The sequence below is a fragment of the Passer domesticus genome, chromosome 11, assembly GCF_036417665.1.
Source record: "Passer domesticus isolate bPasDom1 chromosome 11, bPasDom1.hap1, whole genome shotgun sequence".
Taxonomy (NCBI): Eukaryota; Metazoa; Chordata; class Aves; order Passeriformes; family Passeridae; genus Passer; species Passer domesticus.
The window spans coordinates 28,989,541-29,060,561 of NC_087484.1; positions in this window are offsets into that span (position 1 = coordinate 28,989,541).

Consider the following 71,021-nt stretch of genomic DNA (forward strand, 5'->3'; position numbering starts at 1 on the left):
TGGCTGGTTTGACAGTGCCTAGTGCCTCCTGCAAACTGACATCAGGAACCTGGCCTGGTGACTTTTGTTTCTCTGGGAAAGGGCCATCATTCTTGGCCAGGGCCCGGTGGCCCGGCGTGGCCGGCAGCCTGCAGAAATTCTTAACGGATGAGGATACCTCCCAGATCGAAAATACTGCAACAGGCAACTGTGGCTGGTTTGACAGTGCCAAGTGCCTCCTGCAAACTGACATCAGGAACCTAGCCTGGTGCTTTTGTTTCTCTGGGGAAAGGCCATTGTACGTTTCCAGGGACGGGTGGCCTGTAGTGGCCGGCTGCCTGCTGAAATTCCTCAAGGTTGAGGATACCTCCCAGACGCAAGGTGCCCCCAAAGGCACCTGCGGTTGGTTTGACAGTGCCAAGTGCCTCCTGCAAATTGACATCAGGAACCAGGCCTAGTGACTTTTGTTTCTCTGGGGAAAGTCCATAGATGATGTCCAGTGCCCAGTGGACCGGAGTGGCCGGCTGCCTACTGAAATTCCGCATGGATCACGATACCTCCCAGACCGAAAGTACCACCACAGGCAACTGTGGCTGGTTTGAGAGTGCCAAGTGCCTCCTGCAAACTGACATCAGGAACCTGGCCTGGTGACTTTTGTTTCTCTGGGGAAAGGCCATGGTTCATGTCCGGGGCCCGGTGGCCCGGAGTGGCCGGCTGCCTGCTGAAATTCCTCACGGTTGAGGATACCTCCCAGACGCAAGGTGCCCCCAAAGGCACCTGCGGTTGGTTTGACAGTGCCAAGTGCCTCCTGCAAATTGACATCAGGAACCAGGCCTAGTGACTTTTGTTTCTCTGAGGAAAGGCCATAGATGATGTCCAGTGCCCAGTGGACCGGAGTGGCCGGCTGCCTGCTGAAATTCCGCACGGATCAGGATACCTCCCAGATGCAAGTTGCCCCCGCAGGCAACTGTGGTTGGTTTGACAGTGCCAAGTGCCTCCTGCAAACTGACATCAGGAACGTGGCCTGGTGACTTTTGTTTCTCTGGGGAAAGGTCATCATTCTTGTCCGGGGCCCGCTGGCCCGGAGTGGTCGGCAGCCTGCTGAAATTCCTCACGGTTGAGGATACCTCCCAGACGCAACGTGCTCCCACAGGTAACTGTCACTTGTTTGACAGTGCCAAGTGCCTCCTGCAAACTGACATCAGGAACCTGGCCTGGTGAGTTTTGTTTCTCTGGGGAAAGGCCATCGTTCGTACCCAGTGAGCTTTGGCACGCAGTTGGCGGCTGCCTGCTGAAATTCCTCACGGTTGAGGATACCTCCCAGATGAAAGGAGCCCCAAAAGAGAACTGTGGCTGGTTTGACAGTGCCAAGTGCCTCCTGCAAACTGACATCAGGAACCTGGCCTAGTGACTTTTGTTTCTCTGGGGAAAGGCCATCGTTCCTCTCCTGGACCCGAAGGCCCAGAGTGGCCGGCCGCCTGCTGAAATTCCGCATGGATCAGGATACCTCCCAGATGGAAGGTGCCCCCACAGGCAACTGTGGCTGGTTTGACAGTGCCAAGTGCCTCCTGCAAACTGCCATCAGGAACCTGGCCTGGTGACTTTTGTTTCTCTGGGGAAAGGCCATGGTTCATGTCCGGGGCCCGGTGGCCCGGAGTGGCCGGCTGCCTGCTGAAATTCCTCACGGTTGAGGATACCTCCCAGACGCAAGGTGCCCCCAAAGGCACCTGCGGTTGGTTTGACAGTGCCAAGTGCCTCCTGCAAATTGACATCAGGAACCAGGCCTAGTGACTTTTGTTTCTCTGAGGAAAGGCCATAGATGATGTCCAGTGCCCAGTGGACCGGAGTGGCCGGCTGCCTGCTGAAATTCCGCACGGATCAGGATACCTCCCAGATGCAAGTTGCCCCCGCAGGCAACTGTGGCTGGTTTGACAGTGCCAAGTGCCTCCTGCAAACTGACATCAGGAACCTGGACTGGTGACTTTTGTTTCTCTGGGGAAAGGCCATGGTTCATATCCTGGACCAGTTGGACCTGAGAGGCCGGTTGCCTGCTGAAATTCCGAACGGATCAGGATGCCGCCCAGATGCAAGGTGCCCCCAAAGGCACCTGCAGTTGGTTTGACAGTGCCAAGTGCCTCCTGCAAACTGACATCAGGAACCTGGCCTGGTGACTTTTGTTTCTCTGGGGAAAGGCCATAGATTATGTCCAGTGCCCGGTGGCCCGGAGTGGCCGGCTGCCTGCTGAAATTCCGCACGGATCAGGATACGTCCCAGATGCAAGGTGCCCCCACAGCCAACTGTGGCTGGATTGACAGTGCCAAGTGCCTCCTGCAAACTGACATCAGGAACCAGGCCTGGTGAGTTTTGTTTCTCTGGGGAAAGGCCATGGTTCATATCCAGGACCCGTAGGCCAGGAGTGCCCCGCAGCCTGCTGAAATTCCGTACGGATCAGGATGACGCCCAGATTAAAGGTGCCCCCAAAGGCACCTGTGGCTGGTTTGACAGTGCCAAGTGCCTCCTGCAAACTGATATCAGCAGCCTGGCCTGGTGACTTTTGTTTCTCTGGGGAAAGGACATCGTTCCTATCCAGGGCCCGGCGGCCCGGAGTGGTCGGCAGCCTGCTGAAATTCCTCACGGTTGAGGATACCTCCCAGATGCAAGGTGCCCACACAGGCAACTGTGGCTGGTTTGACAGTGCCAAGTGCCTCCTGCAAACTGACATCAGGAACCTGGCCTGGTGACTTTTGTTTCTCTGGGGAAAGGCCATCGTTCGTACCCAGTGCCCTTTGGCACGCAGTTGGCGGCTCCCTGCTGAAATTCCGAATGGATCAGGATGCCGCCCAGATGCAATGTGCCCCCACTAGGCAACTGTGGCTGGTTTGACAGTGCCAAGTGCCTCCTGCAAACTGACATCAGGAACCTGGCCTAGTGACTTTTGTTTCTCTGGGGAAAGGCCATCGTTCCTCTCCTGGACCCGAAGGCCCAGGGTGGACGGCCGCCTGCTGAAATTCCGCATGGATCAGGATACCTCCCAGATGGAAGGTGCCCCCAGAGGCAACTGTGGCTGGTTTGACAGTGCCAAGTGCCTCCTGCAAACTGACATCAGGAACCTGGCCTGGTGACTTTTGTTTCTCTGGGGAAAGGCCATCATTCTTGTCCGGGGCCCGCTGGCCCGGAGTGGCTGCCTGCCTGCTGAAATTCCGAACGGATCAGGATACCTCCCAGACGCAAGGCGCCCCCACAGGCACCTGCGGTTGGTTTGACGGTGCCCAGAGCCTCCTGCTAACTGACATCAGGAACCTGGCCTGGTGACTTTTGTTTCTCTGGGGAATGGCCATGGTTCATGTCCAGCGCCAGGTGGCCCACAGTGGCCGGCTGCCTGCTGAAATTCCGCATGGATCAGGATACCTCCCATACCGAAAGTACCACCACAGGCAACTGTGGCTGGTTTGACAGTGCCTAGTGCCTCCTGCAAACTGACATCAGGAACCTGGCCTGGTGACTTTTGTTTCTCTGGGAAAGGGCCATCATTCTTGTCCAGGGCCCGGTGGCCCGGCGTGGCCGGCAGCCTGCAGAAATTCTTAACGGATGAGGATACCTCCCAGATCGAAAATACTGCAACAGGCAACTGTGGCTGGTTTGACAGTGCCAAGTGCCTCCTGCAAACTGACATCAGGAACCTAGCCTGGTGCTTTTGTTTCTCTGGGGAAAGGCCATTGTACGTTTCCAGGGACGGGTGGCCTGTAGTGGCCGGCTGCCTGCTGAAATTCCTCAAGGTTGAGGATACCTCCCAGACGCAAGGTGCCCCCAAAGGCACCTGCGGTTGGTTTGACAGTGCCAAGTGCCTCCTGCAAATTGACATCAGGAACCGGGCCTAGTGACTTTTGTTTCTCTGGAGAAAGTCCATAGATGATGTCCAGTGCCCAGTGGACCGGAGTGGCCGGCTGCCTACTGAAATTCCGCATGGATCACGATACCTCCCAGACCGAAAGTACCACCACAGGCAACTGTGGCTGGTTTGAGAGTGCCAAGTGCCTCCTGCAAACTGACATCAGGAACCTGGCCTGGTGACTTTTGTTTCTCTGGGGAAAGGCCATGGTTCATGTCCGGGGCCCGGTGGCCCGGAGTGGCCGGCTGCCTGCTGAAATTCCTCACGGTTGAGGATACCTCCCAGACGCAAGGTGCCCCCAAAGGCACCTGCGGTTGGTTTGACAGTGCCAAGTGCCTCCTGCAAATTGACATCAGGAACCAGGCCTAGTGACTTTTGTTTCTCTGAGGAAAGGCCATAGATGATGTCCAGTGCCCAGTGGACCGGAGTGGCCGGCTGCCTGCTGAAATTCCGCACGGATCAGGATACCTCCCAGATGCAAGTTGCCCCCGCAGGCAACTGTGGTTGGTTTGACAGTGCCAAGTGCCTCCTGCAAACTGACATCAGGAACGTGGCCTGGTGACTTTTGTTTCTCTGGGGAAAGGTCATCATTCTTGTCCGGGGCCCGCTGGCCCGGAGTGGTCGGCAGCCTGCTGAAATTCCTCACGGTTGAGGATACCTCCCAGACGCAACGTGCTCCCACAGGTAACTGTCACTTGTTTGACAGTGCCAAGTGCCTCCTGCAAACTGACATCAGGAACCTGGCCTGGTGAGTTTTGTTTCTCTGGGGAAAGGCCATCGTTCCTCTCCAGGGCCCGGTGGCGCGGGGTGGCCGGATGCCTGCTGAAATTCAGCACGGATCATGATGCCGCCCAGATGCATGGTGCCCCCACAGGCAACTGTGGCTGGTTTGACAGTGCCAAGTGCCTCCTGCAAACTGACATCAGGAACCTGGCCTGGTGACTTTTGTTTCTCTGGGGAAAGGTCATCATTCTTGTCCGGGGCCCGCTGGCCCGGAGTGGCCGGCTGACTGCTGAAATTCCTCACGGTTGAGGATACCTCCCAGACGCAATGTGCTCCCACAGGTAACTGTCACTTGTTTGACAGTGCCAAGTGCCTCCTGCAAACTGACATCAGGAACCTGGCCTGGTGAGTTTTGTTTCTCTGGGGAAAGGCGATCGTTCGTACCCAGTGCGCTTTGGCACGCAGTTGGCCGGCTGCCTGCTGAAATTCCGAACGGATCAGGATACCTCCCAGATGGAAGGTGCCCCCAGAGGCAACTGTGGCTGGTTTGACAGTGCCAAGTGCCTCCTGCAAACTGACATCAGGAACCTGGCCTGGTGACTTTTGTTTCTCTGGGGAAAGGCCATGGTTCATGTCCGGGGCCCGGTGGCCCGGAGTGGCCGGCTGACTGCTGAAATTCCTCACGGTTGAGGATACCTCCCAGACGCAATGTGCTCCCACAGGTAACTGTCACTTGTTTGACAGTGCCAAGTGCCTCCTGCAAATTGACATCAGGAACCGGGCCTAGTGACTTTTGTTTCTCTGAGGAAAGGCCATAGATGATGTCCAGTGCCCAGTGGACCGGAGTGGCCGGCTGCCTACTGAAATTCCGCATGGATCACGATACCTCCCAGACCGAAAGTACCACCACAGGCAACTGTGGCTGGTTTGAGAGTGCCAAGTGCCTCCTGCAAACTGACATCAGGAACCTGGCCTGGTGACTTTTGTTTCTCTGGGGAAAGGCCATGGTTCATGTCCGGGGCCCGGTGGCCCGGAGTGGCCGGCTGCCTGCTGAAATTCCTCACGGTTGAGGATACCTCCCAGACGCAAGGTGCCCCCAAAGGCACCTGCGGTTGGTTTGACAGTGCCAAGTGCCTCCTGCAAATTGACATCAGGAACCAGGCCTAGTGACTTTTGTTTCTCTGAGGAAAGGCCATAGATGATGTCCAGTGCCCAGTGGACCTGAGTGGCCGGCTGCCTGCTGAAATTCCTCACGGTTGAGGATACCTCCCAGACGCAAGGTGCCCCCAAAGGCACCTGTGGTTGGTTTGACAGTGCCAAGTGCCTCCTGCAAACTGACATCAGGAACGTGGCCTGGTGACTTTTGTTTCTCTGGGGAAAGGTCATCATTCTTGTCCGGGGCTCGGTGGCCCTGGGTGGCCGGCTGCCTCCTGAAATTCCGCACGGATCAGGATGCCTCCCAGATGCAAGGTGCCCCCACAGGCACCTGTGGCTGGTTTGACAGTGCCAAGTGCCTCCTGCAAACTGACATCAGGAACCTGGCCTGGTGACCTTTGTTTCTCTGGGGAAATCCATCTTTCGTGTCCAGGGCCCGGTGGCCCGGAGTGGCCGGCTGCCTGCTGAAATTCTGAACGGATCAGGATGCCGCCGAGATGAAATGTGCTCCCCAGGCAACTGTGGCTGGTTTGACAGTGCCAATGCCTCCTGCAAACTGAAATCAGGAACCTGGCCTGGTGACTTTTGTTTCTCTGGGATAAGGCCATCATTCTTGTCTGGTGCCCGGTGGCCCAGAGTGGCCGGCTGCCTGCTGAAATTCTGAACGGATCAGGATACCTCCGAGATGCAAGGTGCCCCCACAGGCAACTGTGGCTGGTTTGACAGTGCCAAGTGCCTCCTGCAAACTGACATCAGGAACCTGGCCTGGTGACTTTTGTTTCTCTGGGGAAAAGGGCCAGCTACCCCGTCCATGGGAATATGGCCTGGAATGTCTGGTGGCCTGCTGAAATTCCGAACCTCACAGGATGCCTCCCAGACCCATGTTGTCACGACATGCAACGAGTGCTGGATTAACAGTGCCAAGTGCCTCCTGCAAACGGGCTGGTCAGTTTCATTTCCCGGGTGAAAGAGCCCGCGTTTTTTGGCTATTGGCCAGTGGCCCAGAGAGGATTGGTGGCTGCTGAACTTCCAAACTTGCAGGATTCCTCCCGGACGCAAGGTAACACCAGAGGCAACTGTGGCTGTTTTGACAGTGCCAAGTGCCTCCTGTAAACGGACATCAGAAACTTGGGCTAGTGAGTTTCCTTTCCCAGGGAAAAGGGACAGCGTTCGTGTCCAGGGGCCAGTGGCACTGAGTGGCCAGCTGCCTGCTGTAATTCTAAATCTCACAGGATGCCTCTTAGATGCAAGGGGCCACCATCAGCAACTATGGCTAGTTGGACATCGCCAAGTGCCTCCTGCAAACTGAAATCAGGAATTTGGGCTCACGAGCTTCATTTCCCACCTTAAACAGCCAACATTTGTGTCCAGGGGCCAGTGGCCCAGAGAGGATTTGTGCCTGATGGAATTTCAAATGTCTCAGGATGTCTCCTGGATGCAAGGTGCCACTGTCAGCAACTGTGAGTGTTGACAGTGCCAAGAGCCTCCTGCAAATTGACATCAGTAACCTGGCCTGGTATGTTTTGTTTCTCAGTGAAATGTGACGTCATTTGTGTCCAATGACCAGTGCCACAGAGTGACTGTTTCCCAGCAGAAAATCCGAAAATCGCGGGATGCCTCCGAGAAGAAGGTGACACCCCGAGCAACTGTGGCTGGATTTTAAGTGCCAAGTGCCTGCTACAAACGGACATCAGGAACCAGGGATGGTGTTTTATGTTTCCTGGACAGAAGGGAAGCGGCTCTTCACACAGAGATGACGGTGCCGGTTGCAGTGCGCTCCGGGACGCTCCTTCTGCCAAAAGATGCCTGGCAGCTGCCCTTAACTTTTGACAGCTCCGTGTCTCTGTATTCTGCATTTCTCGTCTTCTGCATCTCAGCAAAAAACTTTTCCACTGTGCCTAGCAAGCAGAAACTGTGCCAGCACAGTATATGTCCCCCGACTTGTGTTTTAAAGTTCCCCATTTTTCGGCATCTTTCAGCCTAAAGGGAAGACCGGGGTTATCTGCTGTAAGCTGGAGTAGAACCAGCAGCAAACACAGAAAAGTTGTCCAAGAATTTAAGAGGCCAAACCCGCCAAAATATTTTTAAACTTGCCTAAATGAATCAAAATATTCTAAAACCCTCCAAACCATATTAAAAACAAATGAAAACCAACCAAAACATTCTAAAAACCCCACCAAAATATACCGAAAACCAGCCAAAACATAATAAGAACAAATGAAAACCAACCAAAACATCCAAACACCAACCAAAATAGTTTAGAATCGGCCAAGACTGATCAAAACATTCTGAAAAGATGCCAAAATATTATAACACCAGTCAGAAGTGATAAAAACATTCAATAACTTGCAAAAACATACTAAAAACAAATATCAACAAACCAAAACATTCCAAAATATGACTAAATATTGTCAAACCAGCCAGAACTGATCAAAACATTCAAAAAAACTCGTCAAAACATTGTCAAAACAAGTCAAGACCAACCAAAACATTCAAAAAACCTGCCAAAACATTTTAAAACCTGCCAAAAACAAATCAAAACGTTCCAAAACCCACCAAAATATTATAAAACCAGACAGAAGTGATGAAAACTTTCTGAAAACCCGATAAAACATAATAAAAACCCGCCAAATCAAATCAAAATTTTCCAAAACCTGCTAACACAATTAAAACAACACAAGAGAATACAAAACATTCTAAAACCCCACCAAAATAGTCTGAAAACCCACCAAAACATAATAAAAACAAAACATATCAAAACATCATAAAAACCTGCCAAATTTTTTAGAACCTGCCAAAACTGATCAAAATATTCTGAAAAGACACCAAAACACTAGAAAACCAGTTAGAAGTGATCAAAACATTCAAAAAACTGGCCAAAACATTCAAAAAACAAAACAAAACCAACCAAAACATTCTAAAAACCTACTAAAATGTTTTAAAATCCTCCAAAACTGATCAAAATATATTGAAAAGAAAACAAAAAATACTATAAAACCAGCCAGAACTGATCAAAACATACAAAAAACATGCCAAAACATAAAACAAATCTAAACAAAAAAACATTCCACAAACTAAACAAAATATTTTAGAACTCCCCAAAAACTGATCAAAACATACTGAAAACCTGTCAAAATATTATAAAATTAGTCAGAAGTGAACAAAACATTCAAAAAACCCGCTAAAACATGATAAAGCCCACCAAAACTAATCCAAACACACCAAAAACCTGACTAAACATAAAAAAAACAAATCAAAACCAACCAAAAAAATCCTAAAAACCTGCCCAAAGTAATCAAACCATTCCAAAAGCCCTCCAAAACATAATAAAGACATAGGAAAACCAAACAAAATATTCTAAAAACCTGCCAAAATATATTAAAACCTGCCAAAACGGATCAAAACATTCTGAAGAGATGCCAAAATACTAGAAAACCAGCCAGAACTGATCCAAATATTTCAAAAAGCTTGCCAAAACATAATAAAAACAAATCAAAACCAGCTAAAACATTGTAAAAACTCGCCAAATTATTTTAAGCCCGCCAAATTATTTTAAAACCTGCCAAAACGAATCAAAATTTTCCAAAAACTTTATAAAAACAAATCAAAACAAACCAAGAAATTCCAAACACCAGGCAAAATATTGTAAAACAAATCAAAAGTAATCAAAATTTCCCAAACCAGCTGAAATATTGTAAAAAAAAATCAAAACAAATCACAACATTCCAAAAACCTGCCAAAATGTTAATACACCCGCCGAAACTGATCACAACATTCCCAATAGACGTAAAAAACATTCAAAAAATCCATCAAAACATTAGAAAGAAAATCAATGCAAACCAAAACATTCCAAAAACCCGCTAAAATAATTAAAAATACGCAAAAATGAACCAAACCTTTCCAAGAACCCACCAAAACATAAGAAAAACAAATCAAAACAAATTAAAACAATCAAAACACCAGACGAAATACTTTAGAACCCGCCAAAAGTGATCAAAACATTCGGAAAACAAGCCAAAATACTAGAAAACCAGCCAGAACTGATCAAAACACACAAAAAACATGCCAAAAAATAATAAAAACAAATAAAAACATTTAAAAATCCGGGCAAATAATTTCAAAACCCGCCGAAAGGAACCGAAATATTACAAAACTTTCCAAAACATCACAAAAACGAACCAAAACATCCCAAATACCCACAAAAATATTTAGAACAGCGATCAGCACAGCGTTCTCTGCGCAAACACCCGCTAGATGGCATCCGAGAGACGGAGCGCGCGGCACCTTCCAGGATGCGAAGAGTGAAGCCGCACAACACCCGGACTGTGTCCGCAGCTTTCTAACTGCTAGAAGATCATGGCTTAGCACACGCCTGCCTCTTCAATTGCCATTAGCATTCCAATGGAAGGTATTCTTGGACAACTTTGCTCTGCTTGCTTCTAGTTCTGCCCCAGCCTACCACAGATAACCTTGCTCTTCCCTTTAGTTTCTGAGATGCCGAGAACTCGGGAATTGAGAACACAAGTCCGGGGACGTATCCTGTGCTGGCACAGTTTCTCCTTGCTAGACACAGTGGAAAAGCATTTTGCTGAGCCGCAGAAGACAAGAAATGCAGAAAACGGAGATACGGAGCTGTCCGAAGTTAAGTGCCGCTGCCAGGCGTCTTTCGGCAGAAAGAGAGCTCCGGAGCGCACAGTGACCGGCACAGTGCTCTCTGCGCGAAGAGCCGCTTGATCGCATCCGAGAGACGGAGAGCGCGGTACCTTCTAGGATGCGAAGAGTGAAGCCGCACAACACCCGGACTGTGTCCGCAGCTTTCTAACTGCTAGAATTTCAAGGCTTAGCACACGCCTGCCTCTTCAATTGCCATTAGCATTCCAATGGAAGGTATTCTTGGACAACTTTGCTCTGCTTGCTTCTAGTTCTGCCCCAGCCTACCACAGATAACCTTGCTCTTCCCTTTAGTTTCTGAGATGCCGAGAACTCGGGAATTGAGAACACAAGTCCGGGGACGTATCCTGTGCTGGCACAGTTTCTCCTTGCTAGACACAGTGGAAAAGCATTTTGCTGAGCCGCAGAAGACAAGAAATGCGGAAAACGGAGATACGGAGCTGTCCGAAGTTAAGTGCCTCTGCCAGGCGTCTTTCGGCAGAAAGAGAGCTCCGGAGCGCACAGTGACCGGCACAGTGCTCTCTGCGCGAAGAGCCGCTTGATCGCATCCGAGAGACGGAGAGCGCGGTACCTTCTAGGATGCGAAGAGTGAAGCCGCACAACACCCGGACTGTGTCCGCAGCTTTCTAACTGCTAGAATTTCAAGGCTTAGCACACGCCTGCCTCTTCAATTGCCATTAGCATTCCAATGGAAGGTATTCTTGGACAACTTTGCTCTGCTTGCTTCTAGTTCTGCCCCAGCCTACCACAGATAACCTTGCTCTTCCCTTTAGTTTCTGAGATGCCGAGAACTCGGGAATTGAGAACACAAGTCCGGGGACGTATACTGTGCTGGCACAGTTTCTCCTTGCTAGACACAGTGGAAAAGCATTTTGCTGAGCCGCAGAAGACAAGAAATGCGGAAAACGGAGATACGGAGCTGTCCGAAGTTAAGTGCCTCTGCCAGGCGTCTTTCGGCAGAAAGAGAGCTCCGGAGCGCACAGTGACCGGCACAGTGCTCTCTGCGCGAAGAGCCGCTTGATCGCATCCGAGAGACGGAGAGCGCGGCACCTTCTAGGATGCGAAGAGTGAAGCCGCACAACACCCGGACTGTGTCCGCAGCTTAATAACTGCTAGAAGATCATGGCTTAGCACACGCCTGCCTCTTCAATTGCCATTAGCATTCCAATGGAAGGTATTCTTGGACAACTTTGCTCTGCTTGCTTCTAGTTCTGCCCCAGCCTACCACAGATAACCTTGCTCTTCCCTTTAGTTTCTGAGATGCCGAGAACTCGGGAATTGAGAACACAAGTCCGTGGACGTATCCTGTGCTGGCACAGTTTCTTCTTGCTAGACACAGTGGAAAAGCATTTTGCTGAGCCGCAGAAGACAAGAAATGCGGAAAACGGAGATACGGAGCTGTCCGAAGTTAAGTGCCGCTGCCAGGCGTCTTTCGGCAGAAAGAGAGCTCCGGAGCGCACAGTGACCGGCACAGTGCTCTCTGCGCGAAGAGCCGCTTGATCGCGTCCGAGAGACGGAGAGCGCGGCACCTTCTAGGAAGCGAAGAGTGAAGCCGCACAACACCCGGACTGTGTCCGCAGCTTTCTAACTGCTAGAAGATCATGGCTTAGCACACGCCTGCCTCTTCAATTGCCATTAGCATTCCAATGGAAGGTATTCTTGGACAACTTTGCTCTGCTTGCTTCTAGTTCTGCCCCAGCCTACCACAGATAACCTTGCTCTTCCCTTTAGTTTCTGAGATGCCGAGAACTCGGGAATTGAGAACACAAGTCCGGGGACGTATCCTGTGCTGGCACAGTTTCTTCTTGCTAGACACAGTGGAAAAGCATTTTGCTGAGCCGCAGAAGACAAGAAATGCGGAAAACGGAGATACGGAGCTGTCCGAAGTTAAGTGCCGCTGCCAGGCGTCTTTCGGCAGAAAGAGAGCTCCGGAGCGCACAGTGACCGGCACAGTGCTCTCTGCGTGAAGAGCCGCTTGATCGCATCCGAGAGACGGAGAGCGCGGCACCTTCTAGGAAGCGAAGAGTGAAGCCGCACAACACCCGGACTGTGTCCGCAGCTTTCTAACTGCTAGAAGATCATGGCTTAGCACACGCCTGCCTCTTCAATTGCCATTAGCATTCCAATGGAAGGTATTCTTGGACAACTTTGCTCTGCTTGCTTCTAGTTTTGCCCCAGCCCACCATCGATAACCTTGCTCTTCCCTTTAGTTTCTGAGATGCCGAAAACTCGGGAATTGAGAACACAAGTCCGGGGACGTATCCTGTGCTGGCACAGTTTCTCCTTGCTAGACACAGTGGAAAAGCATTTTGCTGAGCCGCAGAAGACAAGAAATGCGGAAAACGGAGATACGGAGCTGTCCGAAGTTAAGTGCCGCTGCCAGGCGTCTTTCGGCAGAAAGAGAGCTCCGGAGCGCACAGTGACCGGCACAGTGCTCTCTGCGCGAAGAGCCGCTTGATCGCATCCGAGAGACGGAGAGCGCGGCACCTTCTAGGATGCGAAGAGTGAAGCCGCACAACACCCGGACTGTGTCCGCAGCTTTCTAACTGCTAGAAGATCATGGCTTAGCACACGCCTGCCTCTTCAATTGCCATTAGCATTCCAATGGAAGGTATTCTTGGACAACTTTGCTCTGCTTGCTTCTAGTTCTGCCCCAGCCTACCACAGATAACCTTGCTCTTCCCTTTAGTTTCTGAGATGCCGAGAACTCGGGAATTGAGAACACAAGTCCGTGGACGTATCCTGTTCTGGCACAGTTTCTTCTTGCTAGACACAGTGGAAAAGCATTTTGCTGAGCCGCAGAAGACAAGAAATGCGGAAAACGGAGATACGGAGCTGTCCGAAGTTAAGTGCCGCTGCCAGGCGTCTTTCGGCAGAAAGAGAGCTCCGGAGCGCACAGTGACCGGCACAGTGCTCTCTGCGCGAAGAGCCGCTTGATCGCATCCGAGAGACGGAGAGCGCGGCACCTTCTAGGAAGCGAAGAGTGAAGCCGCACAACACCCGGACTGTGTCCGCAGCTTTCTAACTGCTAGAATTTCAAGGCTTAGCACACGCCTGCCTCTTCAATTGCCATTAGCATTCCAATGGAAGGTATTCTTGGACAACTTTGCTCTGCTTGCTTCTAGTTCTGCCCCAGCCTACCACAGATAACCTTGCTCTTCCCTTTAGTTTCTGAGATGCCGAGAACTCGGGAATTGAGAACACAAGTCCGTGGACGTATCCTGTGCTGGCACAGTTTCTTCTTGCTAGACACAGTGGAAAAGCATTTTGCTGAGCCGCAGAAGACAAGAAATGCGGAAAACGGAGATACGGAGCTGTCCGAAGTTAAGTGCCTCTGCCAGGCGTCTTTCGGCAGAAAGAGAGCTCCGGAGCGCACAGTGACCGGCACAGTGCTCTCTGCGCGAAGAGCCGCTTGATCGCGTCCGAGAGACGGAGAGCGCGGCACCTTCTAGGAAGCGAAGAGTGAAGCCGCACAACACCCGGACTGTGTCCGCATCTTTCTAACTGCTAGAAGATCATGGCTTAGCACACGCCTGCCTCTTCAATTGCCATTAGCATTCCAATGGAAGGTATTCTTGGACAACTTTGCTCTGCTTGCTTCTAGTTTTGCCCCAGCCCACCATCGATAACCTTGCTCTTCCCTTTAGTTTCTGAGATGCCGAAAACTCGGGAATTGAGAACACAAGTCCGGGGACGTATCCTGTGCTGGCACAGTTTCTCCTTGCTAGACACAGTGGAAAAGCATTTTGCTGAGCCGCAGAAGACAAGAAATGCGGAAAACGGAGATACGGAGCTGTCCGAAGTTAAGTGCCGCTGCCAGGCGTCTTTCGGCAGAAAGAGAGCTCCGGAGCGCACAGTGACCGGCACAGTGCTCTCTGCGCGAAGAGCCGCTTGATCGCGTCCGAGAGACGGAGAGCGCGGCACCTTCTAGGAAGCGAAGAGTGAAGCCGCACAACACCCGGACTGTGTCCGCAGCTTTCTAACTGCTAGAAGATCATGGCTTAGCACACGCCTGCCTCTTCAATTGCCATTAGCATTCCAATGGAAGGTATTCTTGGACAACTTTGCTCTGCTTGCTTCTAGTTTTGCCCCAGCCCACCATCGATAACCTTGCTCTTCCCTTTAGTTTCTGAGATGCCGAAAACTCGGGAATTGAGAACACAAGTCCGGGGACGTATCCTGTGCTGGCACAGTTTCTCCTTGCTAGACACAGTGGAAAAGCATTTTGCTGAGCCGCAGAAGACAAGAAATGCGGAAAACGGAGATACGGAGCTGTCCGAAGTTAAGTGCCTCTGCCAGGCGTCTTTCGGCAGAAAGAGAGCTCCGGAGCGCACAGTGACCGGCACAGTGCTCTCTGCGCGAAGAGCCGCTTGATCGCATCCGAGAGACGGAGAGCGCGGCACCTTCTAGGATGCGAAGAGTGAAGCCGCACAACACCCGGACTGTGTCCGCAGCTTTCTAACTGCTAGAAGATCATGGCTTAGCACACGCCTGCCTCTTCAATTGCCATTAGCATTCCAATGGAAGGTATTCTTGGACAACTTTGCTCTGCTTGCTTCTAGTTCTGCCCCAGCCTACCACAGATAACCTTGCTCTTCCCTTTAGTTTCTGAGATGCCGAGAACTCGGGAATTGAGAACACAAGTCCGTGGACGTATCCTGTGCTGGCACAGTTTCTTCTTGCTAGACACAGTGGAAAAGCATTTTGCTGAGCCGCAGAAGACAAGAAATGCGGAAAACGGAGATACGGAGCTGTCCGAAGTTAAGTGCCGCTGCCAGGCGTCTTTCGGCAGAAAGAGAGCTCCGGAGCGCACAGTGACCGGCACAGTGCTCTCTGCGCGAAGAGCCGCTTGATCGCATCCGAGAGACGGAGAGCGCGGCACCTTCTAGGAAGCGAAGAGTGAAGCCGCACAACACCCGGACTGTGTCCGCAGCTTTCTAACTGCTAGAATTTCAAGGCTTAGCACACGCCTGCCTCTTCAATTGCCATTAGCATTCCAATGGAAGGTATTCTTGGACAACTTTGCTCTGCTTGCTTCTAGTTCTGCCCCAGCCTACCACAGATAACCTTGCTCTTCCCTTTAGTTTCTGAGATGCCGAGAACTCGGGAATTGAGAACACAAGTCCGTGGACGTATCCTGTGCTGGCACAGTTTCTTCTTGCTAGACACAGTGGAAAAGCATTTTGCTGAGCCGCAGAAGACAAGAAATGCGGAAAACGGAGATACGGAGCTGTCCGAAGTTAAGTGCCTCTGCCAGGCGTCTTTCGGCAGAAAGAGAGCTCCGGAGCGCACAGTGACCGGCACAGTGCTCTCTGCGCGAAGAGCCGCTTGATCGCGTCCGAGAGACGGAGAGCGCGGCACCTTCTAGGAAGCGAAGAGTGAAGCCGCACAACACCCGGACTGTGTCCGCATCTTTCTAACTGCTAGAAGATCATGGCTTAGCACACGCCTGCCTCTTCAATTGCCATTAGCATTCCAATGGAAGGTATTCTTGGACAACTTTGCTCTGCTTGCTTCTAGTTTTGCCCCAGCCCACCATCGATAACCTTGCTCTTCCCTTTAGTTTCTGAGATGCCGAAAACTCGGGAATTGAGAACACAAGTCCGGGGACGTATCCTGTGCTGGCACAGTTTCTCCTTGCTAGACACAGTGGAAAAGCATTTTGCTGAGCCGCAGAAGACAAGAAATGCGGAAAACGGAGATACGGAGCTGTCCGAAGTTAAGTGCCGCTGCCAGGCGTCTTTCGGCAGAAAGAGAGCTCCGGAGCGCACAGTGACCGGCACAGTGCTCTCTGCGTGAAGAGCCGCTTGATCGCATCCGAGAGACGGAGAGCGCGGTACCTTCTAGGAAGCGAAGAGTGAAGCCGCACAACACCCGGACTGTGTCCGCAGCTTTCTAACTGCTAGAATTTCAAGGCTTAGCACACGCCTGCCTCTTCAATTGCCATTAGCATTCCAATGGAAGGTATTCTTGGACAACTTTGCTCTGCTTGCTTCTAGTTCTGCCCCAGCCTACCACAGATAACCTTGCTCTTCCCTTTAGTTTCTGAGATGCCGAGAACTCGGGAATTGAGAACACAAGTCCGTGGACGTATCCTGTGCTGGCACATTTTCTTCTTGCTAGACACAGTGGAAAAGCATTTTGCTGAGCCGCAGAAGACAAGAAATGCGGAAAACGGAGATACGGAGCTGTCCGAAGTTAAGTGCCGCTGCCAGGCGTCTTTCGGCAGAAAGAGAGCTCCGGAGCGCACAGTGACCGGCACAGTGCTCTCTGCGCGAAGAGCCGCTTGATCGCATCCGAGAGACGGAGAGCGCGGCACCTTCTAGGATGCGAAGAGTGAAGCCGCACAACACCCGGACTGTGTCCGCAGCTTTCTAACTGCTAGAAGATCATGGCTTAGCACACGCCTGCCTCTTCAATTGCCATTAGCATTCCAATGGAAGGTATTCTTGGACAACTTTGCTCTGCTTGCTTCTAGTTCTGCCCCAGCCTACCACAGATAACCTTGCTCTTCCCTTTAGTTTCTGAGATGCCGAGAACTCGGGAATTGAGAACACAAGTCCGTGGACGTATACTGTGCTGGCACAGTTTCTCCTTGCTAGACACAGTGGAAAAGCATTTTGCTGAGCCGCAGAAGACAAGAAATGCGGAAAACGGAGATACGGAGCTGTCCGAAGTTAAGTGCCGCTGCCAGTCGTCTTTCGGCAGAAAGAGAGCTCCGGAGCGCACAGTGACCGGCACAGTGCTCTCTGCGCGAAGAGCCGCTTGATCGCGTCCGAGAGACGGAGAGCGCGGCACCTTCTAGGAAGCGAAGAGTGAAGCCGCACAACACCCGGACTGTGTCCGCAGCTTTCTAACTGCTAGAAGATCATGGCTTAGCACACGCCTGCCTCTTCAATTGCCATTAGCATTCCAATGGAAGGTATTCTTGGACAACTTTGCTCTGCTTGCTTCTAGTTCTGCCCCAGCCCACCATCGATAACCTTGCTCTTCCCTTTAGTTTCTGAGATGCCGAAAACTCGGGAATTGAGAACACAAGTCCGGGGACGTATCCTGTGCTGGCACAGTTTCTCCTTGCTAGACACAGTGGAAAAGCATTTTGCTGAGCCGCAGAAGACAAGAAATGCGGAAAACGGAGATACGGAGCTGTCCGAAGTTAAGTGCCTCTGCCAGGCGTCTTTCGGCAGAAAGAGAGCTCCGGAGCGCACAGTGACCGGCACAGTGCTCTCTGCGCGAAGAGCCGCTTGATCGCGTCCGAGAGACGGAGAGCGCGGCACCTTCTAGGATGCGAAGAGTGAAGCCGCACAACACCCGGACTGTGTCCGCAGCTTTCTAACTGTTAGAAGATCATGGCTTAGCACACGCCTGCCTCTTCAATTGCCATTAGCATTCCAATGGAAGGTATTCTTGGACAACTTTGCTCTGCTTGCTTCTAGTTCTGCCCCAGCCTACCACAGATAACCTTGCTCTTCCCTTTAGTTTCTGAGATGCCGAGAACTCGGGAATTGAGAACACAAGTCCGTGGACGTATCCTGTGCTGGCACAGTTTCTCCTTGCTAGACACAGTGGAAAAGCATTTTGCTGAGCCGCAGAAGACAAGAAATGCGGAAAACGGAGATACGGAGCTGTCCGAAGTTAAGTGCCGCTGCCAGTCGTCTTTCGGCAGAAAGAGAGCTCCGGAGCGCACAGTGACCGGCACAGTGCTCTCTGCGCGAAGAGCCGCTTGATCGCGTCCGAGAGACGGAGAGCGCGGCACCTTCTAGGAAGCGAAGAGTGAAGCCGCACAACACCCGGACTGTGTCCGCAGCTTTCTAACTGCTAGAATTTCAAGGCTTAGCACACGCCTGCCTCTTCAATTGCCATTAGCATTCCAATGGAAGGTATTCTTGGACAACTTTGCTCTGCTTGCTTCTAGTTCTGCCCCAGCCTACCACAGATAACCTTGCTCTTCCCTTTAGTTTCTGAGATGCCGAGAACTCGGGAATTGAGAACACAAGTCCGTGGACGTATCCTGTGCTGGCACAGTTTCTTCTTGCTAGACACAGTGGAAAAGCATTTTGCTGAGCCGCAGAAGACAAGAAATGCGGAAAACGGAGATACGGAGCTGTCCGAAGTTAAGTGCCGCTGCCAGGCGTCTTTCGGCAGAAAGAGAGCTCCGGAGCGCACAGTGACCGGCACAGTGCTCTCTGCGCGAAGAGCCGCTTGATCGCATCCGAGAGACGGAGAGCGCGGCACCTTCTAGGATGCGAAGAGTGAAGCCGCACAACACCCGGACTGTGTCCGCAGCTTTCTAACTGCTAGAAGATCATGGCTTAGCACACGCCTGCCTCTTCAATTGCCATTAGCATTCCAATGGAAGGTATTCTTGGACAACTTTGCTCTGCTTGCTTCTAGTTCTGCCCCAGCCTACCACAGATAACCTTGCTCTTCCCTTTAGTTTCTGAGATGCCGAGAACTCGGGAATTGAGAACACAAGTCCGTGGACGTATCCTGTGCTGGCACATTTTCTTCTTGCTAGACACAGTGGAAAAGCATTTTGCTGAGCCGCAGAAGACAAGAAATGCGGAAAACGGAGATACGGAGCTGTCCGAAGTTAAGTGCCGCTGCCAGGCGTCTTTCGGCAGAAAGAGAGCTCCGGAGCGCACAGTGACCGGCACAGTGCTCTCTGCGCGAAGAGCCGCTTGATCGCATCCGAGAGACGGAGAGCGCGGCACCTTCTAGGAAGCGAAGAGTGAAGCCGCACAACACCCGGACTGTGTCCGCAGCTTTCTAACTGCTAGAATTTCAAGGCTTAGCACACGCCTGCCTCTTCAATTGCCATTAGCATTCCAATGGAAGGTATTCTTGGACAACTTTGCTCTGCTTGCTTCTAGTTCTGCCCCAGCCTACCACAGATAACCTTGCTCTTCCCTTTAGTTTCTGAGATGCCGAAAACTCGGGAATTGAGAACACAAGTCCGGGGACGTATCCTGTGCTGGCACAGTTTCTCCTTGCTAGACACAGTGGAAAAGCATTTTGCTGAGCCGCAGAAGACAAGAAATGCGGAAAACGGAGATACGGAGCTGTCCGAAGTTAAGTGCCGCTGCCAGGCGTCTTTCGGCAGAAAGAGAGCTCCGGAGCGCACAGTGACCGGCACAGTGCTCTCTGCGCGAAGAGCCGCTTGATCGCATCCGAGAGACGGAGAGCGCGGCACCTTCTAGGATGCGAAGAGTGAAGCCGCACAACACCCGGACTGTGTCCGCAGCTTTCTAACTGCTAGAAGATCATGGCTTAGCACACGCCTGCCTCTTCAATTGCCATTAGCATTCCAATGGAAGGTATTCTTGGACAACTTTGCTCTGCTTGCTTCTAGTTCTGCCCCAGCCTACCACAGATAACCTTGCTCTTCCCTTTAGTTTCTGAGATGCCGAGAACTCGGGAATTGAGAACACAAGTCCGTGGACGTATCCTGTTCTGGCACAGTTTCTTCTTGCTAGACACAGTGGAAAAGCATTTTGCTGAGCCGCAGAAGACAAGAAATGCGGAAAACGGAGATACGGAGCTGTCCGAAGTTAAGTGCCGCTGCCAGGCGTCTTTCGGCAGAAAGAGAGCTCCGGAGCGCACAGTGACCGGCACAGTGCTCTCTGCGCGAAGAGCCGCTTGATCGCATCCGAGAGACGGAGAGCGCGGCACCTTCTAGGAAGCGAAGAGTGAAGCCGCACAACACCCGGACTGTGTCCGCAGCTTTCTAACTGCTAGAATTTCAAGGCTTAGCACACGCCTGCCTCTTCAATTGCCATTAGCATTCCAATGGAAGGTATTCTTGGACAACTTTGCTCTGCTTGCTTCTAGTTCTGCCCCAGCCTACCACAGATAACCTTGCTCTTCCCTTTAGTTTCTGAGATGCCGAGAACTCGGGAATTGAGAACACAAGTCCGTGGACGTATCCTGTGCTGGCACAGTTTCTTCTTGCTAGACACAGTGGAAAAGCATTTTGCTGAGCCGCAGAAGACAAGAAATGCGGAAAACGGAGATACGGAGCTGTCCGAAGTTAAGTGCCTCTGCCAGGCGTCTTTCGGCAGAAAGAGAGCTCCGGAGCGCACAGTGACCGGCACAGTGCTCTCTGCGCGAAGAGCCGCTTGATCGCGTCCGAGAGACGGAGAGCGCGGCACCTTCTAGGAAGCGAAGAGTGAAGCCGCACAACACCCGGACTGTGTCCGCATCTTTCTAACTGCTAGAAGATCATGGCTTAGCACACGCCTGCCTCTTCAATTGCCATTAGCATTCCAATGGAAGGTATTCTTGGACAACTTTGCTCTGCTTGCTTCTAGTTTTGCCCCAGCCCACCATCGATAACCTTGCTCTTCCCTTTAGTTTCTGAGATGCCGAAAACTCGGGAATTGAGAACACAAGTCCGGGGACGTATCCTGTGCTGGCACAGTTTCTCCTTGCTAGACACAGTGGAAAAGCATTTTGCTGAGCCGCAGAAGACAAGAAATGCGGAAAACGGAGATACGGAGCTGTCCGAAGTTAAGTGCCGCTGCCAGGCGTCTTTCGGCAGAAAGAGAGCTCCGGAGCGCACAGTGACCGGCACAGTGCTCTCTGCGCGAAGAGCCGCTTGATCGCGTCCGAGAGACGGAGAGCGCGGCACCTTCTAGGAAGCGAAGAGTGAAGCCGCACAACACCCGGACTGTGTCCGCAGCTTTCTAACTGCTAGAAGATCATGGCTTAGCACACGCCTGCCTCTTCAATTGCCATTAGCATTCCAATGGAAGGTATTCTTGGACAACTTTGCTCTGCTTGCTTCTAGTTTTGCCCCAGCCCACCATCGATAACCTTGCTCTTCCCTTTAGTTTCTGAGATGCCGAAAACTCGGGAATTGAGAACACAAGTCCGGGGACGTATCCTGTGCTGGCACAGTTTCTCCTTGCTAGACACAGTGGAAAAGCATTTTGCTGAGCCGCAGAAGACAAGAAATGCGGAAAACGGAGATACGGAGCTGTCCGAAGTTAAGTGCCTCTGCCAGGCGTCTTTCGGCAGAAAGAGAGCTCCGGAGCGCACAGTGACCGGCACAGTGCTCTCTGCGCGAAGAGCCGCTTGATCGCATCCGAGAGACGGAGAGCGCGGCACCTTCTAGGATGCGAAGAGTGAAGCCGCACAACACCCGGACTGTGTCCGCAGCTTTCTAACTGCTAGAAGATCATGGCTTAGCACACGCCTGCCTCTTCAATTGCCATTAGCATTCCAATGGAAGGTATTCTTGGACAACTTTGCTCTGCTTGCTTCTAGTTCTGCCCCAGCCTACCACAGATAACCTTGCTCTTCCCTTTAGTTTCTGAGATGCCGAGAACTCGGGAATTGAGAACACAAGTCCGTGGACGTATCCTGTGCTGGCACAGTTTCTTCTTGCTAGACACAGTGGAAAAGCATTTTGCTGAGCCGCAGAAGACAAGAAATGCGGAAAACGGAGATACGGAGCTGTCCGAAGTTAAGTGCCGCTGCCAGGCGTCTTTCGGCAGAAAGAGAGCTCCGGAGCGCACAGTGACCGGCACAGTGCTCTCTGCGCGAAGAGCCGCTTGATCGCATCCGAGAGACGGAGAGCGCGGCACCTTCTAGGAAGCGAAGAGTGAAGCCGCACAACACCCGGACTGTGTCCGCAGCTTTCTAACTGCTAGAATTTCAAGGCTTAGCACACGCCTGCCTCTTCAATTGCCATTAGCATTCCAATGGAAGGTATTCTTGGACAACTTTGCTCTGCTTGCTTCTAGTTCTGCCCCAGCCTACCACAGATAACCTTGCTCTTCCCTTTAGTTTCTGAGATGCCGAGAACTCGGGAATTGAGAACACAAGTCCGTGGACGTATCCTGTGCTGGCACAGTTTCTTCTTGCTAGACACAGTGGAAAAGCATTTTGCTGAGCCGCAGAAGACAAGAAATGCGGAAAACGGAGATACGGAGCTGTCCGAAGTTAAGTGCCTCTGCCAGGCGTCTTTCGGCAGAAAGAGAGCTCCGGAGCGCACAGTGACCGGCACAGTGCTCTCTGCGCGAAGAGCCGCTTGATCGCGTCCGAGAGACGGAGAGCGCGGCACCTTCTAGGAAGCGAAGAGTGAAGCCGCACAACACCCGGACTGTGTCCGCATCTTTCTAACTGCTAGAAGATCATGGCTTAGCACACGCCTGCCTCTTCAATTGCCATTAGCATTCCAATGGAAGGTATTCTTGGACAACTTTGCTCTGCTTGCTTCTAGTTTTGCCCCAGCCCACCATCGATAACCTTGCTCTTCCCTTTAGTTTCTGAGATGCCGAAAACTCGGGAATTGAGAACACAAGTCCGGGGACGTATCCTGTGCTGGCACAGTTTCTCCTTGCTAGACACAGTGGAAAAGCATTTTGCTGAGCCGCAGAAGACAAGAAATGCGGAAAACGGAGATACGGAGCTGTCCGAAGTTAAGTGCCGCTGCCAGGCGTCTTTCGGCAGAAAGAGAGCTCCGGAGCGCACAGTGACCGGCACAGTGCTCTCTGCGTGAAGAGCCGCTTGATCGCATCCGAGAGACGGAGAGCGCGGTACCTTCTAGGAAGCGAAGAGTGAAGCCGCACAACACCCGGACTGTGTCCGCAGCTTTCTAACTGCTAGAATTTCAAGGCTTAGCACACGCCTGCCTCTTCAATTGCCATTAGCATTCCAATGGAAGGTATTCTTGGACAACTTTGCTCTGCTTGCTTCTAGTTCTGCCCCAGCCTACCACAGATAACCTTGCTCTTCCCTTTAGTTTCTGAGATGCCGAGAACTCGGGAATTGAGAACACAAGTCCGTGGACGTATCCTGTGCTGGCACATTTTCTTCTTGCTAGACACAGTGGAAAAGCATTTTGCTGAGCCGCAGAAGACAAGAAATGCGGAAAACGGAGATACGGAGCTGTCCGAAGTTAAGTGCCGCTGCCAGGCGTCTTTCGGCAGAAAGAGAGCTCCGGAGCGCACAGTGACCGGCACAGTGCTCTCTGCGCGAAGAGCCGCTTGATCGCATCCGAGAGACGGAGAGCGCGGCACCTTCTAGGATGCGAAGAGTGAAGCCGCACAACACCCGGACTGTGTCCGCAGCTTTCTAACTGCTAGAAGATCATGGCTTAGCACACGCCTGCCTCTTCAATTGCCATTAGCATTCCAATGGAAGGTATTCTTGGACAACTTTGCTCTGCTTGCTTCTAGTTCTGCCCCAGCCTACCACAGATAACCTTGCTCTTCCCTTTAGTTTCTGAGATGCCGAGAACTCGGGAATTGAGAACACAAGTCCGTGGACGTATACTGTGCTGGCACAGTTTCTCCTTGCTAGACACAGTGGAAAAGCATTTTGCTGAGCCGCAGAAGACAAGAAATGCGGAAAACGGAGATACGGAGCTGTCCGAAGTTAAGTGCCGCTGCCAGTCGTCTTTCGGCAGAAAGAGAGCTCCGGAGCGCACAGTGACCGGCACAGTGCTCTCTGCGCGAAGAGCCGCTTGATCGCGTCCGAGAGACGGAGAGCGCGGCACCTTCTAGGAAGCGAAGAGTGAAGCCGCACAACACCCGGACTGTGTCCGCAGCTTTCTAACTGCTAGAAGATCATGGCTTAGCACACGCCTGCCTCTTCAATTGCCATTAGCATTCCAATGGAAGGTATTCTTGGACAACTTTGCTCTGCTTGCTTCTAGTTCTGCCCCAGCCCACCATCGATAACCTTGCTCTTCCCTTTAGTTTCTGAGATGCCGAAAACTCGGGAATTGAGAACACAAGTCCGGGGACGTATCCTGTGCTGGCACAGTTTCTCCTTGCTAGACACAGTGGAAAAGCATTTTGCTGAGCCGCAGAAGACAAGAAATGCGGAAAACGGAGATACGGAGCTGTCCGAAGTTAAGTGCCTCTGCCAGGCGTCTTTCGGCAGAAAGAGAGCTCCGGAGCGCACAGTGACCGGCACAGTGCTCTCTGCGCGAAGAGCCGCTTGATCGCGTCCGAGAGACGGAGAGCGCGGCACCTTCTAGGATGCGAAGAGTGAAGCCGCACAACACCCGGACTGTGTCCGCAGCTTTCTAACTGTTAGAAGATCATGGCTTAGCACACGCCTGCCTCTTCAATTGCCATTAGCATTCCAATGGAAGGTATTCTTGGACAACTTTGCTCTGCTTGCTTCTAGTTCTGCCCCAGCCTACCACAGATAACCTTGCTCTTCCCTTTAGTTTCTGAGATGCCGAGAACTCGGGAATTGAGAACACAAGTCCGTGGACGTATCCTGTGCTGGCACAGTTTCTCCTTGCTAGACACAGTGGAAAAGCATTTTGCTGAGCCGCAGAAGACAAGAAATGCGGAAAACGGAGATACGGAGCTGTCCGAAGTTAAGTGCCGCTGCCAGTCGTCTTTCGGCAGAAAGAGAGCTCCGGAGCGCACAGTGACCGGCACAGTGCTCTCTGCGCGAAGAGCCGCTTGATCGCGTCCGAGAGACGGAGAGCGCGGCACCTTCTAGGAAGCGAAGAGTGAAGCCGCACAACACCCGGACTGTGTCCGCAGCTTTCTAACTGCTAGAATTTCAAGGCTTAGCACACGCCTGCCTCTTCAATTGCCATTAGCATTCCAATGGAAGGTATTCTTGGACAACTTTGCTCTGCTTGCTTCTAGTTCTGCCCCAGCCTACCACAGATAACCTTGCTCTTCCCTTTAGTTTCTGAGATGCCGAGAACTCGGGAATTGAGAACACAAGTCCGTGGACGTATCCTGTGCTGGCACAGTTTCTTCTTGCTAGACACAGTGGAAAAGCATTTTGCTGAGCCGCAGAAGACAAGAAATGCGGAAAACGGAGATACGGAGCTGTCCGAAGTTAAGTGCCGCTGCCAGGCGTCTTTCGGCAGAAAGAGAGCTCCGGAGCGCACAGTGACCGGCACAGTGCTCTCTGCGCGAAGAGCCGCTTGATCGCATCCGAGAGACGGAGAGCGCGGCACCTTCTAGGATGCGAAGAGTGAAGCCGCACAACACCCGGACTGTGTCCGCAGCTTTCTAACTGCTAGAAGATCATGGCTTAGCACACGCCTGCCTCTTCAATTGCCATTAGCATTCCAATGGAAGGTATTCTTGGACAACTTTGCTCTGCTTGCTTCTAGTTCTGCCCCAGCCTACCACAGATAACCTTGCTCTTCCCTTTAGTTTCTGAGATGCCGAGAACTCGGGAATTGAGAACACAAGTCCGTGGACGTATCCTGTGCTGGCACATTTTCTTCTTGCTAGACACAGTGGAAAAGCATTTTGCTGAGCCGCAGAAGACAAGAAATGCGGAAAACGGAGATACGGAGCTGTCCGAAGTTAAGTGCCGCTGCCAGGCGTCTTTCGGCAGAAAGAGAGCTCCGGAGCGCACAGTGACCGGCACAGTGCTCTCTGCGCGAAGAGCCGCTTGATCGCATCCGAGAGACGGAGAGCGCGGCACCTTCTAGGAAGCGAAGAGTGAAGCCGCACAACACCCGGACTGTGTCCGCAGCTTTCTAACTGCTAGAATTTCAAGGCTTAGCACACGCCTGCCTCTTCAATTGCCATTAGCATTCCAATGGAAGGTATTCTTGGACAACTTTGCTCTGCTTGCTTCTAGTTCTGCCCCAGCCTACCACAGATAACCTTGCTCTTCCCTTTAGTTTCTGAGATGCCGAGAACTCGGGAATTGAGAACACAAGTCCGTGGACGTATCCTGTGCTGGCACAGTTTCTTCTTGCTAGACACAGTGGAAAAGCATTTTGCTGAGCCGCAGAAGACAAGAAATGCGGAAAACGGAGATACGGAGCTGTCCGAAGTTAAGTGCCGCTGCCAGGCGTCTTTCGGCAGAAAGAGAGCTCCGGAGCGCACAGTGACCGGCACAGTGCTCTCTGCGCGAAGAGCCGCTTGATCGCATCCGAGAGACGGAGAGCGCGGCACCTTCTAGGAAGCGAAGAGTGAAGCCGCACAACACCCGGACTGTGTCCGCATCTTTCTAACTGCTAGAAGATCATGGCTTAGCACACGCCTGCCTCTTCAATTGCCATTAGCATTCCAATGGAAGGTATTCTTGGACAACTTTGCTCTGCTTGCTTCTAGTTTTGCCCCAGCCCACCATCGATAACCTTGCTCTTCCCTTTAGTTTCTGAGATGCCGAAAACTCGGGAATTGAGAACACAAGTCCGGGGACGTATCCTGTGCTGGCACAGTTTCTCCTTGCTAGACACAGTGGAAAAGCATTTTGCTGAGCCGCAGAAGACAAGAAATGCGGAAAACGGAGATACGGAGCTGTCCGAAGTTAAGTGCCGCTGCCAGGCGTCTTTCGGCAGAAAGAGAGCTCCGGAGCGCACAGTGACCGGCACAGTGCTCTCTGCGTGAAGAGCCGCTTGATCGCATCCGAGAGACGGAGAGCGCGGTACCTTCTAGGAAGCGAAGAGTGAAGCCGCACAACACCCGGACTGTGTCCGCAGCTTTCTAACTGCTAGAATTTCAAGGCTTAGCACACGCCTGCCTCTTCAATTGCCATTAGCATTCCAATGGAAGGTATTCTTGGACAACTTTGCTCTGCTTGCTTCTAGTTCTGCCCCAGCCTACCACAGATAACCTTGCTCTTCCCTTTAGTTTCTGAGATGCCGAGAACTCGGGAATTGAGAACACAAGTCCGTGGACGTATCCTGTGCTGGCACATTTTCTTCTTGCTAGACACAGTGGAAAAGCATTTTGCTGAGCCGCAGAAGACAAGAAATGCGGAAAACGGAGATACGGAGCTGTCCGAAGTTAAGTGCCGCTGCCAGGCGTCTTTCGGCAGAAAGAGAGCTCCGGAGCGCACAGTGACCGGCACAGTGCTCTCTGCGCGAAGAGCCGCTTGATCGCATCCGAGAGACGGAGAGCGCGGCACCTTCTAGGAAGCGAAGAGTGAAGCCGCACAACACCCGGACTGTGTCCGCAGCTTTCTAACTGCTAGAAGATCATGGCTTAGCACACGCCTGCCTCTTCAATTGCCATTAGCATTCCAATGGAAGGTATTCTTGGACAACTTTGCTCTGCTTGCTTCTAGTTCTGCCCCAGCCTACCACAGATAACCTTGCTCTTCCCTTTAGTTTCTGAGATGCCGAGAACTCGGGAATTGAGAACACAAGTCCGTGGACGTATACTGTGCTGGCACAGTTTCTCCTTGCTAGACACAGTGGAAAAGCATTTTGCTGAGCCGCAGAAGACAAGAAATGCGGAAAACGGAGATACGGAGCTGTCCGAAGTTAAGTGCCGCTGCCAGTCGTCTTTCGGCAGAAAGAGAGCTCCGGAGCGCACAGTGACCGGCACAGTGCTCTCTGCGCGAAGAGCCGCTTGATCGCGTCCGAGAGACGGAGAGCGCGGCACCTTCTAGGAAGCGAAGAGTGAAGCCGCACAACACCCGGACTGTGTCCGCAGCTTTCTAACTGCTAGAAGATCATGGCTTAGCACACGCCTGCCTCTTCAATTGCCATTAGCATTCCAATGGAAGGTATTCTTGGACAACTTTGCTCTGCTTGCTTCTAGTTCTGCCCCAGCCCACCATCGATAACCTTGCTCTTCCCTTTAGTTTCTGAGATGCCGAAAACTCGGGAATTGAGAACACAAGTCCGGGGACGTATCCTGTGCTGGCACAGTTTCTCCTTGCTAGACACAGTGGAAAAGCATTTTGCTGAGCCGCAGAAGACAAGAAATGCGGAAAACGGAGATACGGAGCTGTCCGAAGTTAAGTGCCTCTGCCAGGCGTCTTTCGGCAGAAAGAGAGCTCCGGAGCGCACAGTGACCGGCACAGTGCTCTCTGCGCGAAGAGCCGCTTGATCGCGTCCGAGAGACGGAGAGCGCGGCACCTTCTAGGATGCGAAGAGTGAAGCCGCACAACACCCGGACTGTGTCCGCAGCTTTCTAACTGTTAGAAGATCATGGCTTAGCACACGCCTGCCTCTTCAATTGCCATTAGCATTCCAATGGAAGGTATTCTTGGACAACTTTGCTCTGCTTGCTTCTAGTTCTGCCCCAGCCTACCACAGATAACCTTGCTCTTCCCTTTAGTTTCTGAGATGCCGAGAACTCGGGAATTGAGAACACAAGTCCGTGGACGTATCCTGTGCTGGCACATTTTCTTCTTGCTAGACACAGTGGAAAAGCATTTTGCTGAGCCGCAGAAGACAAGAAATGCGGAAAACGGAGATACGGAGCTGTCCGAAGTTAAGTGCCGCTGCCAGGCGTCTTTCGGCAGAAAGAGAGCTCCGGAGCGCACAGTGACCGGCACAGTGCTCTCTGCGCGAAGAGCCGCTTGATCGCATCCGAGAGACGGAGAGCGCGGCACCTTCTAGGATGCGAAGAGTGAAGCCGCACAACACCCGGACAGTGTCCGCAGCTTTCTAACTGCTAGAAGATCATGGCTTAGCACACGCCTGCCTCTTCAATTGCCATTAGCATTCCAATGGAAGGTATTCTTGGACAACTTTGCTCTGCTTGCTTCTAGTTCTGCCCCAGCCTACCACAGATAACCTTGCTCTTCCCTTTAGTTTCTGAGATGCCGAGAACTCGGGAATTGAGAACACAAGTCCGTGGACGTATCCTGTGCTGGCACAGTTTCTCCTTGCTAGACACAGTGGAAAAGCATTTTGCTGAGCCGCAGAAGACAAGAAATGCGGAAAACGGAGATACGGAGCTGTCCGAAGTTAAGTGCCGCTGCCAGTCGTCTTTCGGCAGAAAGAGAGCTCCGGAGCGCACAGTGACCGGCACAGTGCTCTCTGCGCGAAGAGCCGCTTGATCGCGTCCGAGAGACGGAGAGCGCGGCACCTTCTAGGAAGCGAAGAGTGAAGCCGCACAACACCCGGACTGTGTCCGCAGCTTTCTAACTGCTAGAATTTCAAGGCTTAGCACACGCCTGCCTCTTCAATTGCCATTAGCATTCCAATGGAAGGTATTCTTGGACAACTTTGCTCTGCTTGCTTCTAGTTCTGCCCCAGCCTACCACAGATAACCTTGCTCTTCCCTTTAGTTTCTGAGATGCCGAGAACTCGGGAATTGAGAACACAAGTCCGTGGACGTATCCTGTGCTGGCACAGTTTCTTCTTGCTAGACACAGTGGAAAAGCATTTTGCTGAGCCGCAGAAGACAAGAAATGCGGAAAACGGAGATACGGAGCTGTCCGAAGTTAAGTGCCGCTGCCAGGCGTCTTTCGGCAGAAAGAGAGCTCCGGAGCGCACAGTGACCGGCACAGTGCTCTCTGCGCGAAGAGCCGCTTGATCGCATCCGAGAGACGGAGAGCGCGGCACCTTCTAGGATGCGAAGAGTGAAGCCGCACAACACCCGGACTGTGTCCGCAGCTTTCTAACTGCTAGAAGATCATGGCTTAGCACACGCCTGCCTCTTCAATTGCCATTAGCATTCCAATGGAAGGTATTCTTGGACAACTTTGCTCTGCTTGCTTCTAGTTCTGCCCCAGCCTACCACAGATAACCTTGCTCTTCCCTTTAGTTTCTGAGATGCCGAGAACTCGGGAATTGAGAACACAAGTCCGTGGACGTATACTGTGCTGGCACAGTTTCTCCTTGCTAGACACAGTGGAAAAGCATTTTGCTGAGCCGCAGAAGACAAGAAATGCGGAAAACGGAGATACGGAGCTGTCCGAAGTTAAGTGCCGCTGCCAGTCGTCTTTCGGCAGAAAGAGAGCTCCGGAGCGCACAGTGACCGGCACAGTGCTCTCTGCGCGAAGAGCCGCTTGATCGCATCCGAGAGACGGAGAGCGCGGCACCTTCTAGGAAGCGAAGAGTGAAGCCGCACAACACCCGGACTGTGTCCGCATCTTTCTAACTGCTAGAAGATCATGGCTTAGCACACGCCTGCCTCTTCAATTGCCATTAGCATTCCAATGGAAGGTATTCTTGGACAACTTTGCTCTGCTTGCTTCTAGTTTTGCCCCAGCCCACCATCGATAACCTTGCTCTTCCCTTTAGTTTCTGAGATGCCGAAAACTCGGGAATTGAGAACACAAGTCCGGGGACGTATCCTGTGCTGGCACAGTTTCTCCTTGCTAGACACAGTGAAAAGCATTTTGCTGAGCCGCAGAAGACAAGAAATGCAGAAAACGGAGATACGGAGCTGTCCGAAGTTAAGTGCCGCTGCCAGGCGTCTTTCGGCAGAAAGAGAGCTCCGGAGCGCACAGTGACCGGCACAGTGCTCTCTGCGCGAAGAGCCGCTTGATCGCATCTGAAAGACGGAGAGCGCGGTACCTTCTAGGATGCGAAGAGCGAAGCCGTACAACACCCGGACTGTGTCCGCATCTTTCTAACTGCTACAAGATCATGGCTTCCCACGGGATTTGTTTAGATAGTCCTTAATTAAATTTTGATGTGTTTGGATAATTTTTGCTGGGCTTTTTCCTGTGTTGTCGGGTTTTGCCAATATTTTGTTCAGTTTTTGGGGATTTTACAACTCTATGGCCGGTTTCTGTAATGTTTTGATGTCTTTTCAGAATGTTTTTTTGATTTTGATTAGTTTTTAATATGATATGGGTGGGTTTTAGAATGTTTTGATTCATTTGGGCAAGTTTAAAAATCTTTTTTTAGGTTTTTAGAATGTTTTGATTTGTTTTGTTTTTCTAAAACGTTGTCAGGTTTTTCTTGTGTTTCGATTAGTTTTTGTGGGCTTTGTCATGTTTTGGCGGGTATTTATTTTTGTTTGACTGGGTTTTAGAATATTTGGTGACTTATGACGGGTTTCGAAATACTTGGTGTTTTTTAAGAATGTTTTCTTTGCCTTAATTTTTTTTTATTAAGTTTTTCCGCCTATGGGATATTTTAGCTGGTTTTTGTAATGTTTCGATTGGTTTTGATTTGTTTTTATGATGTTTTGGCGGGTTTTCGGGATGTTTTGGTGGTGTTTTAGAATGTTTTGTTTTCTCTTGTGTTGTTTTTATTGTGTTGGCCGGTTGTGGAACGTTTGGATTCGTTTTGGCGGGTTTTAAAATATTTTGGCGGGTATTTGGAATGTTTTGGTTTGCTTTCATTTGTTTTGATTATGTTTTGGCAAGTTATTGAATGTTTTGATCACTTCTGACTGGTTTTCTAGTATTTTGGCATCTTTTCAGAATGTTTTGATCAGTTCTGGCAGGTTCTAAACTATTTTGTCGGGTTTTTGGAATGTTTTGATTGGTTTTGATTCCTTTTTATGATATTTTGGCAGGATTTCGGAATATTTTGTCGGGTTTTTGGAATGTTTTGGTTGGTTTTGATTTGTTTTTATGATGTTTTGCCACGTTTTTTGAATGTTGTGATCAGTTCTGGCTGGTTTTCTAATGTTTTGGCATCTTTTCAGAATGTTTTGATCAGTTTTGCGGGTCTAAATTATTTTGGCGAGTTTTCAGAGTGTTTTGGTTGGTTTTGATTTGTTTTTATGATGTTTTGGCGGGTTTTCGGAATGTTTTGGTTGGGTTTTAGAATGTTTTGTATTCTCTTGAGTTGTTTTTATTGTGTGGGCAGGTTTTGGAATGTTTGGATTGATTTTGGCGGGTTTTAAAATATTTTGGCGGGTATTTGGAATGTTTTGATTTGTTTTGTCTAGTTTAAAATATTTTGGCATGTATTTTGAAGGTTTTGCTTGGTTTTCATGTTTTTTTGTTATTTTTTGGCAAGGGTGTTTTTTGGTTTGATCAGTTCTGGCTGGTTTTCTAATATGTTGGCCGATTTTCAGAATGTTTTGATCAGTTTTGGCGGGTTTTAAGATATTTTAGAGGTTGTTTATAATATTTTGGTTTCTTTAGCTTTGTTTTTACTATATTTTGGCGGGTTTTTTGAAAGTTTTGATCACTTCTGACTGGTTTTCTAGTATTTTGGCATCTTTTCAGAATGTTTTGATCAGTTTTGGCAGGTTCTAAACTATTTTGTCGGGTTTTTGGAATGTTTTGGTTGGTTTTGATTTGTTTTTATGATGTTTTGGCAGGTTTTCGGAATGTTTTGGCGGTGTTTTAGAATGTTTTGTATTCTCTTGAGTTGTTTTTATTGTGTTGGTAGGTTTTGGTATGTTTGGATTCCTTTTGGCGGGTTTTGAAATATTTTGGCGGGTATTTGGAATGTTGTGGTTTGCTTTCATTTGTTTTGATTATGTTTTGGTAAGTTATTGAATGTTTTGATCACTTCTGACTGGTTTTCTAGTATTTTGGCATCTTTTTAGAATGTTTTGATGATGTTTTGGCGGCTTCTAAACTATTTTGTCGCGTTTTTGGAATGTTTTGGTTGGTTTTTATTCGTTTTTATTTTGATTTTGCGGGTTTTCATAATGTTTTGGTCGGTTTTCCAGAATGTTTTGGTTGGTTTTGATTTCTTTTTAATATTATTTTGCAGGTTTTGGAATGTTTTGATTTGTTTTGTCTAGTTTAAAATATTTTGGCATGTATTTTGAAGGTTTTGGTTGGTTTTCATGTTTTTTTGTTATTTTTTGGCAAGGGTTTTTTTTGGTTTGATCAGTTCTGGCTGGTTTTCTAATATGTTGGCCGATTTTCAGAATGTTTTGATCAGTTTTGGCGGGTTTTAAGATATTTTAGAGGTTGTTTATAATATTTTGGTTTCTTTAGCTTTGTTTTTACTATATTTTGGCGGGTTTTTTGAATGTTTGGATCACTTCTGGCTGGTGTTATATTTTGGCGTGTTTTTAGAATTTTGAATATTTTGGCTCTTCCGCAGAGATTATGGTGCCAGTTGCGGGGCGCTTCGTGGCGCTTCTGTGGCATGACGCCTGGGAGTGGAACTTACATTCTAAGGCTCTGTATCCATACGCAATGTGCCACCAGACGCCACTGTGGCCACTTTGACAGTGCCACGTGCCTCCTGTAAACTGACATCAGGAACATAGGCACATGAGTTTTTTTTCCCAGGGAAAATGGTCGCGTCCCTGTTCATGGGAAAGAGTTCTGGAGTGAATGGCTGCCTGCTGAAATTCCAAAGATCACAGGATGCCTCCCAGATGCAGCTGCCACCAAATGCAACCTTGGCTGTGTTGCAGTCCATTTTGGGAGGGGGCACCCCGGGGGGTTACCGTAGGGCCCCCTAGGCTGTGAGTGCACTGGCCGCAGCAGGCAGGCAAGGAGATTCCACAGGGATTCTGAGGGTGCAGATTAAATGAGGGTTTATTGGGGGTCCCCATCCCCGGGAACAGCACGGTTTCTGAGGGAAAAAGGGGGAAGGGGGAGGGGGAAGGAGGGGGAGCCTAGGGGAGGGAAGGGCCAACAGGGTAGGAAGGCGAAGAGGGAGGAAAGGATAAGAGAGCAACCGGTCTCACTCGCACGGTTTCTAAGGCAGATTGAAAGTGGGCACGGAATGAGACTTGTGCCAATGGGATTACAGATACGGGATGCTCCAGGACAGGACCACAGGCTTGGGATAGACAATAACTTTTGGAGGGGTGAGACAGAGAATACCATTTAAATAAAATGCAATACTACATGGATGGTTTGACAGTGCCAAGTGTCTCCTGCAAATTGACATCAGGAACCTGGACTGGTAAGTTTTGTTTCCCAGTTAAAAGGGCCAGCAGTTGTGTAAAACGGCCAGTGGAAGGGAGTGGCCTGCTGCCTGCTGAAATTCCAAAGGTAGCAGGATGCCGCCAGGACACAAAGTGCAAAGATCAGCAAGTCTGGCTGGTATGACAGTAACACGTGCCTCCTGCGAACTATCAGGAAACTGGGCTGATGAGTTTTATTTCCCAGGGAAAAGGGCCAGCATTTGGGCCCAGTCACCAGTGGCCCAGACAGGCTGGATGCCTGCTGAAATTCCAAAGGTCGCAGGATGCCACCCAGACCCAATGTGCCACCATCAGCAACGGTGGCTGGTTTGAAAGTTCCAAGTGCCTCCTGTAAACTGACATCAGGTACCTGGCCTGGTGAGTTTTGTTTCCCAGGGAAAAGGGTCAGGGTTCATGTTGAGGGGCAAGGGGCATGGAATGGACAACTGCCTGCTGAAATTCCAAAGGTGGCAGGATGCATCTCAGACGCAAGGTGCCACCAGAGGCAACTGTGGCTGGATTGACAGTGTCACGTGCCTCCTGCAAACGGACATCAAGAACCATGGCTGATCAGTTTGGTTCCCCAGCCAAAAGGTCCACTGTTTTATGCAAGGTGCCAATGGCGCAGGATGGCCAGCTGCCTCCAGAAATTCCGAATGTCGCATGATGCCTCCCAGACGAAGGTACCAACATGAGCAACTGTGGCTGGTTTGACAGTGCCAAGTGCCTGCTGCAAACTGACATCAGGAACATGGCCTGGTCAGATTCGTTTCCCAGGCAAAAGGCCCAGTGTTCGTTTGCAGGTGACAGTGGCCCAGAGTGGTTGACTGACTACCAAAATTCCGAACATCGCAGGATGCCTCCCAGCTGCAAGCTGCCAGAAAATGTAACTGTGGCTGATTTTTACAGTGAAAAGTGCCTCCTGCAAACAGACAACAGGATTTTGCCTGGTGAGTTTTGTTTCTCTGGGGAATGGCCAGAGTTCCTCGGCGGGTTCTGGTGGACCGTAGCTGCAGGGTGCTCCTGAAAATTCCGAACATCTCAGGAGACCTGCCAGAAGCAAGGCACCACCAGAGGCAAGTGTGGCTGGTTGGACAGTGTCAAGTGCCTCTTGCAAACTGACATCAGGAACTTGGCCGGGTGAGTTTTGCTTCTCTGGGGAAAGGCCATGGCTCAAGTCCGGGGCCAGCTGGCACGCAACGGCCGGCATATTCTGATATTCCGAATGTCCCAGGGTGCCTCCAAGACGCAAGATGCCAGCAGAGGCAACGGTGGCTTGTTTGACAGTGCCAAGTGCGTCCTGCAAACTGACATCAGGAACCTGGCCTGGTGACTTTTGTTTCTCTGGGGAAAGGCCATGGTTCTTGTCAAGTGCCCGGTGGCCTGGAGTGGCCGGCTGCCTGCTGAAATTCTGCACGGATCAGGATACCTCCCAGATGCAAGGTGCCCCCACAGGCACCTGTGGCTGGTTTGACAGTGCCAATTGCCTCCTGCAAACTGACATCATCAACCTGGCCGGCTGAGTTTTGTTTCTCAGGGGAATGGCCATCGTTGTTATCCAGGGCCCGGTGGCCCGGAGTGGCCGGATGCCTGCTGAAATTCTGCACGGATCAGTATACCGCCTGGATGCAAGGTGCCCGCACAGGCAACTGTGGCTGGTTAGACAGTGCCAAGTGCCTCCTGCAAACTGACATCAGGAACCTGGCCTGGTAACTTTTCTTTCTCTGGGGAAAGGCCATCGTTCGTGTCCAGGGCCTGGTGGCCCGGAGTGGCCGTCCGCCTGCTGAAATTCCGCACGGACCAGGATGCCTCCTGACCGAAAGTACCACTATATGCACCTGTGGCTGGTTTGACAGTGCCAAGTGCCTCCTGCAAACTGACATCAGGAACCTGGCCTGGTGACTTTTGTTTCTCTGGGGAATGGCCATGGTTTCTGTACAGGGCCTGGTGGCCAGTAGAGGTCGGCCGCCGGCTGAAATTCCTCACGGTTGAGGATACCACCTAGTTGCAAGGTGCCCCCACAGGCAACTGTGGCTGGTTTGACAGTGCCAAGTGCTTCCTGCAAACTGACATCAGGAACCTGGCCTGGTGAGTTTTGTTTCTCAGGGGAAAGGCCATGGTTCATGTCCAGGGCCCGGTCTCCTGGAGTGGCCGGCTGCCTGCTGAAATTCCGAACGGATCATGATACCACCCAGATGAAAGGAGCCCCCACAGGCAAGTGTGGCTGGTTTGACAGTGCCAAGTGGCTCCTGCAAACTGACATCAGGAACCTGGCCTGGTGACTTTTGTTTCCCAGGGGAAAGGCCATGGTTCCTGTCCAGGGCCTAGTCGCCAGTAGTGGCGGGTCGCGTGCTGAAATTCCTCACCATTGAGGATACCTCCGAGACGCAAGGTGCCCCCACAGGCAACAGTGGCTGGTTTGACAGTGCGAAGTGCGTCCTGCAAACTGACATCAGGAACCTGGCCTGGTGACTTTTGTTTCTCTGGGGAAACGCCATGATTCATGTCCAGTGCCCGGTGGCATGGAGTGGCCGGCTGCCTGCTGAAATTCCGAACGGATCAGGATGCCTCCCAGATGCAAGGGGCCCCCACAGGCAACTGTGGCTGGTTTGACAGTGCCAAGTGCCTCCTGCAAACTGACATCAGGAACCTGGCATGGTGACTTTTGTTTCCCAGGGGAAAGGCTATGGCTCGTGTCCTGGGCCCGGTGGCCCGGATTGGCCGGCTGCCTGCTGAAATTCTGCACGGATCATGATACCACCCAGATGAAAGGAGCCCCCAGAGGCAACAGTGGCTGGTTTGACTGTGCCAAGTGCCTCCTTCAAACTGACATCAGGAACCTGGCCTGGTGACTTTTGTTTCTCTGGGGAAAGGCCATCGTTCCTAGCCAGGGCGGGGTGGCCCGGATTGGCAGGCTGCCTGCTGAAATTCCGAACGGATCAGGATATCTCCCAGATGAAAGCAGGCCCCACAGGCAACTGTGGCTGGTTTGACAGTGCCAAGTGCCTCCTGCAAACTGACATCAGGAACCTGGCCTGGTGATTTTTGTTTCTCTGGGGAAACGCCATGGTTCGTGTCAAGTGCAGCGTGGCCTGGAGTGGCCGGCTGCCTGCTGAAATTCCGCACGGATGAGGATACCACAAGGATGCAAGGGGCCCCCACAGGCACCTGTGGCTGGTTTGACAGTGCCAAGTGCCTCCTGCAAACTGACATCAGCAACCTGGCCGGCTGAGTTTTGTTTCTCTGGGGAAAGGCCATCGTTGTTATCCAGGGCACGGTGGACCGGAGTGGCCGGATGCCTGCGGAAATTCCGAACGGATCAGTATACCGCCTAGATGCAAGGTGCCCGCACAGGCAACTGTGGCTGGTTAGACAGTGTCAAGTGCCTCCTGCAAGCTGACATCAGGAACCTGGCCTGGTGACTTTTGTTTCTCTGGGGAAAGGCCATCGTTCATGTCCAGTGCCCGGTGGCGAGTAGTGGCCGGCCGCCAGCTGAAATTCCTCACGGTTGAGGATACCTCCCAGATGAAAGGAGCCCGCACAGGCAACTGTGGCTGGTTTGACAGTGCCAAGTGCTTCCTGCAAACTGACATCAGCAACCTGGCCGGGGGAGTTTTGTTTCTCTGGGGAAAGGCCATCGTTCGTGTCCAGTGCACGGCGGCCTGGAGTGGCTGGTTGCCTGCTGAAATTCCTCCCGGTTGAGGATAGCTCGCAGATGCAAGCTGCCCCCACAGACAACTGTTGGTAGTTTGACAGTGCCAAGTGCCTCCTGCAAACTGACATCAGTGACCTGGCATGGTGACTTTTGTTTCTCTGGGGAAAGGCCATGGTTCATGTCCAGTGCCCGGTGGCTAGGAGTGGCCGGCTGCCTGCTGAAATTCCGCACAGATGAGGATACCACCTAGAAGCAAATGCCCCCACAGGCAATTGTGTCTGGTTTGACAGTGCCAAGTGCCTCCTGCAAACTGACATCAGGAACCTGGCCTGGTGACTTTTGCTTCTCTGGGGAATGGCCATCGTATGTGTCCAGGGCCTAGTGGCCAGTAGTGGCCGGTCGCCTGCTGAAATTCCTCACGTTTGAGGATACCTCCGAGATGCAAGGTGCCCCCACAGGCAACAGTGGCTGGTTTGACAGTGCCAAGTGCCTCCTGCAAACTGACATCAGGAACCTGGCCTGCTGACTTTTGTTTCCCAGGGGAAAGGCTATGGCTCGTGTCCTGGGCCCGGTGGCCCGGAGTGGCCGGCTGCCTGCGGAAATTCCGAACGGATCAGGATACCTCCCAGATGCAAGGGGCCCCCACAGGCACCTGTGGCTGGTTTGACAGTGCCAAGTGCCTCCTGCAAACTGACATCAGCAACGTGGCCTGGTGACTTTTGTTTCTCTGTGAAAAGGCCATGGTTCAAGTCCAGGGCCGGGTGGCCTGGATTGGCCGGCTGTCTGTTGAAATTCCGCACGGATGAGGATGCCTCCAAGACCAAAGGTACCACCACAGGCGCCTGTGGCTGGTTTGACAGTGCCAAGTGCCTCCTGCAAACTGACATCAGGAACCTGGCCTGGTGACTTTTGTTTCACTGGGGAAAAGCCATGGTTCATGTCCAGGCCCCGGTGGCCCAGAGTGGCCGCCTGCCTGCTGAAATTCCGCATGGACCACAATGCCTCCCTGACCGAAAGTACCACTATAGGCAACTGTGGCTGGTTTGACAGTGCCAAGTGCCTCCTGCAAACTGACATCAGGAACCTGGCCTGGTGCCTTTTGCTTCTTAGGGGAAATGCCATGGTATGTGTCCAGGGCCTAGTGGCCAGTAGTGGCCGGTCGCCTGCTGAAATTCCTCACGATTTAGGATACCTCCGAGTTGCAAGGTGCCCCCACAGGCAACAGTGGCTGGTTTGACAGTGCCAAGTGCCTCCTGCAAACTGACATCAGGAACCTGGCCTGGTGACTTTTGTTTCTCTGGGGAAACGCCATGATTCATGTCCAGTGCCCGGTGGCAAGGAGTGGCCGGCTGCCTGCTGAAATTCCGAACGGATGAGGATGCCTCCCAGATGCAAGGGGCCCCCACAGGCACCTGTGGCTGGTTTGACAGTGCCAAGTGCCTCCTGCAAACTGACATCAGGAACCTGGCATGGTGACTTTTGTTTCTCTGGGGAAAGGCCATCGTTCCTAGCCAGGGCGGGGTGGCCCGGATTGGCTGGCTGCCTGCTGCAATTCCGGACGGATCAGGATATCTCCCAGATGAAAGCAGGCCCCACAGGCAACTGTGTCTGGTTTGACAGTGCCACGTGCCTCCTGCAAACTGACATCAGGAACCTGGCCTGGTGCCTTTTGTTTCTCTGGGGAAACGCCATGGTTCGTGTCAAGTGCACCGTGGCCTGGAGTGGCCGGCTGCCTGCTGAAATTCCGCACGGATGAGGATACCACAAGGATGCAAGATGCCCCCACAGGCACCTGTGGCTGGTTTGACAGTGCCAAGTGCCTCCTGCAAACTGACATCAGCAACCTGGCCGGCTGAGTTTTGTTTCTCTGGGGAAAGGCCATCGTTGTTATCCAGGGCACGGTGGACCGGAGTGGCCGGATGCCTGCGGAAATTCCGAACGGATCAGTATACCGCCTAGATGCAAGGTGCCCGCACAGGCAACTGTGGCTGGTTAGACAGTGCCAAGTGCCTCCTGCAAACTGACATCAGGAACCTGGCCTGGTGACTTTTGTTTCTCTGGGGAAAGGCCATCGTTCGTGTCCAGTGCCCGGTGGCATGGAGTGGCCGGCTGCCTTCTGAAATTCCGCACGGATGAGGATACCACAAGGATGCAAGATGCCCCCACAGGCACCTGTGGCTGGTTTGACAGTGCCAAGTGCCTCCTGCAAACTGACATCAGGAACCTGGCCTGGTGACTTTTGTTTCTCTGGGGAAAGGCCATGGTTCCTGTGCAGGGCTTGGTGGCGAGTAGTGGCCGGCCGCCAGCTGAAATTCCTCACGGTTGAGGATACCTCCCAGATGAAAGGAGCCCGCACAGGCAACTGTGGCTGGTTTGACAGTGCCAAGTGCTTCCTGCAAACTGACATCAGCAACCTGGCCGGGGGAGTGTTGTTTCTCTGGGGAAAGGCCATCGTTCGTGTCCAGTGCACGGCGGCCTGGAGTGGCCGGTTGCCTGCTGAAATTCCTCCCGGTTGAGGATAGCTCCCAGATGCAAGGTGCCCCCACAGGCAACAGTGGCTGGTTTGACAGTGCCAAGTGCCTCCTGCAAACTGACATCAGGAACCTGGCCTGCTGACTTTTGTTTCCCAGGGGAAAGGCTATGGCTCGTGTCCTGGGCCCGGTGGCCCGGATTGGCCGGCTGTCTGTTGAAATTCCGCACGGATGAGGATGCCTCCCAGACCAAAGGTACCACCACAGGCGCCTGTGGCTGGTTTGACAGTGCCAAGTGCCTCCTGCAAACTGACATCAGGAACCTGGCCTGGTGACTTTTGTTTCTCTGGGGAAAGGCCATGGTTCATGTCCAGGCCCCGGTGGCCCAGAGTGGCCGCCTGCCAGCTGAAATTCCGCATGGACCACAATGCCTCCCTGACCGAAAGTACCACTATAGGCAACTGTGGCTGGTTTGAGAGTGCCAAGTGCCTCCTGCAAACTGACATCAGGAACCTGGCCTGGTGCCTTTTGCTTCTTAGGGGAAATGCCATGGTATGTGTCCAGGGCCTAGTGGCCAGTAGTGGCCGGTCGCCTGCTGAAATTCCTCACGATTTAGGATACCTCCGAGTTGCAAGGTGCCCCCACTGGCAACAGTGGCTGGTTTGACAGTGCCAAGTGCCTCCTGCAAACTGACATCAGGAACCTGGCCTGGTGACTTTTGTTTCTCAGGGGAAACGCCATGATTCATGTCCAGTGCCCGGTGGCATGGAGTGGCTGGCTGCCTGCTGAAATTCCGCACGGATCAGGATGCCTCCCAGATGCAGGGGGCCCCCACAGGCACCTGTGGCTGGTTTGACAGTGCCAAGTGCCTCCTGCAAACTGACATCAGGAACCTGGCCTGGTGACTTTTGTTTCTCTGGGGAAAGGCCATGGTTCAAGTCCAGGGCCGGGTGGCCCGGATTGACCGGCTGTCTGCTGAAATTCCGCACGGATCAGGATGCCTCCCAGACCAAAGGTACCACCACAGGCGCCTGTGGCTGGTTTGACAGTGCCAAGTGCCTCCTGCAAACTGACATCAGGAACCTGGCCTGGTGACTTTTGTTTCTCTGGGGAATGGCCATGTTTCGTGTCAAGTGCCCCGTGGCCTGGAGTGGCCGGCTGCCTGCTGAAATTCCGCACGGATCAGGATACCACAAGGATGCAAGATGCCCCCACAGGCACCTTTGGCTGGTTTGACAGTGCCAAGTGCCTCCTGCAAACTGACATCAGGAACCTGGCCTGGTGACTTTTGTTTCTCAGGGGAAAGGCCATCGTTTTTATCCAGGGCACGATGGACCGGAGTGGCCGGATGCCTGCGGAAATTCCGAACGGATCAGTATACCGCCTAGATGCAAGGTGCTCGCACAGGCAACTGTGGCTGGTTTGACAGTGCCAAGTGCCTCCTGCAAACTGACATCAGGAACCTGGCCTGGTGACTTTTGTTTCTCTGGGGAAAGGCCATCGTTCGTGTCCAGTGCCCGGTGGCCTGGAGTGGCCGGCTGCCTGCTGAAATTCCGCACGGATGAGGATACCACAAGGATTCAAGATGCCCCCACAGGCACCTGTGGCTGGTTTGACAGTGCCAAGTGCCTCCTGCAAACTGACATCAGGAACCTGGCCTGGTGACTTTTGTTTCTCTGGGGAAAGGCCATCGTTCGTGTCCAGTGCCCGGTGGCCTGGAGTGGCCGGCTGCCTGCTGAAATTCCGCACGGATGAGGATACCACAAGGATGCAAGATGCAAGGGGCCCCTACAGGCAACTGTGGCTGGTTTGACAGTGCCAAGTGCCTCCTGCAAACTGACATCAGGAACCTGGCCTGGTGACTTTTGTTTCTCTGGGGAAAGGCTATGGCTCGTGTCCTGGGCCCGGTGGCCCGGAGTGGCCGGCTGCCTGCTGAAATTCCGAACGGATCAGGATAGCTCCCAGATGCAAGGCGCCCCCACAGGCACCTGTGGCTGGTTTGACAGTGCCAAGTGCCTCCTGCAAACTGACATCAGGAACCTGGCCTGCTGACTTTTGTTTCTCTGGGGAAACGCAATGATTCATGTCCAGTGCCCGGTGGCATGGAGTGGCTGGCTGCCTGCTGAAATTCCGAACGGATCAGGATGCCTCCCAGATGCAAGGGGCCCCCACAGGCAACTGTGGTTGGTTTGACAGTGCCAAGTGCCTCCTGCAAACTGACATCAGGAACCTGGCATGGTGACTTTTGTTTCCCAGGGGAAAGACTATGGCTCGTGTCCTGGGCCCGGTGGCCCGGAGTGGCCGGCTGCCTGCTGAAATTCCGAACGGATCAGGATACCTCCCAGATGCAAGGGGCCCCCACAGGCACCTGTGGCTGGTTTGACAGTGCCAAGTGCCTCCTGCAAACTGACATCAGGAACCTGGCCTGGTGACTTTGTTTCTCTGGGGCAAGGCCATCGTTCCACTTCTGAGCCCCGTAGCCCGGAGTGGCTAGATGCCTGCTGAAATTCTGCACGGATCAGGATATCTCTCAGATGCAAGGCGGCCCCACAGGCACCTGTGGCTGGTTTGACAGTGCCAAGTGCCTCCTGCAAACTGACATCAGGAACCTGGCCTGCTGACTTTTGTTTCTCTGGGGAAACGCCATGATTCATGTCCAGTGCCCGGTGGCATGGAGTGGCCGGCTGCCTGCTGAAATTCCGAACAGATCAGGATGTCTCCCAGATGCAAGGGGCCCCCACAGGCAACTGTGGTTGGTTTGACAGTGCCAAGCGCCTTCTGCAAACTGACATCAGGAACCTGGCATGGTGACTTTTGTTTCCCAGGGGAAAGGCTATGGCTCGTGTCCTGGGCCCGGTGGCCCGGAGTGGCCGGCTGCCTGCTGAAATTCCGAACGGATCAGGATACCTCCCAGATGCAAGGGGCCCCCACAGGCAACTGTGGTTGGTTTGACAGTGCCAAGTGCCTCCTGCAAACTGACATCAGGAACCTGGCATGGTGACTTTTGTTTCCCAGGGGAAAGGCTATGGCTCGTGTCCTGGGCCCGGTGGCCCGGAGTGGCCGGCTGCCTGCTGAAATTCCGAACGGATCAGGATACCTCCCAGATGCAAGGGGCCCCCACAGGCACCAGTGGCTGGTTTGACAGTGCCAAGTGCCTCCTGCAAACTGACATCAGGAACGTGGCCTGGTGACTTTGTTTCTCTGGGGCAAGGCCATCGTTCCACTTCTGAGCCCCGTAGCCCGGAGTGGCTAGATGCCTGCTGAAATTCTGCACGGATCAGGATATCTCTCAGATGCAAGGCGCCCCCACAGGCACCTGTGGCTGGTTTGACAGTGCCAAGTGCCTCCTGCAAACTGACATCAGCAACCTGGCCTGCTGACTTTTGTTTCTCTGGGGAAACGCCATGATTCATGTCCAGTGCCCGGTGGCATGGAGTGGCCGGCTGCCTGCTGAAATTCCGAACAGATCAGGATGTCTCCCAGATGCAAGGGGCCCCCACAGGCAGCTGTGGTTGGTTTGACAGTGCCAAGCGCCTTCTGCAAACTGACATCAGGAACCTGGCCTGGTGACTTTTGTTTCCCAGGGGAAAGGCTATGGCTCGTGTCCTGGGCCCGGTGGCCCAGAGTGGCCGGCTGCCTGCTGAAATTCCGAACGGATCAGGATAGCTCCCAGATGCAAGGGGCCCCCACAGGCAACTGTGGTTGGTTTGACAGTGCCAAGTGCCTCCTGCAAACTGACATCAGGAACCTGGCATGGTGACTTTTGTTTCCCAGGGGAAAGGCTATGGCTCGTGTCCTGGGCCCGGTGGCCCGGAGTGGCCGGCTGCCTGCTGAAATTCCAAACGGATCAGGATACCTCCCAGATGCAAGGGGCCCCCACAGGCACCTGTGGCTGGTTTGACAGTGCCAAGTGCCTCCTGCAAACTGACATCAGGAACCTGGCCTGGTGACTTTTGTTTCTCTGGGGAATGGCCATGGTTCCTGTACAGGGCCCGGTGGCCTGGAGTGGCCGGCTGCCTGCTGAAATTCCGAACGGATGAGGATACCACAAGCATGCAAGATGCCCCCACAGGCAACTGTGGCTGGTTTGACAGTGCCAAGTGCCTCCTGCAAACTGACATCAGGAACCTGGCCTGGTGACTTTTGTTTCTCAGGGGAAAGGCCATGGTTCCTGTGCAGGGCTTGGTGGCGAGTAGTGGCCGGCCGCCAGCTGAAATTCCTCACGGTTGAGGATACCTCCCAGATGAACGGAATCCGCACAGGCAACTGTGGCTGGTTTGACAGTGCCAAGTGCCTCCTGCAAACTGACATCAGCAACCTGGCCGGGGGAGCTTTGTTTCTCTGGGGAAAGGCCATCGTTCGTGTCCAGTGCACGGCGGCCTGGAGTGGCCGGCTGCCTGTTGAAATTCCTCACGGTTGAGGATAGCTCCCAGATGCAAGGTGCCCCCACAGGCAACTGTTGGTAGTTTGACAGTGCCAAGTGCCTCCTGCAAACTGACCTCAGTGACCTGGCCTGGTGACTTTTGTTTCCCAGGGGAAAGGCCATGGCTCGTGTCCTGGGCCCGTTGGCCCGGAGTGGCCGGCTGCCTGCTGAAATTCCGAACGGATCAGGATACCTCCCAGATGCAAGGGGCCCCCACAGGCACCTGTGGCTGGTTTGACAGTGCCAAGCGCCTCCTGCAAACTGACATCAGGAACCTGGCCTGCTGACTTTTGTTTCTCTGGGGAAACGCCATGATTCATGTCCAGTGCCCGGTGGCATGGAGTGGCCGGCTGCCTGCTGAAATTCCGAACAAATCAGGATGTCTCCCAGATGCAAGGGGCCCCCACAGTCAACTGTGGTTGGTTTGACAGTGCCAAGCGCCTTCTGCAAACTGACATCAGGAACCTGGCATGGTGACTTTTGTTTCCCAGGGGAAAGGCTATGGCTCGTGTCCTGGGCCCGGTGGCCCGGAGTGGCCGGCTGCCTGCTGAAATTCCGAACGGATCAGGATACCTCCCAGATGCAAGGGGCCCCCACAGGCACCTGTGGCTGGTTTGACAGTGCCAAGTGCCTCGTGCAAACTGACATCAGGAACCTGGCCTGGTGACTTTGTTTCTCTGGGGCAAGGCCATCGTTCCACTTCTGAGCCCCGTAGCCCGGAGTGGCTAGATGCCTGCTGAAATTCTGCACGGATCAGGATATCTCTCAGATGCAAGGCGCCCCCACAGGCACCTGTGGCTGGTTTGACAGTGCCAAGTGCCTCCTGCAAACTGACATCAGCAACCTGGCCTGCTGACTTTTGTTTCTCTGGGGAAACGCCATGATTCATGTCCAGTGCCCGGTGGCATGGAGTGGCCGGCTGCCTGCTGAAATTCCGAACAGATCAGGATGTCTCCCAGATGCAAGGGGCCCCCACAGGCAACTGTGGTTGGTTTGACAGTGCCAAGCGCCTTCTGCAAACTGACATCAGGAACCTGGAATGGTGACTTTTGTTTCCCAGGGGAAAGGCTATGGCTCGTGTCCTGGGCCCGGTGGCCCGGAGTGGCCGGCTGCCTGCTGAAATTCCGAACGGATCAGGATACCTCCCAGATGCAAGGGGCCCCCACAGGCAACTGTGGCTGGTTTGACAGTGCCAAGTGCCTCCTGCAAACTGACATCAGGAACGTGGCCTGGTGAATTTGTTTCTCTGGGGCAAGGCCATCGTTCCACTTCTGAGCCCCGTAGCCCGGAGTGGCTAGATGCCTGCTGAAATTCTGCACGGATCAGGATATCTCTCAGATGCAAGGCGCCCCCACAGGCACCTGTGGCTGGTTTGACAGTGCCTAGTGCCTCCTGCAAACTGACATCAGGAACCTGGCCTGGTGACTTTTGTTTCTCAGGGGAAAGGCCATCGTTGTTATCCAGGGCACGGTGGACCGGAGTGGCCGGATGCCTGCGGAACTTCCGAACGGATCAGTATACCGCCTAGATGCAAGGTGCCCGCACAGGCAACTGTGGCTGGTTTGACAGTGCCTAGTGCCTCCTGCAAACTGACATCAGGAACCTGGCCTGGTGACTTTTGTTTCTCTGGGGAAAGGCCATAGATCGTGTACAGTGCCCGGTGGCCAGGAGTGGCCGGCTGCCTGCTGAAATTCCTCACGGATCAGGATACCTCCCAGATGAAAGGAGCCCGCACAGGCAACTGTGGCTGGTTTGACAGTGCCAAGTGCCTCCTGCAAAATGACATCAGCAACCTGGCCGGGGGAGTTTTGTTTCTCTGGGGAAAGGCCATCGTTCGTGTCCAGTGCACGGCGGCCTGGAGTGGCCGGCTGCCTGCTGAAATTCTGAACGGATCAGGATAGCTCCCAGATGCAAGGTGCCCCCACAGGCAAATGTTGGTAGTTTGACAGTGCCAAGTGCCTCCTGCAAACTGACATCAGTGACCTGGCCTGGTGACTTTTGTTTCTCTGGGGAAAGGCCATGGTTCATGTGCAGTGCCCGGTGGCTAGTAGTGGCCGGCTGCCTGCTGAAATTCCTCACAGATGAGGATACCACCTAGAAGCAAATGCCCCCACAGGCACCAGTGGCTGGTTTAACAGTGCCAAGTGCCTCCTGCAAACTGACATCAGGAACCTGGCCTGCTGACTTTTGTTTCTCTGGGGAAACGCCATGATTCATGTCCAGTGCCCGGTGGCATGGAGTGGCCGGCTGCCTGCTGAAATTCCGAACGGATCAGTATACCGCCTAGATGCAAGGTGCCCCCACAGGCAACTGTGGCTGGTTTGACAGTGCCAAGTGCCTCCTGCAAACTGACATCAGGAACCTGGCCTGGTGACTTTTGTTTCTCTGGGGATAGGCCATCGTTCGTGTCCAGTGCCCGGTGGCCAGGAGTGGCCGGCTGCCTGCTGAAATTCCGCACGGATCAGGATACCACAAGGATGCAAGATGCCCCCACAGGCAACTGTGGCTGGTTTGACAGTGCCAAGTGCCTCCTGCAAACTGACATCAGGAACCTGGCCTGGTGACTTTTGTTTCTCTGGGGAAAGGCCATGGTTCCTGTGCAGGGCTTGGTGGCGAGTAGTGGCCGGCCGCCAGCTGAAATTCCTCACGGTTGAGGATAGCTCCCAGATGAAAGGAGCCCGCACAGGCAACTGTGGCTGGTTTGACAGTGCCAAGTGCCTCCTGCAAACTGACATCAGGAACCTGGCCGGGGGAGTTTTGTTTCTCTGGGGAAAGGCCATCGTTCGTGTCCAGTGCACGGCGGCCTGGAGTGCCCGGCTGCCTGCTGAAATTCCGCACAGATGAGGATACCAGCTAGAAGCAAATGCCCCCACAGGCACCAGTGGCTGGTTTAATAGTGCCAAGTGCCTCCTGCAAACTGACATCAGGAACCTGGCCTGGTGACTTTTGTTTCTCTGGGGAAAGGCCATCGTTCATGTCCAGTGCCCGGTGGCATGGAGTGGCCGGCTGTCTACTGAAATTCCGAACGGATCAGGATGCCTCCCAGATGCAAGGGGCCCGCACAGGCAACTGTGGTTGGTTTGACAGTGCCAAGTGCCTCCTGCAAACTGACATCAGCAACCTGGCCTGGTGACTTTTGTTTCTCAGGGGAAAGGCCATCGTTTTTATCCAGGGCACAGTGGACCGGAGTGGCCGGATGCCTGCGGAAATTCAGAACGGATCAGTATACCGCCTAGATGCAAGGTGCCCGCACAGGCAACTGTGGCTGGTTTGACAGTGCCAAGTGCCTCCTGCAAACTGACATCAGGAACCTGGCCTGGTGACTTTTGTTTCTCTGGGGAAAGGCCATCGTTCGTGTCCAGTGCCCGGTGGCCAGGAGTGGCCGGCTGCCTGCTGAAATTCCGCACGGATGAGGATACCACAAGGATGCAAGATGCCCCCACAGGCACCTGTGGCTGGTTTGACAGTGCCAGGTGCCTCCTGCAAACTGACATCAGGAACCTGGCCTGGTGAGTTTTGTTTCTCTGGGGAAAGGCCATGGTTCCTGTGCAGGGCTTGGTGGCGAGTAGTGCCCGGCCGCCAGCTGAAATTCCTCACGGTTGAGGATACCTCCCAGATGAAAGGAGCCCGCACAGGCACCTGTGGCTGGTTTGACAGTGCCAAGTGCCTCCTGCAAACTGACATCAGGAACCTGGCCGGGGGAGTTTTGTTTCTCTGGGGAAAGGCCATCGTTCGTGTCCAGTGCACGGCGGCCTGGAGTGGCCGGCTGCCTGTTAAAATTCCTCACGGTTGAGGATACCTCCCTGATTCAAGCTGCCCCCACAGGCAACTGTTGGTAGTTTGACAGTGCCAAGTGCCTCCTGCAAACTGACATCAGTGACCTGGCCTGGTGACTTTTGTTTCTCTGGGGAAAGGCCATGGTTCATGTCCAGTGCCCGGTGGCTTGGATTGGCCGGCTGCCTGCTGAAATTCCGCACAGATGAGGATACCACCTAGAAGCAAATGCCCCCATAGGCACCAGTGGCTGGTTTAGCAGTGTCAAGTGCCTCCTGCAAACTGACATCAGGAACCTGGCCTGCTGACTTTTGTTTCTCTGGGGAAACGCCATGATTCATGTCCAGTGCCCGGTGGCATGGAGTGGCCGGCTGCCTGCTGAAATTCCGAACGGATCAGGATGCCTCCCAGATGCAAGGGGCCCCCACAGGCAACTGTGGTTGGTTTGACAGTGCCAAGTGCCTCCTGCAAACTGACATCAGGAACCTGGAATGGTGACTTTTGTTTCCCAGGGGAAAGGCTATGGCTCGTGTCCTGGGCCCGGTGGCCCGGAGTCGCCGGCTGCCTGCTGAAATTCCTCACGGTTGAGGATAGCTCCCAGATGCAAGCTGCCCCCACAGGCAACTGTTGGTAGTTTGACAGTGCCAAGTGCCTCCTGCAAACTGACATCAGTGACCTGGCCTGGTGACTTTTGTTTCTCTGGGGAAAGGCCATCGTTCATGTCCAGTGCCCGGTGGCTAGGAGTGGCCGGCTGCCTGCTGAAATTCCGCACAGATGAGGATACCACCTAGAAGCAAATGCCCCCACAGGCACCAGTGGCTGGTTTAACACTGCCAAGTGCCTCCTGCAAACTGACATCGGGAACCTGGCCTGCTGTCTTTTGTTTCTCTGGGGAAACGCCATGATTCATGTCCAGTGCCCGGTGGCTTGGAGTGGCCGGCTGCCTACTGAAATTCCGAACGGATCAGGATACCTCCCAGATGCAAGGGGCCCCCACAGGCAACTGTGGCTGGTTTGACAGTGCCAAGTGCCTCCTGCAAACTGACATCAGGAACCTGGCCTGGTGACTTTTGTTTCTCTGGGGAAAAGCCATGGTTCAAGTCCAGGGCCGGGTGGCCCGGATTGGCCGGCTGTCTGTTGAAATTCCGCACGGATCAGGATGCCTCCCAGACCAAAGGTACCACCACAGGCGCCTGTGGCTGTTTTGACAGTGCCAAGTGCCTCCTGCAAACTGACATCAGGAACCTGGCCTGCTGACTTTTGTTTCTCATTGGAATGGCCATGGTTCGTGTCAAGTGCCCCGTGGCCTGGAGTGGCCGGCTGCCTGCTGAAATTCCGAACGGATCAGGATACCACAAGGATGCAAGATGCCCCCACAGGCACCTGTGGCTGGTTTGACATTGCCAAGTGCCTCCTGCAAACTGACATCAGGAACCTGGCCTGGTGACTTTTGTTTCTCAGGGGAAAGGCCATCGTTGTTATCCAGGGCACGGTGGACCGGAGTGGCCGGATGCCTGCGGAAATTCCGAACGGATCAGTATACCTCCTAGATTCAAGGTGCCCCCACAGGCAACTGTGGTTGGTTTGACAGTGCCAAGTGCCTCCTGCAAACTGACATCAGGAACCTGGCATGGTGACTTTTGTTTCCCAGGGGAAAGGCTATGGCTCGTGTCCTGGGCCCGGTGGCCCGGAGTGGCCGGCTGCCTGCTGAAATTCCGAACGGATCAGGATACATCCAAGATGCAAGGGGCCCCCACAGGCACCTGTGGCTGGTTTGACAGTGCCAAGTGCCTCCTGCAAACTGACATCAGGAACCTGGCCTGGTGACTTTGTTTCTCTGGGGCAAGGCCATCGTTCCACTTCTGAGCCCCGTAGCCCGTAGTGCCTAGATGCCTGCTGAAATTCTGCACGGATCAGGATATCTCTCAGATGCAAGGCGCCCCCACAGGCACCTGTGGCTGGTTTGACAGTGCCAAGTGCCTCCTGCAAACTGACATCAGGAACCTGGCCTGCTGACTTTTGTTTCTCTGGGGAAACGCCATGATTCATGTCCAGTGCCCGGTGGCATGGAGTGGCTGGCTGCCTGCTGAAATTACGAACGGATCAGGATACCTCCCAGATGCAGGGGGCCCCCACAGGCACCTGTGGGTGGTTTGATAGTGCCAAGTGCCTCCTGCAAACTGACATCAGGAACCTGGCCTGCTGACTTTTGTTTCTCATTGGAATGGCCATGGTTCGTGTCAAGTGCCCCGTGGCCTGGAGTGGCCGGCTGCCTGCTGAAATTCCGAACGGATCAGGATACCTCCCAGATGCAGGGGGCCCCCACAGGCACCTGTGGGTGGTTTGATAGTGCCAAGTGCCTCCTGAAAACTGACATCAGGAACCTGGCCTGTGACTTTTGTTTCTCTGGGGAAAGGCCATGGTTCAAGTCCAGGGCCGGGTGGCCCGGATTGACCTGCTGTCTGTTGAAATTCCGCACGGATGAGGATGCCTCCCAGACCAAAGGTACCACCACAGGCGCCTGTGGCTGGTTTGACAGTGCCAAGTGCCTCCTGCAAACTGACATCAGGAACCTGGCCTGGTGACTTTTGTTTCTCTGGGGAATGGCCATGTTTCGTGTCAAGTGCCCCGTGGCCTGGAGTGGCTGGCTGCCTGCTGAAATTCCGCACGGATCAGGATACCACAAGGATGCAAGATGCCCCCACAGGCACCTGTGGCTGGTTTGACAGTGCCAAGTGCCTCCTGCAAACTGACATCAGGAACCTGGCCTGGTGACTTTTGTTTCTCAGGGGAAAGGCCATCGTTGTTATCCAGGGCACGGTGGACCGGAGTGGCCGGATGCCTGCGGAACTTCCGAACGGATCAGTATACCGCCTAGATGCAAGGTGCCCGCACAGGCAACTGTGGCTGGTTTGACAGTGCCAAGTGCCTCCTGCAAACTGACATCAGGAACCTGGCCTGGTGACTTTTGTTTCTCTGGGGAAAGGCCATGGTTCCTGTGCAGGGCTTGGTGGCGAGTAGTGGCCGGCCGCCAGCTGAAATTCCTCACGGTTGAGGATACCTCCCAGATTAAAGGAGCCCGCACAGGCAACTGTGGCTGGTTTGACAGTGCCAAGTGCCTCCTGCAAACTGACATCAGCAACCTGGCCGGGGGAGTTTTGTTTCTCTGGGGAAAGGCCATCGTTCGTGTCCAGTGCACGGCGGCCTGGAGTGCCCGGCTGCCTGCTGAAATTCCTCACGGTTGAGGATAGCTCCCAGATGCAAGGTGCCCCCACAGGCAACTGTTGGTAGTTTGACAGTGCCAAGTGCCTCCTGCAAACTGACATCAGTGACCTGGCCTGGTGACTTTTGTTTCTCTGGGGAAAGGCCATGGTTCATGTCCAGTGCCCGGTGGCCTGGAGTGGCGTGGCTGCCTGCTGAAATTCCGCACAGATGACGATACCACCTAGAAGCAAATTCCCCCACAGGCACCAGTGGCTGGTTTAACAGTGCCAAGTGCCTCCTGCAAACTGACATCAGGAACCTGGCCTGCTGTCTTTCGTTTCTCTGGGGAAACGCCATGATTCATGTCCAGTGCCCGGTGGCATGGAGTGGCCGGCTGCCTACTGAAATTCCGAACGGATCAGGATACCTCCCAGATGCAAGGGGCCCCCACAGGCACCTGTGGCTGGTTTGACAGTGCCAAGTGCCTCCTGCAAACTGACATCAGGAACCTGGCCTGGTGACTTTTGTTTCTCTGGGGAAAGGCCATGGTTCAAGTCCAGGGCCGGGTGGCCCGGATTGGCTGGCTGTCTGTTGAATTTCCGCACGGATCAGGATGCCTCCCAGACCAAAGGTACCACCACAGGCGCCTGTGGCTGTTTTGACAGTGCCAAGTGCCTCCTGCAAACTGACATCAGGAACCTGGCATGGTGACTTTTGTTTCTCTGGGGAATGGCCATGTTTCGTGTCAAGTGCCCCGTGGCCTGGAGTGGCCGGCTGCCTGCTGAAATTCCGAACGGATCAGGATACCACAAGGATGCAAGATGCCCCCACAGGCACCTGTGGCTGGTTTGACAGTGCCAAGTGCCTCCTGCAAACTGACATCAGGAACCTGGCCTGGTGACTTTTGTTTCTCAGGGGAAAGGCCATCGTTGTTATCCAGGGCACGGTGGACCGGAGTGGCCGGATGCCTGCGGAACTTCCGAACGGATCAGTATACCGCCTAGATGCAAGGTGCCCGCACAGGCACCTGTGGCTGGTTTGACAGTGCCAAGTGCCTCCTGCAAACTGACATCAGGAACCTGGCCTGGTGACTTTTGTTTCTCTGGGGAAAGGCCATGGTTCTTGTCCAGGGCCCGGTGGCCCGGAGTGGCCGGCTGCCTGCTGAAATTCCGAACGGATCAGGATGCCTCCCAGATGCAAGGGGCCCGCACAGGCAACTGTGGTTGGTTTGACAGTGCCAAGTGCCTCCTGCAAACTGACATCAGCAACCTGGCCTGGTGACTTTTGTTTCTCAGGGGAAAGGCCATCGTTTTTATCCAGGGCACGGTGGACCGGAGTGGCCGGATGCCTGCGGAAATTCCGAACGGATCAGTATACCGCCTAGATGCAAGGTGCCCGCACAGGCAACTGTGGCTGGTTTGACAGTGCCAAGTGCCTCCTGCAAACTGACATCAGGAACCTGGCCTGGTGACTTTTGTTTCTCTGGGGAATGGCCATGTTTCGTGTCAAGTGCCCCGTGGCCTGGAGTGGCTGGCTGCCTGCTGAAATTCCGCACGGATCAGGATACCACAAGGATGCAAGATGCCCCCACAGGCACCTGTGGCTGGTTTGACAGTGCCAAGTGCCTCCTGCAAACTGACATCAGGAACCTGGCCTGGTGACTTTTGTTTCTCAGGGGAAAGGCCATCGTTGTTATCCAGGGCACGGTGGACCGGAGTGGCCGGATGCCTGCGGAACTTCCGAACGGATCAGTATACCGCCTAGATGCAAGGTGCCCGCACAGGCAACTGTGGCTGGTTTGACAGTGCCAAGTGCCTCCTGCAAACTGACATCAGCAACCTGGCCTGGTGACTTTTGTTTCTCTGGGGAAAGGCCATGGTTCCTGTGCAGGGCTTGGTGGCGAGTAGTGGCCGGCCGCCAGCTGAAATTCCTCACGGTTGAGGATACCTCCCAGATTAAAGGAGCCCGCACAGGCAACTGTGGCTGGTTTGACAGTGCCAAGTGCCTCCTGCAAACTGACATCAGCAACCTGGCCGGGGGAGTTTTGTTTCTCTGGGGAAAGGCCATCGTTCGTGTCCAGTGCACGGCGGCCTGGAGTGGCCGGCTGCCTGCTGAAATTCCTCCCGGTTGAGGATAGCTCCCAGATGCAAGGTGCCCCCACAGGCAACTGTTGGTAGTTTGACAGTGCCAAGTGCCTCCTGCAAACTGACATCAGTGACCTGGCCTGGTGACTTTTGTTTCTCTGGGGAAAGGCCATGGTTCATGTCCAGTGCCCGGTGGCCTGGAGTGGCGTGGCTGCCTGCTGAAATTCCGCACAGATGACGATACCACCTAGAAGCAAATTCCCCCACAGGCACCAGTGGCTGGTTTAACAGTGCCAAGTGCCTCCTGCAAACTGACATCAGGAACCTGGCCTGCTGTCTTTCGTTTCTCTGGGGAAACGCCATGATTCATGTCCAGTGCCCGGTGGCATGGAGTGGCCGGCTGCCTACTGAAATTCCGAACGGATCAGGATACCTCCCAGATGCAAGGGGCCCCCACAGGCACCTGTGGCTGGTTTGACAGTGCCAAGTGCCTCCTGCAAACTGACATCAGGAACCTGGCCTGGTGACTTTTGTTTCTCTGGGGAAAGGCCATGGTTCAAGTCCAGGGCCGGGTGGCCCGGATTGGCTGGCTGTCTGTTGAATTTCCGCACGGATCAGGATGCCTCCCAGACCAAAGGTACCACCACAGGCGCCTGTGGCTGTTTTGACAGTGCCAAGTGCCTCCTGCAAACTGACATCAGGAACCTGGCATGGTGACTTTTGTTTCTCTGGGGAATGGCCATGTTTCGTGTCAAGTGCCCCGTGGCCTGGAGTGGCCGGCTGCCTGCTGAAATTCCGAACGGATCAGGATACCACAAGGATGCAAGATGCCCCCACAGGCACCTGTGGCTGGTTTGACAGTGCCAAGTGCCTCCTGCAAACTGACATCAGGAACCTGGCCTGGTGACTTTTGTTTCTCAGGGGAAAGGCCATCGTTGTTATCCAGGGCACGGTGGACCGGAGTGGCCGGATGCCTGCGGAACTTCCGAACGGATCAGTATACCGCCTAGATGCAAGGTGCCCGCACAGGCACCTGTGGCTGGTTTGACAGTGCCAAGTGCCTCCTGCAAACTGACATCAGGAACCTGGCCTGGTGACTTTTGTTTCTCTGGGGAAAGGCCATGGTTCGTGTCCAGGGCCCGGTGGCCCGGAGTGGCCGGCTGCCTGCTGAAATTCCGAACGGATCAGGATGCCTCCCAGATGCAAGGGGCCCGCACAGGCAACTGTGGTTGGTTTGACAGTGCCAAGTGCCTCCTGCAAACTGACATCAGCAACCTGGCCTGGTGACTTTTGTTTCTCAGGGGAAAGGCCATCGTTTTTATCCAGGGCACGGTGGACCGGAGTGGCCGGATGCCTGCGGAAATTCCGAACGGATCAGTATACCGCCTAGATGCAAGGTGCCCGCACAGGCAACTGTGGCTGGTTTGACAGTGCCAAGTGCCTCCTGCAAACTGACATCAGGAACCTGGCCTGGTGACTTTTGTTTCTCTGGGGAAAGGCCATAATTCGTGTCCAGTGCCCGGTGGCCAGGAGCGGCCGGCTGCCTGCTGAAATTCCGCACGGATGAGGATACCACAAGGATGCAAGATGCCCCCACAGGCACCTGTGGCTGGTTTGACAGTGCCAAGTGCCTCCTGCAAACTGACATCAGGAACCTGGCCTGTGACTTTTGTTTCTCTGGGGAAAGGCCATGGTTCAAGTCCAGGGCCGGGTGGCCCGGATTGACCTGCTGTCTGTTGAAATTCCGCACGGATGAGGATGCCTCCCAGACCAAAGGTACCACCACAGGCGCCTGTGGCTGGTTTGACAGTGCCAAGTGCCTCCTGCAAACTGACATCAGGAACCTGGCCTGGTGACTTTTGTTTCTCTGGGGAATGGCCATGTTTCGTGTCAAGTGCCCCGTGGCCTGGAGTGGCTGGCTGCCTGCTGAAATTCCGCACGGATCAGGATACCACAAGGATGCAAGATGCCCCCACAGGCACCTGTGGCTGGTTTGACAGTGCCAAGTGCCTCCTGCAAACTGACATCAGGAACCTGGCCTGGTGACTTTTGTTTCTCAGGGGAAAGGCCATCGTTGTTATCCAGGGCACGGTGGACCGGAGTGGCCGGATGCCTGCGGAACTTCCAAACGGATCAGTATACCGCCTAGATGCAAGGTGCCCGCACAGGCAACTGTGGCTGGTTTGACAGTGCCAAGTGCCTCCTGCAAACTGACATCAGCAACCTGGCCTGGTGACTTTTGTTTCTCTGGGGAAAGGCCATGGTTCCTGTGCAGGGCTTGGTGGCGAGTAGTGGCCGGCCGCCAGCTGAAATTCCTCACGGTTGAGGATACCTCCCAGATGAAAGGAGCCCGCACAGGCAACTGTGGCTGGTTTGACAGTGCCAAGTGCCTCCTGCAAACTGACATCAGCAACCTGGCCGGGGGAGTTTTGTTTCTCTGGGGAAAGGCCATCGTTCGTGTCCAGTGCACGGCGGCCTGGAGTGGCCGGCTGCCTGCTGAAATTCCTCACGGTTGAGGATAGCTCCCAGATGCAAGGTGCCCCCACAGGCAACTGTTGGTAGTTTGACAGTGCCAAGTGCCTCCTGCAAACTGACATCAGTGACCTGGCCTGGTGACTTTTGTTTCTCTGGGGAAAGGCCATGGTTCATGTCCAGTGCCCGGTGGCCTGGAGTGGCGTGGCTGCCTGCTGAAATTCCGCACAGATGACGATACCACCTAGAAGCAAATTCCCCCACAGGCACCAGTGGCTGGTTTAACAGTGCCAAGTGCCTCCTGCAAACTGACATCAGGAACCTGGCCTGCTGTCTTTCGTTTCTCTGGGGAAACGCCATGATTCATGTCCAGTGCCCGGTGGCATGGAGTGGCCGGCTGCCTACTGAAATTCCGAACGGATCAGGATACCTCCCAGATGCAAGGGGCCCCCACAGGCACCTGTGGCTGGTTTGACAGTGCCAAGTGCCTCCTGCAAACTGACATCAGGAACCTGGCCTGGTGACTTTTGTTTCTCTGGGGAAAGGCCATGGTTCAAGTCCAGGGCCGGGTGGCCCGGATTGGCTGGCTGTCTGTTGAATTTCCGCACGGATCAGGATGCCTCCCAGACCAAAGGTACCACCACAGGCGCCTGTGGCTGTTTTGACAGTGCCAAGTGCCTCCTGCAAACTGACATCAGGAACCTGGCATGGTGACTTTTGTTTCTCTGGGGAATGGCCATGTTTCGTGTCAAGTGCCCCGTGGCCTGGAGTGGCCGGCTGCCTGCTGAAATTCCGAACGGATCAGGATACCACAAGGATGCAAGATGCCCCCACAGGCACCTGTGGCTGGTTTGACAGTGCCAAGTGCCTCCTGCAAACTGACATCAGGAACCTGGCCTGGTGACTTTTGTTTCTCAGGGGAAAGGCCATCGTTGTTATCCAGGGCACGGTGGACCGGAGTGGCCGGATGCCTGCGGAACTTCCGAACGGATCAGTATACCGCCTAGATGCAAGGTGCCCGCACAGGCACCTGTGGCTGGTTTGACAGTGCCAAGTGCCTCCTGCAAACTGACATCAGGAACCTGGCCTGGTGACTTTTCTTTCTCTGGGGAAAGGCCATGGTTCGTGTCCAGGGCCCGGTGGCCCGGAGTGGCCGGCTGCCTGCTGAAATTCCGAACGGATCAGGATGCCTCCCAGATGCAAGGGGCCCGCACAGGCAACTGTGGTTGGTTTGACAGTGCCAAGTGCCTCCTGCAAACTGACATCAGCAACCTGGCCTGGTGACTTTTGTTTCTCAGGGGAAAGGCCATCGTTTTTATCCAGGGCACGGTGGACCGGAGTGGCCGGATGCCTGCGGAAATTCCGAACGGATCAGTATACCGCCTAGATGCAAGGTGCCCGCACAGGCAACTGTGGCTGGTTTGACAGTGCCAAGTGCCTCCTGCAAACTGACATCAGGAACCTGGCCTGGTGACTTTTGTTTCTCTGGGGAAAGGCCATCGTTCGTGTCCAGTGCCCGGTGGCCAGGAGCGGCCGGCTGCCTGCTGAAATTCCGCACGGATGAGGATACCACAAGGATGCAAGATGCCCCCACAGGCACCTGTGGCTGGTTTGACAGTGCCAAGTGCCTCCTGCAAACTGACATCAGGAACCTGGCCTGCTGTCTTTTGTTTCTCTGGGGAAACGCCATGATTCATGTCCAGTGCCCGGTGGCTTGGAGTGGCCGGCTGCCTACTAAAATTCCGAACGGATCAGGATACCTCCCAGATGCAAGGGGCCCCCACAGGCAACTGTGGCTGGTTTGACAGTGCCAAGTGCCTCCTGCAAACTGACATCAGGAACCTGGCCTGGTGACTTTTGTTTCTCTGGGGAAAAGCCATGGTTCAAGTCCAGGGCCGGGTGGCCCGGATTGGCCGGCTGTCTGCTGAAATTCCGCACGGATCAGGATGCCTCCCAGACCAAAGGTACCACCACAGGCGCCTGTGGCTGTTTTGACAGTGCCAAGTGCCTCCTGCAAACTGACATCAGGAACCTGGCCTGCTGACTTTTGTTTCTCTGTGGAATGGCCATGGTTCGTGTCAAGTGCCCCGTGGCCTGGAGTGGCCGGCTGCCTGCTGAAATTCCGAACGGATCAGGATACCACAAGGATGCAAGATGCCCCCACAGGCACCTGTGGCTGGTTTGACATTGCCAAGTGCCTCCTGCAAACTGACATCAGGAACCTGGCCTGGTGACTTTTGTTTCTCAGGGGAAAGGCGATCGTTGTTATCCAGGGCACGGTGGACCGGAGTGGCCGGATGCCTGCGGAAATTCCGAACGGATCAGTATACCTCCTAGATTCAAGGTGCCCCCACAGGCAACTGTGGTTGGTTTGACAGTGCCAAGTGCCTCCTGCAAACTGACATCAGGAACCTGGCATGGTGACTTTTGTTTCCCAGGGGAAAGGCTATGGCTCGTGTCCTGGGCCCGGTGGCCCGGAGTGGCCGGCTGCCTGCTGAAATTCCGAACGGATCAGGATACATCCAAGATGCAAGGGGCCCCCACAGGCACCTGTGGCTGGTTTGACAGTGCCAAGTGCCTCCTGCAAACTGACATCAGGAACCTGGCCTGGTGACTTTGTTTCTCTGGGGCAAGGCCATCGTTCCACTTCTGAGCCCCGTAGCCCGTAGTGCCTAGATGCCTGCTGAAATTCTGCACGGATCAGGATATCTCTCAGATGCAAGGCGCCCCCACAGGCACCTGTGGCTGGTTTGACAGTGCCAAGTGCCTCCTGCAAACTGACATCAGGAACCTGGCCTGCTGACTTTTGTTTCTCTGGGGAAACGCCATGATTCATGTCCAGTGCCCGGTGGCATGGAGTGGCTGGCTGCCGGCTGAAATTACGAACGGATCAGGATACCTCCCAGATGCAGGGGGCCCCCACAGGCACCTGTGGGTGGTTTGATAGTGCCAAGTGCCTCCTGAAAACTGACATCAGGAACCTGGCCTGGTGACTTTTGTTTCTCTGGGGAAAGGCCATGGTTCAAGTCCAGGGCCGGGTGGCCCGGATTGACCTGCTGTCTGTTGAAATTCTGCACGGATCAGGATGCCTCCCAGACCAAAGGTACCACCACAGGCGCCTGTGGCTGGTTTGACAGTGCCAAGTGCCTCCTGCAAACTGACATCAGGAACCTGGCCTGGTGACTTTTGTTTCTCTGGGGAATGGCCATGTTTCGTGTCAAGTGCCCCGTGGCCTGGAGTGGCTGGCTGCCTGCTGAAATTCCGCACGGATCAGGATACCACAAGGATGCAAGATGCCCCCACAGGCACCTGTGGCTGGTTTGACAGTGCCAAGTGCCTCCTGCAAACTGACATCAGGAACCTGGCCTGGTGACTTTTGTTTCTCAGGGGAAAGGCCATCGTTGTTATCCAGGGCACGGTGGACCGGAGTGGCCGGATGCCTGCGGAACTTCCGAACGGATCAGTATACCGCCTAGATGCAAGGTGCCCGCACAGGCAACTGTGGCTGGTTTGACAGTGCCAAGTGCCTCCTGCAAACTGACATCAGGAACCTGGCCTGGTGACTTTTGTTTCTCTGGGGAAAGGCCATCATTCGTGTCCAGTGCCCGGTGGCCTGGAGTGGCCGGCTGCCTGCTGAAATTCCGCACGGATGAGGATACCAGAAGGATGCAAGATGCCCCCACAGGCAACTGTGGCTGGTTTGACAGTGCCAAGTGCCTCCTGCAAACTGACATCAGGAACCTGGCCTGGTGACTTTTGTTTCTCTGGGGAAAGGCCATGGTTCCTGTGCAGGACTTGGTGGCGAGTAGTGGCCGGCCGCCAGCTGAAATTCCTCACGGTTGAGGATACCTCCCAGATGAAAGGAGCCCGCACAGGCAACTGTGGCTGGTTTGACAGTGCCAAGTGCCTCCTGCAAACTGACATCAGGAACCTGGCCTGCTGACTTTTGTTTCTCTGGGGAAACGCCATGATTCATGTCCAGTGCCCGGTGGCATGGAGTGGCCGGCTGCCTGCTGAAATTCCGAACGGATCAGGATGCCTCCCAGATGCAAGGGGCCCCCACAGGCAACTGTGGTTGGTTTGACAGTGCCAAGTGCCTCCTGCAAACTGACATCAGGAACCTGGAATGGTGACTTTTGTTTCCCAGGGGAAAGGCTATGGCTCGTGTCCTGGGCCCGGTGGCCCGGAGTGGCCGGCTGCCTGCTGAAATTCCTCACGGTTGAGGATAGCTCCCAGATGCAAGCTGCCCCCATAGGCAACTGGTGGTAGTTTGACAGTGCCAAGTGCCTCCTGCAAACTGACATCAGTGACCTGGCCTGGTGACTTTTGTTTCTCTGGGGAAAGGCCATGGTTCATGTCCAGTGCCCGGTGGCTAGGAGTGGCCGGCTGCCTGCTGAAATTCCGCACAGATGAGGATACCACCTAGAAGCAAATGCCCCCACAGGCACCAGTGGCTGGTTTAACACTGCCAAGTGCCTCCTGCAAACTGACATCGGGAACCTGGCCTGCTGTCTTTTGTTTCTCTGGGGAAACGCCATGATTCATGTCCAGTGCCCGGTGGCTTGGAGTGGCCGGCTGCCTACTGAAATTCCGAACGGATCAGGATACCTCCCAGATGCAAGGGGCCCCCACAGGCAACTGTGGCTGGTTTGACAGTGCCAAGTGCCTCCTGCAAACTGACATCAGGAACCTGGCCTGGTGACTTTTGTTTCTCTGGGGAAAAGCCATGGTTCAAGTCCAGGGCCGGGTGGCCCGGATTGGCCGGCTGTCTGCTGAAATTCCGCACGGATGAGGATGCCTCCCAGACCAAAGGTACCACCACAGGCGCCTGTGGCTGTTTTGACAGTGCCAAGTGCCTCCTGCAAACTGACATCAGGAACCTGGCCTGCTGACTTTTGTTTCTCTGTGGAATGGCCATGGTTCGTGTCAAGTGCCCCGTGGCCTGGAGTGGCCGGCTGCCTGCTGAAATTCCGAACGGATCAGGATACCACAAGGATGCAAGATGCCCCCACAGGCACCTGTGGCTGGTTTGACATTGCCAAGTGCCTCCTGCAAACTGACATCAGGAACCTGGCCTGGTGACTTTTGTTTCTCAGGGGAAAGGCCATCGTTGTTATCCAGGGCACGGTGGACCGGAGTGGCCGGATGCCTGCGGAAATTCCGAACGGATCAGTATACCTCCTAGATTCAAGGTGCCCCCACAGGCAACTGTGGTTGGTTTGACAGTGCCAAGTGCCTCCTGCAAACTGACATCAGGAACCTGGCATGGTGACTTTTGTTTCCCAGGGGAAAGGCTATGGCTCGTGTCCTGGGCCCGGTGGCCCGGAGTGGCCGGCTGCCTGCTGAAATTCCGAACGGATCAGGATACATCCAAGATGCAAGGGGCCCCCACAGGCACCTGTGGCTGGTTTGACAGTGCCAAGTGCCTCCTGCAAACTGACATCAGGAACCTGGCCTGGTGACTTTGTTTCTCTGGGGCAAGGCCATCGTTCCACTTCTGAGCCCCGTAGCCCGTAGTGCCTAGATGCCTGCTGAAATTCTGCACGGATCAGGATATCTCTCAGATGCAAGGCGCCCCCACAGGCACCTGTGGCTGGTTTGACAGTGCCAAGTGCCTCCTGCAAACTGACATCAGGAACCTGGCCTGCTGACTTTTGTTTCTCTGGGGAAACGCCATGATTCATGTCCAGTGCCCGGTGGCATGGAGTGGCTGGCTGCCGGCTGAAATTACGAACGGATCAGGATACCTCCCAGATGCAGGGGGCCCCCACAGGCACCTGTGGGTGGTTTGATAGTGCCAAGTGCCTCCTGAAAACTGACATCAGGAACCTGGCCTGGTGACTTTTGTTTCTCTGGGGAAAGGCCATGGTTCAAGTCCAGGGCCGGGTGGCCCGGATTGACCTGCTGTCTGTTGAAATTCTGCACGGATCAGGATGCCTCCCAGACCAAAGGTACCAGCACAGGCGCCTGTGGCTGGTTTGACAGTGCCAAGTGCCTCCTGCAAACTGACATCAGGAACCTGGCCTGGTGACTTTTGTTTCTCTGGGGAATGGCCATGTTTCGTGTCAAGTGCCCCGTGGCCTGGAGTGGCTGGCTGCCTGCTGAAATTCCGCACGGATCAGGATACCACAAGGATGCAAGATGCCCCCACAGGCACCTGTGGCTGGTTTGACAGTGCCAAGTGCCTCCTGCAAACTGACATCAGGAACCTGGCCTGGTGACTTTTGTTTCTCAGGGGAAAGGCCATCGTTGTTATCCAGGGCACGGTGGACCGGAGTGGCCGGATGCCTGCGGAACTTCCGAACGGATCAGTATACCGCCTAGATGCAAGGTGCCCGCACAGGCAACTGTGGCTGGTTTGACAGTGCCAGGTGCCTCCTGCAAACTGACATCAGGAACCTGGCCTGGTGACTTTTGTTTCTCTGGGGAAAGGTCATGGTTCATGTCCAGGGCGCGGTGGACCGGAATGGCTGGATGCCTGCGGAAATTCCGAACGGATCAGTATACAGCCTAGATGCAAGGTGCCCGCACAGGCAACTGTGGCTGGTTTGACAGTGCCAAGTGCCTCCTGCAAACTGACATCAGGAATCTGGCCTGGTGACTTTCGTTTCTCTGGGGAAAGGCCATCGTTCGTGTCCAGTGCCCGGTGGCCTGGAGTGGCCGTCCGCCTGCTGAAATTCCGGACGGATGAGGATACCACAAGGATGCAAGATGCCCCCACAGGCAACTGTGGCTGGTTTGACAGTGCCAAGTGCCTCCTGCAAACTGACATCAGGAACCTGGCCTGCTGAGTTTTGTTTTTCTGGGGAAAGGCCATGGTTCCTGTGCAGGGCTCTGTGGCGAGTAGTGGCCGGGCGCCTGCTGAAAGTCCTCACGGTTGAGGATAGCTCCCAGATGCAAGGTGCCCCTACAGGCAACTGTGGCTGGTTTGACAGTGCCAAGTGCCTCCTGCAAACTGACATCAGGAACCTGGCCTGGTGCCTTTTGCTTCTCAGGGGAAATGCCATGGTTTGTGTCCAGGGCCTAGTGGCCAGTAGTGGCCGGTCGTCTGCTGAAATTCCTCACAATTTAGGATACCTCCGAGATGCAAGGTGCCCCCACAGGCAACAGTGGCTGGTTTAACAGTGCCAAATGCCTCCTGCAAACTGACATCAGGAACCTGGCCTGGTGACTTTTGTTTCTCTGGGGAAACGCCATGATTCATGTCCAGTGCCCGGTGACATGGAGTGGCCGGCTGCCTGCTGAAATTCCGAACGGATCAGGATGCCTCCCAGATGCAAGGGGCCCCCACAGGCAACTGTGGTTGGTTTGACAGTGCCAAGCGCCTTCTGCAAACTGACATCAGGAACCTGGCATGGTGACTTTTGTTTCCCAGGGGAAAGGCTATGGCTCGTGTCCTGGGCCCTGTGGCCCGGAGTGGCCGGCTGCCTGCTGAAATTCCAAACGGATCAGGATACCTCCCAGATGCAAGGGGCCCCCACAGGCACCTGTGGCTGGTTTGACAGTGCCAAGTGCCTCCTGCAAACTGACATCAGGAACCTGGCCTGGTGACTTTTGTTTCTCTGGGGAATGGCCATGTTTCGTGTCAAGTGCCCCGTGGCCTGGAGTGGCTGGCTGCCTGCTGAAATTCCGCACGGATCAGGATACCACAAGGATGCAAGATGCCCCCACAGGCACCTGTGGCTGGTTTGACAGTGCCAAGTGCCTCCTGCAAACTGACATCAGGAACCTGGCCTGGTGACTTTTGTTTCTCAGGGGAAAGGCCATCGTTGTTATCCAGGGCACGGTGGACCGGAGTGGCCGGATGCATGCGGAACTTCCGAACGGATCAGTATACCGCCTAGATGCAAGGTGCCCGCACAGGCAACTGTGGCTGGTTTGACAGTGCCAAGTGCCTCCTGCAAACTGACATCAGGAACCTGGCCTGGTGACTTTTGTTTCTCTGGGGAAAGGCCATCATTCGTGTCCAGTGCCCGGTGGCCTGGAGTGGCCGGCTGCCTGCTGAAATTCCGCACGGATGAGGATACCAGAAGGATGCAAGATGCCCCCACAGGCAACTGTGGCTGGTTTGACAGTGCCAAGTGCCTCCTGCAAACTGACATCAGGAACCTGGCCTGGTGACTTTTGTTTCTCTGGGGAAAGGCCATGGTTCCTGTGCAGGACTTGGTTGCGAGTAGTGGCCGGCCGCCAGCTGAAATTCCTCACGGTTGAGGATACCTCCCAGATGAAAGGAGCCCGCACAGGCAACTGTGGCTGGTTTGACAGTGCCAAGTGCCTCCTGCAAACTGACATCAGGAACCTGGCCTGCTGACTTTTGTTTCTCTGGGGAAACGCCATGATTCATGTCCAGTGCCCGGTGGCATGGAGTGGCCGGCTGCCTGCTGAAATTCCGAACGGATCAGGATGCCTCCCAGATGCAAGGGGCCCCCACAGGCAACTGTGGTTGGTTTGACAGTGCCAAGTGCCTCCTGCAAACTGACATCAGGAACCTGGAATGGTGACTTTTGTTTCCCAGGGGAAAGGCTATGGCTCGTGTCCTGGGCCCGGTGGCCCGGAGTGGCCGGCTGCCTGCTGAAATTCCTCACGGTTGAGGATAGCTCCCAGATGCAAGCTGCCCCCATAGGCAACTGGTGGTAGTTTGACAGTGCCAAGTGCCTCCTGCAAACTGACATCAGTGACCTGGCCTGGTGACTTTTGTTTCTCTGGGGAAAGGCCATGGTTCATGTCCAGTGCCCGGTGGCTAGGAGTGGCCGGCTGCCTGCTGAAATTCCGCACAGATGAGGATACCACCTAGAAGCAAATGCCCCCACAGGCACCAGTGGCTGGTTTAACACTGCCAAGTGCCTCCTGCAAACTGACATCGGGAACCTGGCCTGCTGTCTTTTGTTTCTCTGGGGAAACGCCATGATTCATGTCCAGTGCCCGGTGGCTTGGAGTGGCCGGCTGCCTACTGAAATTCCGAACGGATCAGGATACCTCCCAGATGCAAGGGGCCCCCACAGGCAACTGTGGCTGGTTTGACAGTGCCAAGTGCCTCCTGCAAACTGACATCAGGAACCTGGCCTGGTGACTTTTGTTTCTCTGGGGAAAAGCCATGGTTCAAGTCCAGGGCCGGGTGGCCCGGATTGGCCGGCTGTCTGCTGAAATTCCGCACGGATGAGGATGCCTCCCAGACCAAAGGTACCACCACAGGCGCCTGTGGCTGTTTTGACAGTGCCAAGTGCCTCCTGCAAACTGACATCAGGAACCTGGCCTGCTGACTTTTGTTTCTCTGTGGAATGGCCATGGTTCGTGTCAAGTGCCCCGTGGCCTGGAGTGGCCGGCTGCCTGCTGAAATTCCGAACGGATCAGGATACCACAAGGATGCAAGATGCCCCCACAGGCACCTGTGGCTGGTTTGACATTGCCAAGTGCCTCCTGCAAACTGACATCAGGAACCTGGCCTGGTGACTTTTGTTTCTCAGGGGAAAGGCCATCGTTGTTATCCAGGGCACGGTGGACCGGAGTGGCCGGATGCCTGCGGAAATTCCGAACGGATCAGTATACCTCCTAGATTCAAGGTGCCCCCACAGGCAACTGTGGTTGGTTTGACAGTGCCAAGTGCCTCCTGCAAACTGACATCAGGAACCTGGCCTGGTGACTTTTGTTTCCCAGGGGAAAGGCTATGGCTCGTGTCCTGGGCCCGGTGGCCCGGAGTGGCCGGCTGCCTGCTGAAATTCCGAACGGATCAGGATACATCCAAGATGCAAGGGGCCCCCACAGGCACCTGTGGCTGGTTTGACAGTGCCAAGTGCCTCCTGCAAACTGACATCAGGAACCTGGCCTGGTGACTTTGTTTCTCTGGGGCAAGGCCATCGTTCCACTTCTGAGCCCCGTAGCCCGTAGTGCCTAGATGCCTGCTGAAATTCTGCACGGATCAGGATATCTCTCAGATGCAAGGCGCCCCCACAGGCACCTGTGGCTGGTTTGACAGTGCCAAGTGCCTCCTGCAAACTGACATCAGGAACCTGGCCTGCTGACTTTTGTTTCTCTGGGGAAACGCCATGATTCATGTCCAGTGCCCGGTGGCATGGAGTGGCTGGCTGCCGGCTGAAATTACGAACGGATCAGGATACCTCCCAGATGCAGGGGGCCCCCACAGGCACCTGTGGGTGGTTTGATAGTGCCAAGTGCCTCCTGAAAACTGACATCAGGAACCTGGCCTGGTGACTTTTGTTTCTCTGGGGAAAGGCCATGGTTCAAGTCCAGGGCCGGGTGGCCCGGATTGACCTGCTGTCTGTTGAAATTCTGCACGGATCAGGATGCCTCCCAGACCAAAGGTACCACCACAGGCGCCTGTGGCTGGTTTGACAGTGCCAAGTGCCTCCTGCAAACTGACATCAGGAACCTGGCCTGGTGACTTTTGTTTCTCTGGGGAATGGCCATGTTTCGTGTCAAGTGCCCCGTGGCCTGGAGTGGCTGGCTGCCTGCTGAAATTCCGCACGGATCAGGATACCACAAGGATGCAAGATGCCCCCACAGGCACCTGTGGCTGGTTTGACAGTGCCAAGTGCCTCCTGCAAACTGACATCAGGAACCTGGCCTGGTGACTTTTGTTTCTCAGGGGAAAGGCCATCGTTGTTATCCAGGGCACGGTGGACCGGAGTGGCCGGATGCCTGCGGAACTTCCGAACGGATCAGTATACCGCCTAGATGCAAGGTGCCCGCACAGGCAACTGTGGCTGGTTTGACAGTGCCAGGTGCCTCCTGCAAACTGACATCAGGAACCTGGCCTGGTGAGTTTTGTTTCTCTGGGGAAAGGTCATGGTTCATGTCCAGGGCGCGGTGGACCGGAATGGCTGGATGCCTGCGGAAATTCCGAACGGATCAGTATACAGCCTAGATGCAAGGTGCCCGCACAGGCAACTGTGGCTGGTTTGACAGTGCCAAGTGCCTCCTGCAAACTGACATCAGGAATCTGGCCTGGTGACTTTCGTTTCTCTGGGGAAAGGCCATCGTTCGTGTCCAGTGCCCGGTGGCCTGGAGTGGCCGTCCGCCTGCTGAAATTCCGCACGGATGAGGATACCACAAGGATGCAAGATGCCCCCACAGGCAACTGTGGCTGGTTTGACAGTGCCAAGTGCCTCCTGCAAACTGACATCAGGAACCTGGCCTGCTGAGTTTTGTTTTTCTGGGGAAAGGCCATGGTTCCTGTGCAGGGCTCTGTGGCGAGTAGTGGCCGGGCGCCTGCTGAAAGTCCTCACGGTTGAGGATAGCTCCCAGATGCAAGGTGCCCCTACAGGCAACTGTGGCTGGTTTGACAGTGCCAAGTGCCTCCTGCAAACTGACATCAGGAACCTGGCCTGGTGCCTTTTGCTTCTCAGGGGAAATGCCATGGTTTGTGTCCAGGGCCTAGTGGCCAGTAGTGGCCGGTCGTCTGCTGAAATTCCTCACAATTTAGGATACCTCCGAGATGCAAGGTGCCCCCACAGGCAACAGTGGCTGGTTTAACAGTGCCAAATGCCTCCTGCAAACTGACATCAGGAACCTGGCCTGGTGACTTTTGTTTCTCTGGGGAAACGCCATGATTCATGTCCAGTGCCCGGTGACATGGAGTGGCCGGCTGCCTGCTGAAATTCCGAACGGATCAGGATGCCTCCCAGATGCAAGGGGCCCCCACAGGCAACTGTGGTTGGTTTGACAGTGCCAAGCGCCTTCTGCAAACTGACATCAGGAACCTGGCATGGTGACTTTTGTTTCCCAGGGGAAAGGCTATGGCTCGTGTCCTGGGCCCTGTGGCCCGGAGTGGCCGGCTGCCTGCTGAAATTCCAAACGGATGAGGATGCCTCCCAGACCTAAGGTAACACCACAGGCGCCTGTGGCTGGTTTGACAGTGCCAGGTGCCTCCTGCAAACTGACATCAGGAACCTGGCCTGGTGACTTTTGTTTCTCTGGGGAATGGCCATGTTTCGTGTCAAGTGCCCCGTGGCCTGGAGTGGACGGATGCCTGCGGAAATTCCGAACGGATCAGTATACCGCCTAGATGCAAGGTGCCCCCACAGGCAACTGTGGCTGGTTTGACAGTGCCAAGTGCCTCCTGCAAACTGACATCAGGAACCTGGCCTGGTGACTTTTGTTTCTCTGGGGAAAGGCCATCGTTCGTGTCCAGTGCCCGGTGGCCTGTAGTGGCCGGCTGCCTGCAGAAATTCCGCACGGATGAGGATACCACAAGGATGCAAGATGCCCCCACAGGCAACTGTGGCTGGTTTGACAGTGCCAAGTGCCTCCTGCAAACTGACATCAGGAACCTGGCCTGGTGACTTTTGTTTCTCTGGGGAAAGGCCATGGTTACTGTGCAGGGCTTGGTGGCGAGTAGTGGCCGGCCGCCAGCTGAAATTCCTCACGGTTGAGGATACCTCCCAGATGAAAGGAGCCCGCACAGGCAACTGTGGCTGGTTTGACAGTGCCAAGTGCCTCCTGCAAACTGACATCAGGAACCTGGCCTGCTGACTTTTGTTTCTCTGGGGAAACGCCATGATTCATGTCCAGTGCCCGGTGGCATGGAGTGGCCGGCTGCCTGCTGAAATTCCGAATGGATCAGGATGCCTCCCAGATGCAAGGGGCCCCCACAGGCAACTGTGGCTGGTTTGACAGTGCCAAGTGCCTCCTGCAAACTGACATCAGGAACCTGGAATGGTGACTTTTGTTTCCCAGGGGAAAGGCTATGGCTCGTGTCCTGGGCCCGGTGGCCCGGAGTGGCCGGCTGCCTGCTGAAATTCCTCACGGTTGAGGATAGCTCCCAGATGCAAGCTGCCCCCATAGGCAACTGGTGGTAGTTTGACAGTGCCAAGTGCCTCCTGCAAACTGACATCAGTGACCTGGCCTGGTGACTTTTGTTTCTCTGGGGAAAGGCCATGGTTCATGTCCAGTGCCCGGTGGCTAGGAGTGGCCGGCTGCCTGCTGAAATTCCGCACAGATGAGGATACCACCTAGAAGCAAATGCCCCCACAGGCACCAGTGGCTGGTTTAACACTGCCAAGTGCCTCCTGCAAACTGACATCGGGAACCTGGCCTGCTGTCTTTTGTTTCTCTGGGGAAACGCCATGATTCATGTCCAGTGCCCGGTGGCTTGGAGTGGCCGGCTGCCTACTGAAATTCCGAACGGATCAGGATACCTCCCAGATGCAAGGGGCCCCCACAGGCATCTGTGGCTGGTTTGACAGTGCCAAGTGCCTCCTGCAAACTGACATCAGGAACCTGGCCTGGTGACTTTTGTTTCTCTGGGGAAAAGCCATGGTTCAAGTCCAGGGCCGGGTGGCCCGGATTGGCCGGCTGTCTGCTGAAATTCCGCACGGATGAGGATGCCTCCCAGACCAAAGGTACCACCACAGGCGCCTGTGGCTGTTTTGACAGTGCCAAGTGCCTCCTGCAAACTGACATCAGGAACCTGGCCTGCTGACTTTTGTTTCTCTGTGGAATGGCCATGGTTCGTGTCAAGTGCCCCGTGGCCTGGAGTGGCCGGCTGCCTGCTGAAATTCCGAACGGATCAGGATACCACAAGGATGCAAGATGCCCCCACAGGCACCTGTGGCTGGTTTGACATTGCCAAGTGCCTCCTGCAAACTGACATCAGGAACCTGGCCTGGTGACTTTTGTTTCTCAGGGGAAAGGCCATCGTTGTTATCCAGGGCACGGTGGACCGGAGTGGCCGGATGCCTGCGGAAATTCCGAACGGATCAGTATACCTCCTAGATTCAAGGTGCCCCCACAGGCAACTGTGGTTGGTTTGACAGTGCCAAGTGCCTCCTGCAAACTGACATCAGGAACCTGGCATGGTGACTTTTGTTTCCCAGGGGAAAGGCTATGGCTCGTGTCCTGGGCCCGGTGGCCCGGAGTGGCCGGCTGCCTGCTGAAATTCCGAACGGATCAGGATACATCCAAGATGCAAGGGGCCCCCACAGGCACCTGTGGCTGGTTTGACAGTGCCAAGTGCCTCCTGCAAACTGACATCAGGAACCTGGCCTGGTGACTTTGTTTCTCTGGGGCAAGGCCATCGTTCCACTTCTGAGCCCCGTAGCCCGTAGTGCCTAGATGCCTGCTGAAATTCTGCACGGATCAGGATATCTCTCAGATGCAAGGCGCCCCCACAGGCACCTGTGGCTGGTTTGACAGTGCCAAGTGCCTCCTGCAAACTGACATCAGGAACCTGGCCTGCTGAGTTTTGTTTCTCTGGGGAAAGGCCATGGTTCAAGTCCAGGGCCGGGTGGCCCGGATTGACCTGCTGTCTGTTGAAATTCTGCACGGATCAGGATGCCTCCCAGACCAAAGGTACCACCACAGGCGCCTGTGGCTGGTTTGACAGTGCCAAGTGCCTCCTGCAAACTGACATCAGGAACCTGGCCTGGTGACTTTTGTTTCTCTGGGGAATGGCCATGTTTCGTGTCAAGTGCCCCGTGGCCTGGAGTGGCTGGCTGCCTGCTGAAATTCCGCACGGATCAGGATACCACAAGGATGCAAGATGCCCCCACAGGCACCTGTGGCTGGTTTGACAGTGCCAAGTGCCTCCTGTAAACTGACATCAGGAACCTGGCCTGGTGACTTTTGTTTCTCAGGGGAAAGGCCATCGTTGTTATCCAGGGCACGGTGGACCGGAGTGGCCGGATGCCTGCGGAACTTCCGAACGGATCAGTATACCGCCTAGATGCAAGGTGCCCGCACAGGCAACTGTGGCTGGTTTGACAGTGCCAGGTGCCTCCTGCAAACTGACATCAGGAACCTGGCCTGGTGAGTTTTGTTTCTCTGGGGAAAGGTCATGGTTCATGTCCAGGGCGCGGTGGACCGGAATGGCTGGATGCCTGCGGAAATTCCGAACGGATCAGTATACAGCCTAGATGCAAGGTGCCCGCACAGGCAACTGTGGCTGGTTTGACAGTGCCAAGTGCCTCCTGCAAACTGACATCAGGAATCTGGCCTGGTGACTTTCGTTTCTCTGGGGAAAGGCCATCGTTCGTGTCCAGTGCCCGGTGGCCTGGAGTGGCCGTCCGCCTGCTGAAATTCCGCACGGATGA